This window comes from Diplotaxodon limnothrissa, linkage group LG3 (genome assembly GCF_057381915.1).
Source record: "Diplotaxodon limnothrissa isolate DT_005_m linkage group LG3, D_limnothrissa_male_GT1.1, whole genome shotgun sequence".
In the NCBI taxonomy this organism is placed as follows: domain Eukaryota; kingdom Metazoa; phylum Chordata; class Actinopteri; order Cichliformes; family Cichlidae; genus Diplotaxodon; species Diplotaxodon limnothrissa.
This window is the reverse complement of record NC_140598.1, coordinates 37897069-37969157: the sequence shown is the minus strand read 5'-3', so window position 1 is coordinate 37969157 and position 72089 is coordinate 37897069. Positions and strand designations below refer to the sequence as shown.

The 72089-nt window shown below is 39.5% G+C and overlaps 4 protein-coding genes across 4 annotated transcripts in view; 2 read left to right on the top strand and 2 right to left on the bottom strand.

Moving 5' to 3' along the window:
* LOC146635723 (E3 ubiquitin/ISG15 ligase TRIM25-like) overlaps nt 1-481 on the top strand; it is a 1751-nt gene extending 1270 nt beyond the window's left edge. Inside the window, exon 1 of the mRNA XM_085348668.1 lies at nt 1-481. This exon is cut by the window's left edge and continues 1270 nt beyond it. Within this exon, the coding sequence (XP_085204794.1) occupies nt 1-481 (481 nt within the window).
* Nucleotides 482-20131: 19650 nt separating this feature from the next.
* On the bottom strand, nt 20132-27605 carry LOC146635722 (protein NLRC3-like). Its single transcript, XM_085349073.1, has 6 exons — nt 27383-27605; nt 25491-27285; nt 25229-25402; nt 24602-24775; nt 21786-21832; nt 20132-20681 (listed from the first exon to the last, which is right to left on the bottom strand). Exons 1-6 carry the CDS (start codon nt 27579-27581, stop codon nt 20140-20142), a joined length of 2931 nt encoding a protein of 976 aa, XP_085205199.1. The 5' UTR covers nt 27582-27605; the 3' UTR covers nt 20132-20139.
* A 10778-nt stretch (nt 27606-38383) lies between these two features.
* Nucleotides 38384-45945, bottom strand: LOC146635721 (protein NLRC3-like). The gene is made up of 6 exons (XM_085348129.1): nt 45797-45945; nt 43905-45699; nt 43641-43814; nt 43009-43182; nt 40200-40246; nt 38384-39096 (listed from the first exon to the last, which is right to left on the bottom strand). Exons 1-6 carry the CDS (start codon nt 45831-45833, stop codon nt 38555-38557), a joined length of 2769 nt encoding a protein of 922 aa, XP_085204255.1. The 5' UTR covers nt 45834-45945; the 3' UTR covers nt 38384-38554.
* A 22282-nt stretch (nt 45946-68227) lies between these two features.
* Nucleotides 68228-72089, top strand: part of LOC146635720 (protein NLRC3-like) — a 9106-nt gene continuing 5244 nt past the window's right edge. The window contains exons 1-4 of the mRNA XM_085348095.1: nt 68228-68289; nt 68497-68586; nt 68865-68987; nt 72025-72076. Of these exons, the coding sequence (XP_085204221.1) occupies nt 68282-68289; nt 68497-68586; nt 68865-68987; nt 72025-72076 (273 nt within the window). The 5' untranslated portion in view covers nt 68228-68281. The remainder of the gene's footprint in view (nt 68290-68496; nt 68587-68864; nt 68988-72024; nt 72077-72089) is intronic.

The window sequence follows — 72089 nt, the reverse complement described above, 5'->3', positions numbered from 1 at the left end:
ATCTATGAAACAAAAACAGTCTTATTCTGATCATCCAGACAGATTCACTGGATGGTGTCAGGTCCTGAGTAGAGAGAGTCTGACTGGACGTTGTTACTGGGAGGTGGAGTGGAGAGGGGGAGGAGTTCGTGTAGCAGTTGCATACAAGAATATCAGCAGAGCAGGGTGGGGCGATGAATGTGGATTTGGAAACAATGACAAATCTTGGGCATTACGTTGTGACACAAACAGTTTTCAATTTTGGCACAACAAAGTCCAAACTGTCCTCTCAGGTCCTCGGTCCTCCAGAGTAGGAGTGTACCTGGATCACAGAGCAGGTATTCTGTCTTTCTACAGCGTCTCTGAAACCATGACTCTCCTCCACAGAGTCCAGACCACATTCACTCAGCCGCTCTATGCTGGACTTTGGCTTTATGGACCTGGAGTCACTGCAGAGTTGATTAAAGTCAAACAGAGAAGACAGGTTCATGTTGATCCCTGACCATTATATGTACTTGTGTAGTTTCTAAATGAGGCTTTACATTTTAGAAGCTGAGAAGTTCAGTGGTCCATTGATGTGTGAAAATAATATTGCACTGATTCAAACTGTACTTACATTTATATACCTTACATCAATATAAACCTGAATTTGTTCTTATGGCTGATAATCATGTGAGTTTAAATGATACTACTCTTCATATTCAGCATGTTTGAAATCTGTCATCAGTCTGGTTAGTGGTTTTATTCTGTAGTTGCTGTAGTGGGTTGTCAAATGCAACAATATATTGGAGCTGCAGTGATTCATCATGTTGGGTCTAAACTCAGACCCCGCTGTATCCAGGACTTATTCCCATGAAAGAAAAACAAGGCAACAGTGTTCGATCGATTTCTTGCGCAAGGGAGGCCCTTCCATCTGTGACCAGCACATTGAAATGACCACACTGGTGGCCTCCTCTCGCTGCCTTTTATTGACAAACTTCAAACAATAGTTTACAAAACACCTCCCCCTGCAACCCCCTTTGGTTACAAAGACAAGGCACTGTATGTAAGAGTGTGTGTGTGTGTGTGTGTGTGTGTGTGTGAGTGTGTGTGTGTGTGTGTGTGTGTGTGTGTGTGTGTGTGTGTGTGTGTGTGTGTGTGTGTGACCTCCTGCTGACCAAAGGGTCATAAACCCAGGAAGCTTACATCAGAAGAAACAGATCTTTCAGATAGGATGTATCTACAATAAAACCTCCCCCAGCACAGAGTGGCTGCTTAATTCAACACTTAGACTTAACACATCAGTTAGTCAATGATTAGAGAATTGATTGTTTTATCATTATTTTAGTCACATTTAAAGCTGGTTCCAGTTTCTGAAATGTGAAGATTGTTGATTTTCTTGATCATATATGACTGTAAACTTAATGTCTTTGAGGTTAAAACTTTTAAAATGTAACAAAAATTAAATACTTAATGTTTGACATTTAATTTTATATTTCATATGAAAAGTTTGATCACACTCGATTATTTATACATTTAAATATAAAACTAAATAACACAGGCCTGTATATTGTGGAGGATAGACATGTTTCTTTGCCCTGAGCTGTGTCTGGCAGGCAGAGCGTCTCCACAAATCTGAAGCTTCTGATTTGGAGAAAATGAGCTGAGGGAGACACCTGGTGGACAAACAAAGACATGACAGGAAGAAAGACTAAAGTGCAGAGTGGAGACAAACAGCTGGAAATACTTGTTGGAAAGGATTGTCATGCTTCAGAAAAACACACAGCACACACTCTAACAGTCCTTTATTTGCACTGAAGGAGACACGTGAAGAAACCAAATCACACAATAATGAAGTGAACACATTTATAGTCAGTGTTCAAGATGATGGATAGAAATGAAAATCATGGAGCATTTATGCATTTTTACGTCTGTGTCACAGAAACTGTTCAGCTATTCTCTGTTTATTAGTCTATTTATCAGGAACCTCTGTTGATTTTACATGTAAAGGATTTTCCTTCTATCATTGAACCTTTTAAGGGTTTTCTCTTAGTAGTTTTGGGGAGTTTTTAATTAGATTTACAGCTTCAGAATAACTTTGTGATGTCAGATTAGAAAGTCTGTGTCCAACCCTGGTGTTTGATCAGATGTTTGATCCCTGCAGGGTTGGAGTTTTTTCTATGAATGTTGAATTTGTTGTATTTGATTTGAGTTAGATTTTTACTGATGGATGATTCGTTGTAAAGTGGATCTACCAACAGTTTATTTTTTTGAACAAAGGTTCTTTACACTAAAGTGAGGCAGGAGATGTGCTTCCAAGATTTATTATTCAGACAGAGAATAACTTTTTTTTAAAAAAACCTACACATTCAACCATACAGGGAAGAGGAGTTCAGGACTGAGGCTTACCAGCAGGTGAGAATGGTCGACACAAGGGGAAGGCGGATCCATCAAATAAATAAATTTAAAAAAATAGATCAACTCAGGCGCTTTTGAACGTGCACTCAATCGTGAAGGGAATCCGGTCCTGGATCAGTCTGGGGTGCTACTGAAACAGGGAAGAATGATTAGATGATGTTTGCCGGCTGACAAAAGCAGCATTCACTAACACCACAACCCTGAACCCGCTGATCCTCCCCTGCAGCCACAAACCACACCCCGCCACAAATACCTCAAACTTTACATGAGCAAAATTGTGCAACAACAACGCATAAACCTCACAACTTTTCAAGACACACAAAATTAAACAATGCTTCATCAAAGAAAAGCAATACACAGTTAACCCACCTCAAACAGGTGCACACACACTCACTTTAAATTATTAAGGCTCCATTTAAGACATCGAACATGGTCACTGCTCAAGTGACAGAACTGCACAAAACCACACTGAATGTAGAGGACACAAACCAACGCACACAGCAGCAAAAAGAACTACAGCAACACAACCGAGAACAAACGAGAAGCACAAAACAGGAAAACAAACTGAGAACAAAACAGCAGGATATCCCTCAGCAGCAGCTACAATATCTTCAGACTGACAAACTGCATTTAGCAGAACAACAATTTAAATTCAAAGAACAGGAAACTGCAGTTTTTACAAACCGGGTCCACTAAACTACTCCACCTGAACAGGAGAGGAGCGCTTCCTGAACCGGTGTTTGTCAAAACGTCAGACATTGTCAGATTGGCCGAAAACGGCGTTCACGCCGCCGTCGCTCCAGTACAGCTGAGCAGACTGCAACCGTGGGAGAGAGTGACTGTGTTTCACACGCTCAGCTCGAGCTTTCTGATCCTGGACTTCATGACAGATCTACCACTGTGAGTAACACTGTTTCGTCTTCCGTGGACTCTGTATCTCCTAAATCAGAAAACTATGTTACTGTGTGTTTGAACTCTACAGACATTATTCAGAGTGACCACTTGGTGTCAAGTTATTCACCGGTTGTCCTCGTTAGTGATCTTTGTGTTCCTGAGCCGTCAGACTCTGGTAATGCTCGCAGTGTTTTCTCTGAGTTAGCCAATAAGGATTTTCCAGCTGTTGAGCTGAACAAAGGACTGTTATTCCACCCCAGACTCACCTACACGCTGTTACTGGCACTGTATCCCCGCTGGACTGTTTTACTCCTCAGCCTGTTGATTCTGAGGTTTCCCAGCCTGAGCCCAGCCACACACCATCAACAGCTGGAAATAAAACAGTGCGTGCTGAGGAGCACAAACAGTCGAAGACTTTGTCCTGTAGACGATGCTCCTTCTAGTGATTGGTTTGTGTTCCAACCTGTTTTGTCTTTTCACATTTGCGGTGTTGCCCAGCGAGCCCTGGACACAGTAAAACTTCTGCATCTGAGACTTCCTGTGTTGGTCCGACAGTTTCCCAGTCTGTGATCTTTTCTGCGCCTCAGCTGGTAAACGTAAATGGTAACAGAGCGCAACCTGCCACAGTTAAACTGGCTAAAATGCTTGAACGTAGCACAGACTTTGTTGGTTCCTGTTTACATCTCAGCTTCTTCTTATTTTATATATATGGCCTGGTCATGGGGAACGAGACAGAGCACAGAAAATATTCGTTTTTGTTTTTTGGCTTTTTTTTATTTCTCCAAATGATCTCGGAAAAGCACAGTTTTAAGCACAGTGTTTTAGTTTTTGTGGTTTTGAGTGAAAACATTTAAGTTTAACGTTAAACCCAGGAAGAGTTCCCACTTTGGGTTCCAGTTTAAGCAGATTATTAAAGTAGATCTAATTTTAACAACTTCACGGCACCTGTTGAACTGTCACTAACCCAAAACCAGCGACAGCTCTAATCCTGCTCCACAGGCTCAGCCTAAAACACCTGTAACTTTCAAGGTCTGAGACAACAATAAATATCAAAATATCACAGTGTATTAATAATTAATACTCATAATATATGTGTAATAATATTTTTATTATTATTTGATTTGATTTTCCTGTTTGCAGCAAACAATTTTACAAGCAGAGCTGCTGTCAGTCCACAGTAGAGGCCGATCCTTCCTCGTCTCTCTACTGCAGAGACACAAACACATCTGGGTTTCTCACATTCATTAAAATCAATTACACCAACAACACATCAGAATAAGAACACAAACACCACTGATTCTGTAAGAAAAGAAAAGCATCACCTCCTGTTCTACGCTACAGCTTAATCAGAGCTTATCATACATAATCATCATCATAAAATCAACGTGAATACTTCATTACAAACTGCCATTCAGTAAAAAACTGAATCACAGGAAATGAAATAAAGCTAAACATCTCAAATCAGCTTCACGTTGCTGTGAGGTCGATGGTTTCATTGTGTTTCATTATCAGCGACAGTCTGTTTACCTTCAAAATAATGTAAACTTGAAAAACTGTTTCCTTCATCCACTTTATGATTATAGTCATGAATGAACAGACTTGCATGAAGTTCATGATTTCTTGGATCACGTCTCATTATTTTGTCCATCATGTGTTGTCCTCGGGATTCCCATATACTTGTTTAACATTCACCTCGAGACCATTTGTGGCCCGAGGACAACACAAGGGTTACAGTGAACTCCAAAAGTCTCATTCACATTGTTGATCAAACGGTTTCCACTGACTGATCTGAGGAAGTTTTCTGACTCCATTATTAGATGAGTTAAGTTGCATTAGTAATGAAGGCTGTGAAATAAATCTATTGAATCCAAGTTTAAAGCTTTACTGTTTCTGACATCACTGTGAACAACATCATATCCTGTTAGGACCTCCTGACCATCATAATGAGAACAAAGAGAATCCTGTAAACTGAGAAAACTGATTATTGGTTCTTTTGATCAACACTGCATGTAGAGGAATATTAACATTAGAGTCCTGAGATCTGCTTCCTTAACACAAGATATTTTTGCTTGAAAGTGGAAACCAGAAATAGTGTGTTTGGCCGCTCCAGTGTCAGAGGACTTGGGACTGGGAGGAGTGAAGGTGCAGTGAAATGTGCTTTCACAGCAGGATGGATTTAATTCTTAAACTGTCTCTGTTGAGGTTTTGTAGACATGTGACTGCTTATCATGTGACATTAACTTGTCAGTCATTTTGAACGTGGAGTAATCCTGATACATCAAGTGAGTGAAACACCTGGAAATATTGGCCCGGTCTCAATATGCGTACTTGTGTTCTCGTGTACTCGTAATACGTCATCAATCGGAGACCAAGTACTGTTCCAATTCAAAGCACGCATCAAGCTGAGAATACAAAAGAATCCCCGGATGTGTTCTCGCTCCGCCTGTTTTATGGAGGATGCATTGGTGGTGATTTTTTTGTGTTTTTGGTGCAGCTAAATATCCCAGAATACATTTCGTCCAAAACTCAAACGCGGCAATGGTGGAGGAGTGCGGCTAAACACTTTTAAATATTAAATATTACTCTTTCTGGGTCACAAAATGAACTTTATTTTCAGGCAAGAATGTATCTCTGTAAACTTTAAATATCTGCTCGATTTATCAGGATATTTCCAAAAGTGCTCTGATGTTTTCGAAGACGTCTGTTACCCACCAGCTTGATAGCAGACCAAGAGGTCAAGGATCACTAGAGCCCGGCGAGAAGAGCGGATTCAAACCCCCCGCGGTCTTTCATTACTCAAGTTAAACATGATATATACGTCTCTTAGATAACTTTGAAATGTTAATGTTTGGTTTATTTCAAACATTAACATTTCGAACAGTGTTTTAAACACTGATTTCCTTTCCGATACGATACCAAGTAAAATTCAGGGTGGTACTGATCCATAACTGACACTCTGTACAAACACGTAATGTTTCATTGTATTTCAAAATCCAATATGTAATTGTATTATGTAATTGTAATAATATATAATATATAATATATATATATATATATATATATATATATATATATATATATAATATAGCTTCATAATGATTACAAGACATCAGACTACTTGTTCTTATTGCTTAATGATGCAGAATTATCATATATAAATAAAAAAACCTCAAGATACTCCGTGAGAGACGTCTGTCTCGCCCTAGCAGCACCTGTCCCTCTCCTCCTCTTCAGTTCACCTCAACATAAGCTCATCATTTTCTACCACAAGGTTAGTGGTGTTGCCACAACAACTCACTGTCTTGCCACGTGTATCGCAAACAGTTTCTTGGCTGTTTGTGGAGGTAAAATACGTCCACACGTGACTCCGTTTACACTCAGCCATTGTTGTGAGTGCGCACGCCAGGGGGCTGCGACACATGTATACAGCTGTATTTCACATCTGATTATGAAAGGCGTAAGAGGAAGTAGTTCCTTCTGTTAGGTTGTAGCTTGAACCCATCCGCTGGAACGTTGAAGACAATATAATTACACTGCAAGCAAGACGCAAGTAGGCAAACTTCTTCATGGTACTCGTGCACGGGAGAGAACCGGACAGGCACCGTTCCTTCGCTTGACCCCAGTAGCTCTCGTCCGTCCTCCCGTAACACTGTCCTTTTATTGAGGTTACATGAATATGCATAGGTTCATTAACATACGACGTCTACATACAAACAAAGAGTACCTTGCCTGTGTGTGTGTGTGTGTGTGTGTGTGTGTGTGTGTGTGTGTGTGTGTGTGTGTGTGTGTTGCTGATCAAAGGGTTAAACATCCTTGGTCAGGAAGAGGGTAGCCTCCCCCTCCAGAGCGTTCTCACTCCCGAGGCGTAACATGTCGACGTTTTGTCACGTCCCGCGGCGTTCCTGAGGAACGCGAAAGGAGACCTTCGGCGTTCTTATGGTACGCGGCGGGTTATTGCTGGAATCCAGTGCAATGACGCTCCCGCGGTAGTAGACGTTCCAGCCCTGTATTTCAGCCCTAAACCTAACCTTATCCCTAGCCCTGACCATAACCTTATTCCTGACCTTAACCAGGACTTTAATGATGTTAAATAGCGTGTTTCTAAGCGATTTGAAGAAAAAGAGCGAACATGTGTAGGTTCAGTCCAGACGGTTCTCATATTTCCTCTTTTTCCGAGGTCGTCATTTAGGAACGTGGTGGGTAGCCGAAAACGTAATATGGTGACGATTTGTCACCTAGCGTAAAATGTTACGCTTTGGGAGTGAGAACGGGTTGCCCCCTCACCCTAGATGGTTCATCCTAGATAACACGGTGAGGAAGTCCTGCAGTTCATCTAAACAAAGAGCACTTAGACTAGAACAGATGTAGCTACGTTAATCCTACCATAAAACAATAAGACACGGTATGACCTCTCATGCTCCCAAAGTGCTGTCTAATACACACAAAGTTTGCAGACTATCAAGGATCAAAACCTCTACCAATCTACAACTAATTACAAAACTCTAAGCATATATAAGTAAATATTTCTAAGCATAAATGACAATCAACAATACAAATCTAACACCTTCCAATTTAGACGATCCGAATGATACAGTTTCTTTCCACTGTGTTCTGATTAATTAAAAACTACAAATTTACCCCAAAGTACTAAAATGTTGATATTTTAATATGAGAATCAATTCTAGAACATAAATTACTGGTATCGAAAGAATCGATATTTCAGTATCGATCTGCACACCACTAATGTTAACAGTGTTTCATTTGTTCCTGAGAAAATCGGTTTGGCTGAGATTAGCTGACTCTGGATTAAACCTTACATTAAAAATATTTTCATTCAGCAGGAAACAGTTTAACCGGGAACAAAAACAGCTGTTAATACGTAGTTTACTATTAGTTAACTATGCTAACCAAGAGTAAACAAACAATTATGTGTTCCTGGTTATGGAGGAATTGTGTAACGGGCTGAATATGGATGTTCACTTACTCCCTTCAAATGTGTTTACTAGTTCTATGACCTGTGACCCTGGCACTCTCCTCGTCTTCACACCAGACAGTTTCTATCATTATGTTATCAACAAGGCCTTGAATGGACAAGATCTGAAGGCCATATACAGGTTCAGTGAAGGTGGTGTTGAAGGTGTGCAGGTGGATCAGTTTGTCAGAGGAGACACTGTAGGAGGACACAATCCCTGCAGAACAGTCCACATACACTGCTACACTGCCACACTCACCGCTGAGGGGAGCAGAGGGATGGCTCTTGCTATGTAATCATGGTCTCCATAGTAACCAACACCATCATGACAGTAGAGACTCCAGGACTGAGAAGTCCTTACAAACCTGCTGTCATCACTGTGTGGTTTATTCTGCAGCTCACTTACTTGTTTTTCTCTTGATGTTGATAATTTGATGTTAGTAATTTATTAACATCAAGAATAATATCTGGCAAAGTTGTATATTACTCTATTGTATATAGTATTTGTATTCTATTTATTCTATTGTTTATAGTATTTAATTTTATTCTATTCTACTGTGTATAGTATCTTATTCTAATCATGTTCCAGAGTTTTTCTAATGTTTTGCTATGTAACTTTGCACTGTCCACTTTCTGCTGTAACAAAAGCAATTTGCTCAGCTCTTTCTGGGACAGTGGCTCAGCTGCCCCTCTGTTGGTCTTCCTTGGTCTCTTGTGCTCTGAGGGTCTCTGGATGTCTGGAGCCTGGATCTCCTCCATACCTGCTTCATGCCCTGGAGGACGGGGCTGTGGCCCCCCCACACCCTCAAGCAGATCATTACATGAAGGAACCTGTTAAATACAAGCGCGCTCATGCTCACAGGTGTACACACGGGTGCTCAAACACACAAACTACACCCTTTTTGGCTCCTACCTCAAAGCACACTGTGCGCTGTCAATCTTACGTGCTGCACAATAATATTTAATAGTTAGTATTTACTGTTATATTCACATAGATCATTGCGATGATGTTTTGCTATATTTCTGTCTTTTTTTTGCTTGTTTTCTCTTCTTTCTTTCTCAACAGGTGATCCATGTGATTGATACATGTATTTATTGTCTGTTTGTTTTGTTGGTTTTTGTTTATTGCTCTTTATCACCGTTCCTCTTCCCCGCTGTTTTTCTTTCCCTCTTTCTTTCCCCCAGTCAAGTCTGTCACGTATTTAGCAAAGTGAAAATAAAATGAAATAAACAATAAAAGGTGAATCCAATACGGCAAGGCTGGGATGGTCCATTTGGTAAAGTTAGTCCGTTGGGCATCTTTCTTTGCCTTTAAACAATAATTCTGATGGCAAAAAAACAACAACAATTTCCCACGTGTGGGACTAATAAAGGTTCTGTTATCTTAAAGGCACTTACTGTACTGTGATTTTACTTTTTACTTGCACTGACATGCCTACGCTGTCCGACTGTATTTAACAGGTGCTGCCTTTCACTTGAATTTCTTATCAAGTGAAAGGCAGCACGGTGGTTAGCACTGTTGCCGCACAGCAAGAAGGTCCTGAGTTCAATTCCACCATCAGGCCGGGGTCTTTCTGTGTGGAGTTCGCATGTTCTCCCCGTGTTTGCGTGGGTTCCCTCCGGGTACTCCGGCTTCCTCCCACCGTCCAAAGACATGCAGCTTGTGGGGATAGGTTAATTGGATAATCCAAATTGTCACTAGGTATGAATGTGAGTGTGAATGGTTGTCTGTCCCTGTGTGTTGGCCCTGCGACAGACTGGCGACCTGTCCAGGGTGTACCCCGCCTCTCGCCCTATGACAGCTGGGATAGGCTCCAGCGCCCCCCGCGACCCTGAAAAGGATAAGTGGAAGCGAATGGATGGATGGATGAAATGTTTGAGCTCCAAAATATTAATGATACAGTTACATAAATGATGTGCAGCATTTTAATCCATCTATAATCCATGAATCATCATCATCATCATCATCAAATCAGCATGAATACTTCGTTACAAACTGTCCTTCAAAAGCAAACTGAATCACTGACAGAAAACCAAATGAAACTAAACATCTCAGATCAGCTTCACGTTCTCTGTGAGGCTGATGAGCTAATTTTGTTTCATTTCCATAATCATAGAGATTATTTCATGATGTTATCAGGGACAGGTTGATAAAGTTTCCCTTCAAAATAATGTAAACTTGAAGAAAGTTTCCTCCATTGAGTTTATGATTATAGCTCATTATTCTGTCCATGTTATTAAAGTGAACACCAATCGTTTCATTTACAGTGTTGATCAAACTGTTTCTACTGACTGAGTTTTCTGACATCCATTATTAGAAGAGTAGAAATTCTGTTTTCTATTCAGACAGTAAATAAATGAGAAGCAGCAGAGCTGCTGTCAGTCCACAGCAGAGGCCGATCCTTCCTCGTCTCTCTGTGTTTGATGTCTCAGGTTTTCTCTCAGGTTCAGGACAATCCCTCACTGCTGCAGAGACACAAACATCTGAGTCTCTCACATTCATTAAATAACTTTCACTGAAACCTTCAACTCACTGACGTTTAGTCGACATCTGTCAGATCTGAAGCCATAATCCGTGTTCACCTCACACACGTACAGACCCAAGTCATCAGTCCTGAGTCTGGACAGCTGAAGTCTGATTCGTCCTTCTCTGAGGGCGTCTTTGTCACTCTGGACTCGTCCTGAAAACGTTTCATCCTGAGACTTTGACACCTCAGATGAGCCACTTGTCGTCATGGTGATTTCTGATCCATGAGTCACATGTTATGGAGTTTGATGGTGACCTGGATCTCTGCTGTAAGATGGTCCCAAATGTTAAATGTGAACGGTCTCCATCTGTGTCTGACCAGCATGGCTGATGACCTTTGACCCCTATGACGAGGCATTCGTTAACAAATTTCATGTTTCCTGTTTGGACTTCTTAATGATCCAGATCTTTAATGGTCCAGCAGGTTATAGATGACAGAATGACGATCAGAGAGGAAGCACATTAATTAATCCAACTATTATTAAACGTATTAAAGTTTCAGTGTTTTGACTCTGCTTCTGCGTCGGTTTTGTTTGGATCGGTGGAGTTTGAGGAAATTTAAAGTGCACATTGAGGAAATACAAGAGCAGTTCAGCCCTTAAACCTCTCACATAAACAAAAACTATATTCAGTGTTTGAACTGCAGTGTTGCTGCTTCATGTTGAGAAAGAAATTAAGCCAACGACACCTCTATGCTGATGTAGCGATGTTGAGTGTCTCAGAAAAACAAACTGGGACTGACAGGATTCTCTGTGCAGGACCAACTTTGGATCAGAGCGAATAATCATCAGTCACATCAACAAAAGACTCTGAGCTGCTTTAATTACAGGAAGTGATGTGTGCTGTGTAACATGACTTATGTTAATTCAGGCTCCTGTTATCCTGGGATTGAATTCACAGCCGTAATCATTAATGTGCCTGAAAGGAGAGATTAATTCTAAGACACATTCCTGGAAAGCTGATCTCCTTTTCCCCACACTGTGAACACAAAACCCAAATTTCAAGCTGCATTCACAAAACCAAACTTTCACCGCCAAACAATTCAAAACTGAACTATGCCATCAAATCATGCCTCAAGTCAATCTAAATTAAATACTCTACTGAGTAGTTGCTAAGCACTACATAGAAAAAAGGAAAACACAATGCTCAGGACATGAAGCTGTCACGGGTAATGGGAAAGTACGGACTCAGTCGCGGAGCTCTGGATGCAAAGTACACAGTGCGTTTATTTACAGTGCCCAAAAACAGTTTCAAAACACAAAGTGAAGTGCAAAGTCCAACAGTGATCTTCTCCAAACTCCCAGTAGTGCGCAGGTGAGTTTCCAAAGTGATTCTCAGAGTGTGTGTTCTCCTCCAATAGCTTAATCCACAGGCTCCTTCTCTCCAACCTCCACATCACTTCCTCCTATAAACAACAGGTGAGGAAGCTAGCCGGCTAAAGCTAAGCAGGACGTCACAAAACACTCTTTACTACCGAGCTTCAAGTACAATCCAGCGTCAACTGCCATCCGGACACACAGTTAAATACCTCAGCCCACAACGAAGGATGATACGTGACAGCTGGGTGGCAAATTAGGTGCGGGTGTGTCAGACACTGGGTGGAGGAGGAGAGAGAGAGAAGCACACACATACACACACAGGCAGGTCGCCCCGGGAAGGACCGTCCGACCATGACAATAAAGGGTGTCCAATTTAAGGAATAAGTACAATTATGTGTTTAGGTGGTTTAAGTATTGATGGAAACATGCAGTAGTTTAGTATTGGTTAAAATACCTATAAAGAAAGGTAGATTTCCAGTCATGATTTAACTGTTTTAATAAAAAGCAACTGTGCGAAAGAGGTGGAAAATCAACACCATAGCTCAACAGTGTTTCAATATCAAAATCTGACATTGTTTCAATGTCAACAGTATTAGAAAATATAACGTTGAATCAATGTCAGGTTTCAACATTGATTCAACATCAAAACCTGACGTTGTTTCAACATTAAAAAAAGGTGCAAGAGTGACGTTAGGTCAACATCACACTTCAACGTTGATTCAATGACATCACCTGATATTGACTCAACATAGTTTCAATGTTTCCTTGCTATCTGGGACACTATTCTGTTAAATCCATCACAGTGCAGCAAACTAACCTGTTTATCCTGCACTAACCTGTAACTTTCAAATAAACCAGTGAGTCTGAAAGGAACTTTTAAAGAACACCGATCACATGACCTGTTTAATTTTGCCTCATTTATTTTCTGGTAAGAAACGCCCCCTGTTGGCTAATGCTCAACTTATCTGTGAGCTCTGATGAAATGAAAATCTGTTACACTGATATTTTGTTTTTATCTTGCAGGTCAGTGAGTGAAATGCACCGGGTAAAATCAACAGGAAATACTTCACATGTTCTTCCAGGTTCGTAGAGAGGAGCTCATGGTTCGTAGAGACAGCTGCCAGAGACGGAGAAACGCAAGGACGGGTACAGATAAACAGCCTGCAAACATCTAAACATGTTACTGGAGTAACAAAACAACACACTTCACTCTGATGTCAACAGACAATTTTACATCTTGTAGCTGAAAGTGTGCACAGAACAATGATCATGATTTGGATCATCGACGACCATTAAGTCTTCATGTGCTGGTGAGCTGCACTGAAACTGTGGCTGCAAACTCTGTCAAGTGTCAAGTGTCTGTTATTGTCATTACCATGTGCAGTCGTACAGTACAGAGTGAAATGACAGCTTTTCCCCGAAGCCCTGGTGCTACATATGACATATAATAGAAAAACACGGGACTACATAAAGTGCAATCTGCAAAAAACTGCTAAGAAAACAAGACAAGACAGTGCAACACTAGACAGAACAGGGCGACACAGACACAAGACAGTGCAATGGATGTGTGTGTGTGTGTGTGTGTGTGTGTGTGTGTGTGTGTGTGTGTGTGTGTGTGTGTGTGTGTGTGTGTGTGTGTGTGTGTCCAGTCACTGAGTGTTCAGGAGTCTGGCGGCTTGGGGGAAGAAACTGTTCCATAGTCTGGCAGTGAGGCAAGGCAAGGCAAGGCAAGTTTATTTGTATAGCACAATTCAACAACAAGGTGATTCAAAGTGCTTTACAGAGACATTAGAAACAAGAACAAATAAAAAGCATGATTTAAAATTGATTAAAACAAGCAAATAAACTAACTAATTAACAAACAAACAAACAAACAACAGTATATAAAATCAAAACAGATAAAATCAGTAGTTGAGGGCCCGAATGCTCCCGTACCTCTTTCCAGAAGGCAGCAGGGTGAAAAGTGTGTGTGAGGTCCTCCATAGTGCTGGTGGCGTTGCAGATGGAGCGGGTTCTGAAAGTGTCCTTGGTGGAGGGAAGAGAGGCTCCAATGATCTTCTCAGCTGCTCTCACTATCCATTGTAGGGTATTGCAATCCGATATGGTGCAGTTACCACACCAGGCAGTGATGCAGCTGCTCAGGATGCTCTCGACAGTCCCTCTGTAGAAGGTGGTAAGAATGGATGATGGCAGATGGGCTTTCCTCAGCTTCTGCAGGAAGTAGACACGCTGCTGGGCTTTTTGGTTATGGAGCTGGTGTTGAGGGACCAGGAGAGGTTCTCCACCAGGTAGAGACCAAGGAATCTGGTGCTCTTGACAACCTCCACAGAGGATCTATTGATGTTAAGTGGGCAGTGATCTCTCCGTGCTCTCCTGAAGTCAACAATCATCTCTTTTGTTTTGTCAACATTCAGAATCAGAATCAGAATACTTTATTAATCCCGAAGGAAATTAGGGTTACAGCAGGCAGCACGTTAATGGAGCATGCGCACTTACAAAGGAACCTTCTGACCAACTTTACACAAACATCACATTGGGCAGACATGTCAGAAAGGTAGGCTGATAGGAAAAAAAACAACAAAAATACATAACAGGTTTAGGTTTTTAATCTCAGGTTCTTCGGTGATGTTAATCCTGCAAAGCCTGAATGCTGAAACCAGGGATCAGGTGGACACTGTGCTACATCAGCACATAATCCACCATTGTTGGCTCACAGACCACCAAAAACTTCTTTTGGTGCTCTAAAAACCTTTAACTGATTCTGCTACAACAACTGGCCTCACTAAATGGAACTATGTTTTGGCACAAGCTTTGTACACTTTGTACACCAGATACACTGTAGCTTAAAGGCTACTTATTGAATAAAATGTGCAGTTGATTCATCTTAAATGATTCACTGATTGTTGACCATTTGCAAGTTATCAAATCAATCAAATATAAAATGAAAGGTGGACTCTTGTATGTCCATTAAACATTTAGAAGACAACATCAAAAACATGATAACATTAGCTCTCCTCTTAAATGAACTGTCAATTGCCAGATTATTTAGTTTACTTACTGAATATTCTAATATAGTTAGAAAAATTAAAAATCACATTTGATTTAAATGGAAATGGAATATTAATGAATATGTCAATGTAAATACGCCAAAGTCAGCAATAAGGTTACTTTCATCTGTTGTCTTATAATGTTTGCTACACCAGTGTGTGAATGTGTGTGTGAATGGGTGGATGACTGAATGTAGTGTAAAGCGCTTTGGGGTCCTTAGGGACTAGAAAAGCTCTATACAAATACAGGCCATTTACCATTTACACCTAACGTTTTGTGCACTTTGTTGCTTATAAATGTATTGTTTTTTTAGGTTTTTCAGGAAAAAAAATATCAGTGAAGCACTCTCAAAAGCACATGTATAAAATACAAACAGCTGTAAACTCACTATGTGCTGAGCTGGAGCAACAATAATGTAGAAAATGTTTAAACTGAAGAAACTGCAGAAAACACAGGAAACATTTATGGCACATTTACTGATATTTGAACATGATTACAAGGGTCAGTGCTGGATTGGATTTCCCACAAACTCTGCAGGATCTGCAGGTTTTCATGTCTCTGCATAATGACTAGCTAAATCCATCATATACACAGTATATATTATACAAATACACAGTTAATGTTTAACATTAATACCTATCAGATACACGAGGTCTGTGAGGTCGACATGATTCTCATCAGTAAAGTACTTAGACTGTTGGTACACAGCAGCTGAGGCTGATCAAACCTAAAATCATGATCAGGATACAGCTGATCTTCTTCCACATGTGTCACCTCCTTGTTGTTGTCAGTTTGAGGTTCTTGTGTGCTGTGTTTGGATCCAGCGTCAGATCAAAGAAATCTAAAAGGGCCAATAAGACACAGTGCATAAACACTTAACTCTAACAACTCATTAGCAAATTATTAATTAGAGCATATGTGTAACAGTAAATGTGGTTCTCATATTTTGTGGTCTGTAGCTTAAAAATTCAATAATGCAGGCAGTGTGATGATGAGATGAGATCCTAAACTAAAAACACTAATTAGATGCCCTATATTAAATACATCCAAGCCCAACAGTAATACTTCTTACTATTGCCAATATTAACAAAACTAAAAAGGGTAGGCAATGTTATTAAAAAATGCAGTTCACCAAGTCTTAAAAAATAAAACTCAAAAATGGAATTAAAAAATAAAATAAAATAAAGAATAAATTAAACTATCCACCCAGATCTTTACAACCACCAACATAAAATCCATCTTTATTGAATGGCCTAATTCACAAATAAATTTGTAAAACAAAGTAAGAATAAAATAAGTTTTCTCAATATAGCCAATATTTACAAAACTAAAAAGGGTTGGCATAGTAATAAAAAAAAAACAACAATTCACCATGTGTTTCAGGTTTTGCTTTAAGCTCATTTGTTTTGCAAGGAACTGAAGTCTGTTTGCAACTAAACAGCTCCACTCTCCTGTCTCCTCAGTCCACTCTACAACAACAGTCTCCTGTTCACCTTTCCAAAAAACTCTTACAGAGTCATCCATATCCAACATATTTGTTATGGACTTCTCATGGACCAAGGTCACCAAATTCCTCTTTCTCTTATGTCACAAAACTAAATAATCTTTGCTAAAATCGCTGTGATTACATCAGTATATGAAACGATGAAACTGTCGAGTGCAGAGTTGAAAGCTGTGATGGGGCTTTGTGTCGCGTCTGACAGACACAGGTCGCCCAGTCGGCTGCTCGCAGCAGACAGGCTCACAGTGCTGCTTGTGGGATTGAGAAACACTTCTTTTCCAGACTGAGGCTACGTCCACACTAGCGTTTTCAGTCGTTTTCACGGAGTTGTTTGTTCATTGAAACATCCGAAAACACTTACGTTCCAGTACTGCGCATGCGTGAAACGCAAGACTATTCGGCCTGCCTCATTTCTGTCTGCTGCTTATTTACTTTCCGGCTCTTTGAAACGTCTCTTTGAAAAGCACCGAGTTTTTTTAAATGGACTAACAATGAGGTGGAGTTGTTGCTGCCACATATAAATATATCATTAATGCATCACATACATGCATCAGTGTCCACACTGTAACACAAAAGCACCGTTTTCAAATGTATGCATTTTCTAGAGCATTTTCAAAACACTGCGTTTTCCTTGAGCGAAAACGCCGTCTCAGTGTGGACGGGAGGCCAAAACGGAGAGAAAACGATGTGTTTTCGTTTGAAAACGCATTAGTGTGGACGTAGCCTGAAACTGTGAGAAGAACAATGAGCTAGTCCCCCACTGTACGATTATAGTTGTGCTTCTTTGTTGTTAATTAGAGTAGCTGTTACTCCTGTCAGCCAGGACAAGTTCTTTGTTTACAGATGATTTATTTCACGTTCACCAACAGGATCGCTCAGCGTCATCGTGAGAACTAATTAAAATATAGCCAATTATATCACTGTGTCTTATACATAAATATATAATGCTACTTTAGCTTGTCTCACATATTCAGTGAAATTAAATAAGTTAAACCATCATGTGACTAATGATGTGTCGGTCGTGAATGAAACAGCTCTTAGCAGTAGCGGTTTTTGATACGGGCGACACGGGCGGTTGCCCGGGCGGCATCGTGGTGGGAGGCGGCATCACAGGCATCGGCAGAAAACCCCCCCAAAAAACAACCAAAAAAAAAAACGCTCATGCTGCCCCGACATCATGCTAGCACATTTTGGAGATGGCATAGGCACCGATCAGTTTTCTGCCGCCCATTTGCTGGGAGTAAGGGCGCCCTCCGTTTGCGAGGTGCACCTGCTGCTTGCGGCACAGGGAGGAGAGGGCGGGGCGGCGGGGGATTCTCTGACTGGCTGGAGCAGCATCTAATAACTAACCCGCAAAATAAAACAAAATAAAAACAAACCAACAAACACGAAAACACCAGACATCATGATACAGACTTATAATTTGCACCGATGTTTTTTCAAATTCTATAAAGTGAGCGCGAGAGCCCTCAGTGCGCCTGCTCGCTGCAGAAGTCAAAGTAAACTTTATTGTCATCTCCGCTACATACAGTCCAGTATGTAGAGAGACGAAATGACGAGGCTCCAGTTACAGCAGTGCAAGTAAACAAACAATACATATAAGAAGAGTAAGAAAATAAATATACACTTTAGGACTCGGGGTAAAGGGATCAATAACAATTTAAAATTTATAATTTACAGTTTGATGATTTAAGGTCTCACACACAACCTGTCGACAGGGGAGGGAGACCTGCTGCTTCCAAATAGAGCACATTATGTATTCATGATCTGAATCCTGGGTTGTGTGAAATCCCAGAAAGTTAATCTGTGAACTCAGGTGTAGGTCTGTTAGGTTATGTTGTGGTGATCCTCGGGTTGGGGGATGGGTGTTCACTGGCGTGCAAAATTAAAACCAATGAAAGATGGACAAGAAAAGTTCAGAACCATCAGGTGCTCCGTTTAGAAAAAAGAGAAGAAGAGCAGAAACGATCAAAGCGGGAGTGTTCCCCCATGTGTTTACTATTTCTTTGACCTACAACCCTGCAACTCTCCAGAACTTCACACCACACAATTTATATTATTGTTATCAACAAGGCTTTGAATTATGCTGGACGAGATCTCAAGACCCACAACAGTGTGGATGGTTCTCAGTATTTTGTGTTCTGATGAGAAATGCTGCAGTCGCGGTCTCTGTCACTGCTCGGGTATTTATGTGATGAGGGGAGAAACTGATAGAATGAAAGTTGGAACGAGTCTTTTTGCTTCTCGCTTTTCCCCTCATATACAGAAAATATACACTTGTTGTATAAATGTTTACAAAGATGCTTTAAAAACATCTTCCTGTCTGTTTTTCCTCTGTTTTTGACTCTCTGGATACAGTGTACAGTTTATACACATATAAACAGTTTCATTTTAGTGTTTCATATAAACAGTGCAACATAGTACCAGACAAACAGTCCTTTATTAAAATTTATTTAAAAACAGCTGTTTTTAAATTCAGTTGGAGAATATTTAAACTGACAAAGGTTTAAAATTAATTACACACATTTATACACTGGAGAAGTAAAAACACCTTCGTCAACAAGAAAAAAATCCTACTGTTTACATCTTATTTCTTTTGTCTTCACCTTCCCTTTCCTGTTACAAATCAGGATTGTGTTTTTCACACAGAATAAAAACCAAATCTGAGATTGAAAAACAGTTTCTGATCAGTCGAGAAATATGTCTGTGAAGGTTCTCAGTCATCCAGGTCATCGTAGTAACTTTAAGAAGTCCAGACGCTTTTCTTTCCAAGCTCCTCAGATCAGTCGAGAAACACAGACTGGAGGTCATCTATAAGTCAGACTGTTTTTACTGAACATGAAATGAAGAGAGATGTCTCCAAGGCCTCCAGTTACAACCTCCATAAGGTGCACTCGTGTTAAAGCTACATTTAGATCAACACAAATTAATACATTTTTTTTTGGATCCAGAACCATTCGGATAGATTGTTATGAAAACTGGTCACATGGTGGTGATATCGCCTTTTTCCAGGAATTAATTGTAGTTAAGTGTTATTTAATTTGCATAACAAGAGACAGAAACACAAATGTATAGTAATGCAATGTAAGAAATTAATCCTAAACACAAAATCTAAAGCCTGCAGCTCTCCTCCTCACAAAGCCTAACTCACCAACATCTAAAATGTCTAAATTTTCAGTTCCAAGGATTTCATCCATCAGTCTAAACATTATTAAAATGTGTATAATGGAACAAATATAATAGTTGATAATAGTAATGCAACAGATTTTTCCTATTTAAACTGTTACGCATAATAGAAACTGATAAGTGCTCTTAAAAATAGGCACCAAAGACAATAAGATGATTTTTTTCAGGAGAATCAGTCTCATTCAACAACTCGGGGCTACAAACCAAGCCAATATATGTACAACGTATCTGACAGTTTACCTGATATATTTAAGGTTCATAATATTTAAGTGAGAAAAAGTGTGAAACACCAATGTGACTCTGCACAGTAAGTTCATTATTCTGAGTCAGCACAGAGGTGGATACTAGAGTCAGGCTTCACTCTAAACCCAGCATATACAGGTTCAGTGAAGGTGGTGTTGAAGGTGTGCAGGTGGATCAGTTTATCAGAGGAGATGCTGTAGAAGGACACAGTTCCTGCAGAACAGTCCACATACACTGCTACTTTGTGACAGAGAGGTGAGGAGAGCAGAGGGATGGCTCTTGCTATGTAATTGTGACTAGCATAGTAACCCCTGTCATCACTGCAGTAGAGACTCCAGGATTGGTAAGTCCTTACAAACCTGCATTCATCCTCTTCTCCTCTCCGTCTGATTCCTCCATAAGTTACTGCAACATGAACCTCTCCTCTCCACTCGACCTCCCAGTAACAACGACCACTCAGACTGTTGGTACACAGCAGCTGAAGCCAGTGATTAAATCTAAGATCATGATCAGGATACAGCTGGTCTTCTTCCACATGTGTCACCTCCTTGTTGTCATCAGACAGTTTGAGGTTCTTGTGTGCTGTGTTTGAATCCAGCGTCAGATCACAGAAATCTAAAAGGGACAATAAGACACAGTGCATATAGCAAATAATTAATTAGAGCATATGTGTAACAGTAAATGTGGTCCTCATATTTATGTGGTCCATTGCTTAAATATTCAAGGATGCAGGCAGTGTGATGATGAGTGTGAATGAAAAATAGAAAAAAAACCTTAAAATTAAAAATTATCAACGATAATTAATTGAAAAGGGAAGTGACTGGAATATATATGAACATATAACTATAAGTATAGAGGCTTTGCATTCACATTCAGTTCACGTCTAAGGTGCACCACCAACACTAAACACAAACATCAAAGTGATGTTATGTGATTTGATTATTTTCATTTTATGTGCACATCAAAATGCGCATAAATGTGTTGCTAGGCAACTAGGAGTGCCACAGTTGTTTTACACTGATTTCTACACAGTGAAAATATCTCGTGTGGTGACAGGATTTTTAAAATGCTGATGGGTAAAAATATTCTCCTTGGTAGTTTAGTGTTAACAGAGCCAAACTTTACATTTGCCTTTCAGTCAAAAATCAGGTCATCGTCAGAATCAGTCAGCATCAGCAGTGTATTTGATTTATGGAAAGATTTTTCTGTCTTCATTCTCAAATCTGATCATCGGTACATTAGCTAATGCTAGTTAACACAGATGAATTACAACCTGACTCATGAAGCCAAATTCTGTTCAAAGTAGATCAATAATTTAATTAATCTACCCCCCCTCTCTGGTAACTTTGATTTCGCACCAAATATTATAAACTAATCACGAGGTTGGCGCTGTTACAGCTGTTCCTCTAGCCATGCCAATCTTACCACTAGCAAAATTATATCTGAATAGAAAATTCTAGTTGACTATGTGGCCACGTTTCTTCACCAGATAATGAAGAAAGGGTTTAATTGGTTTTCACGTTAGTTTATGAAGAAGAAAAACCAGTATGCAAAACTTTGTGATGTTTTAAGATTGTATCAAAAATGGGTTTTTAGTTGTGGAATTAAATAACTGAAACAATTTTTTATAAAATATATGATAAAAGATATTTAGCAGAGATGCATATAATGTGTGAAAAAATGATGTAAATACAGCTAGTAAATCAAAAACACACTTACATTTTCTTAGACCTGGTCTCATCCACTGGACTCCTTCAGGCTCCACACTGAAATAAGCACATCATCATGTGAAAACATGGCCTTTATATTCTCTGATTCATCTCTTCTAGAGAAATAAGCTTGCACTTTATTTTATCTCACAATAAATTGAAAATGATCATAGTTTCTCATTTAGTTCTAAGGTTGGATTTCTGTTTTTATGTATCGTAAGCACATTTCTTTTAATTATCAGGTCTGTATTAGGTTCTTAAATTACCTAAATACAACCTGAGGACATTGAAGACGTGTAAAAAAAAAGATCCTGTATAAATAACACTGTATAAAACAGTGCACCCCTGTAGGATCACCTCAACAATGAGTAGGAATTGAATAACTTAAGAAGAATTCTTACTTTTTCACATGACTGTATCTGCACCGCATGAAATGCAAGTACTTACTTCACTTTTATTTGGCACCAGGAAAGTCAAAATCCTGTTTCAAAGCTTACAGTGGTTCTGCATTTATTGGCATAAAGGTACACAGTAAGCTCCAGACTGAGAGTCAGTCTGGGAAGACAATCTGACCCTAAACATTGGCAAGGGAGGAAAATAAATCTGGAGGGGACAATGAAACAGGGTTACATAATGTCATGATCCCTGGGTTTTAGACTCAGAGTTTGGAGTTTTGGGATGTTTGGGTTTTTTCTGGTTTTGAATTTTTGATTATTCTCCATATTCTGTATTGGTTTCATACTTTCTTGCAGCAGCATTTCTTGGTTTCAGTCTGCTTTATTTTCTGCCTCCCTGTGTTTCTGTCACTACAATAAACAATGTGCTTCAAATACTATGTTCTGTCTCTGTTAACATGTGTGAGGATGTTTCAGTTGCTTAGTTATTCAGTGCAACACAAAACAAATCAATATATAGAACAAAACATTTTGAGAAAAGACTGCTGTGTTCAGGCTTCAAGTTATTTGGGTCTGAGTCTGTTTCTGTCTTTGTCACTGTTGCCCCAGCATTGGTGGGGGACAGTGTTGGGAAGGTTACTTTTAAAACGTATTCCATTACAGAATACAGAATACATGCCCCAAAATGTATTCTGTAACGTACTCCGTTACGTTACTCAATGACAGTAACGTATTCTGAATACGTTGGATTACTTAATATATTATCATGCTTTTTACAACAACGTGAATGTACTAGTGCCAGTATACCATGTACACTGACACAAATACAAGAAAATAGCCTTTGAATAGCTGTCCACTGTTGTGACCACTATATGTGAAAGGGTTAAAAGTGTGTGAATTTGAGTGAATGAATAGTGGAATTGTAAAGCACTTTGGGTGCGTAGAAAAGCGCTATATAAATGCAATCCATTATGAAGACGAAGAAGACGAAGACGAAGAAAACATGAATAATAAAACATGTATTAACTTTTGTTGGCTAATTCTGACCAGTCACAACATAACTGTCACATTGTCCTCCCAGCCCATTGTTCCTTCAGTGGGCTGGTTTCAGTCATTATGCAAATGTACTGTTTATAAGGTTGGGGAAACCTGCAGTCAGCTGAGACTGAAGAAGTCAGTTGGATGAGTGACGAAACGTTTCTCCCACAAAAACGCTACGTCCAGATGAACAGAATCAACTTTTGGAGATTGTCCAATACCTTTCAAAATCTGAGCAAACATATCACCCTGTGCAACCTCTAAACTCAGTCTGAGTCTTTCTCCTGTTGTTTATGAGATGTTTCTACCAGAAGTGTCAGTGGGAATAACAGGGCAGGGAAGCATGAGCATCATGGAAAGTCTTTCATTCATCATCATGTGAATATGCTGAAAGAAATTGTCTTCAAAGTCAGCTGTGTGTGGTGAGTTCATTGAGAGAACATGTGTGTACAGCTTGTCTCTTGCTTCTACAGTCTAACACAGATATTTTTGTACTTATTTTAACCATGGATATATTTCCTTCTGAGTATACTGTGACTGTATAGTTGCAAATATACATTGCTTTTTTTTTTATTTGAAATGGCAAAAAGAGTCAAATGTCAACCTTTCAAAGTTAATTGCCCCTCCAGTTCATTTACACTGCTGCTGACCCTGTCATATAGTCCTGGGGCTTCGATCCAGCGTTTGTGTTTGGACTCTTAAGTTCTGACTGATCTTTATTATTCTCATATTTTTATAATTGAAAGTTTTTAGGGTAGGCGTCTTTGATTTAGTGTTCCTGGGTTTCTTCATTACTTATTATGCAGTTGTGCTTATTTTTATTCCTGCTCTTTCATATTCCTGGTTATAGTGATTGTTTATTTTGATTCCTGGAGTTTCAGTTTGTTCCCTGCTTTCCCTCTGTCACTCCTTGAGTCTCTGTCTTTGTGTTTGTATTCCTCTGTCTCCATGTTTGTCTACCTTTCTGTCTCGGTCAGGTTCATGTGTCTCTGTCACAGTCAGTATACTCTTAATTCCTGTTTTATTTTGAAAGTTCCTCATCTCATGTGTGTTTGCTTCCTGTCTCATCAATTAGTTTCTGTTAATCTGTGTTCCCCGGGTGTGCCCACACCCACAGATGACTTCTTTGTGAAAATGGAAACCCTGGCGCCTCGTCTGACTAAAAACAGGGAGGTATGGCTGTGACTGTGTGGAGCACAAAGGACATGGGTACACAACAGGAAGCAGCAAAAAAAAAAAAAAAAACTCAAAACCCTGTGTCACAGACCCAGAACCATCACAAAGGCACCTGTCATAACTGGGGTTAAACAAATCAAAAACTCAAAATATCTGCTCTTTGTTACAATATGTTGGAGAAAAAATATATTTCCAGTTGTATTTCCTGTTTTCCTACCAGAGTATGTCCAGTTTCACATGTGGATCCTTCTTTAGATCAGACAAAAGCTTCATTCCTGAGTCTCCTGGATGATTATAGCTCAAGTCCAGCTCTTTCAAATAGGAGGGATTGGAGCGCACAGCTGTGTCCAGAGAGGGGAAGCCTGTTCCTGTGATCTGACAGCCTGACAGCCTTCAAACATACAACATGTCACATCATTGTTAGGAACTGCTCTGAATTTGATGATGTACAGTCGAACTAACAGATTCTGATTCTAGTTAAAGTTGTTAAAAACACACTAACTGGCTTTTCTGTACTCAAATTTAAAAAAAAACAACAAAAAACATAATTATTTTCTGTCTTTTTTACTATTACGGACACGTTCTCATCCAAAAACGTAACATACCGATGCTATGTGACAAATCGTCTGTATGTTACACATTCGAAAATATGAGAGCCGTTTGGAATAAATCTACACTAAATCATAAATAAAGTTATAGTTTTTTTGATTTGTGAAGTGTGTGTTTCACTTCTACTGTTCTCTTTCAGAGCTTACATCAGAACAGAAACCACATCTTAAAATCTATAAAATAATGACAGTTGTTGTGAAATACCCACATATTCTTAAACAAAGAATCAGCTAACCTGAGAGTTTCCAGCATACAGTGTGGACTCCCAAGTCCAACACAAAGCAGCTTCACTCCTGAGTCCTGTAGGTTGTTGTTACTCATGTCCAGCTCTCTCAGTCTGGAGGACTGAGAACTTAGAATTGAGGAAAGAGCCTCACAGCTTCTCTCTGTGAGGTTACAGCCACTCAACCTGGAAACGTGAATATCAGAGAACTTTCCAAACTCTTAAAAGAAGCACTTTAAAGTAATCTCTTGAAAGGCTTAAACTGGATACTTACTGGGCTTTCTTACAGGCTGTGACCACTGGCGGCAGCTGCAGAAGAGCCTCTTCTGAAGCTGAATATTTCCTCAAGTCAAACTCATCCACACCTGTTTCTGATGACAGTAAGATGAAGACCAGAGCTGACCACTGAGCAGGAGAGAGATCAACTTTGGACAGGTGTCCTGAACTCAGGTGATGCTGGACCTCTTTCACTATAGAGTCATCATTCAATTCATTTAAACAGTGGAGCAGATGAATGCTTTTCTCAGGAGAGAGAGTGTCATTCATCCTTTCTTTAACATATTTGACCATATCCTGATTTATCTGTGAGCTGATTCCTTTTTGTGTGAGCAGGCCTTGTAAGAGATCCTGATTGGTCTGCAGTGAAAGACCAAGGAGGAAGCGAAGAAACAAGTCCAGATGTCCATTTGGACTCTTTAAGGCCTTGTCCACAGCACTCTGGTAGAAATGTCTTACTGAAGATTCTCCACTCTGCACTGAGGCTGTTTCTTCTTCTTTCAGCAGGTTGATACCAGAGTTGGTGAATGTCAGATGGACATGAAGAGCAGCTAAAAACTCCTGAATGCTCAGATGGACAAAACAGTAAACCTTCTCTTGGTACAGTCCTCTCTCCTCTTTAAAAATCTGTGTGAACACTCCTGAGTACACTGAGGCTTCTCTGACATTAATGCCACACTCTGTCAGGTCTGATTCATAGAAGATCAGGTTTCCTTTCTGCAGCTGCTGAAAAGCCAGTTTCCCCAGTGCTTCAATCATCTTCTTACTTTTTAGACTCCAGAGAGGATCTGTCTCAGCTCCTCCATCATGCTTGATGTTCTTCACTTTGGTCTGAACCACCAGGAAGTGAATGTACATCTCAGTCAGTGTCTTGGGCAGCTTCCCTCCAGCCGGTTTGGTTTTTAACACTCTCTCTAGAACTGTAGCAGTGATCCAGCAGAAGATTGGGATGTGACACATGATGTGGAGGCTTCGTGATGTCTTGATGTGAGAGATTATGGTGTTGGCCTCTTCCTTGTCTCTGAGTCTCTTCCTGAAGTACTCTTCCTTCTTTGGGTCAGTGAACCCTCTGACCTCTGTAACCACGTCTATATAGTCAGCAGGGATCTGATTGGCTGCTGCAGGTCGTGTGGTTATCCAGATGTGAGCAGAAGGAAGCAACTTTCCCCTGATGAGGTTTGTCAACAGCACATCCACTGATGTGGACTCTGTAACATCAGTGAGGATCTCAGTGATGTGGAAGTTCAGAGGAAGTCGACACTCATCCAGACCATCAAAGATGAACACAACTTTGAACTTTTTAAAGTTACAGATTCCTGCTTCTTTGATTTCAGTGAAGAAGTGATGAATAAGTCCCACTAAGCTGAACTTTTTATCCCTCAGTAAATTCAGCTCTCTGAATGGGAATGGAAAAATGAACTGGATGTCCTGGTTGGTCTTGTCTTCAGTCCAGTCCAAAGTGAACTTTTGTGTCAGGAATGTTTTCCCGATGCCAGCCACTCCTTTGGTCAGAACTGTTCTGATTGGTTTGTCTCTTCCAGTTGAAGCTTTAAAGATGTCTTCACACCTGATTGTTGTTTCTGGTCTGTTTGGTTTCCAGGAAAACATTTCAATCTGTCTGACCTCATGTTCAGTGTTGACCTCTCCGGTCCCTCCCTCTGTGATGCAGAGCTCTGTGTAGATCTCATTTAGAGTGATTGGGGTTCCTGGTTTAGCAATCCCCTCAAAGACACACTGGAACTTCTTCTTTAGGTTACATTTAAAAGTGTTCTCACCAAGTGGATCAGGATTTTCTACAGGAAAGCAACAGAAACATGAGTGTTATGATTATAGAAAATGTGACAATTTCATTCCTGTAAAGACTGAATTTATGAAGAGAAATCCTCTCACTGCTCTGCAGACAGTCAGCCAGCTCCTCCTGTTTCATTATTCTCAGGAAGTTAACTGCAAGTTTCAGAAATGCCTCTCTGCTGCTCCTTCTCTGCTTCTCTTCCTCACTGTCCAACACCTCCTCTTCATCCCTCTGACACTCTGAATAATCTGGATTCAGATCATTCTGCATCTTCATTAGCTCGTCCTTCACAAACATGATAATGTTTCCCTCCAGTATCTGGAAAATAAATGACACAATCTAAATTAATGAAAAATCTGATTTTCATACTAAAAAGTAATTTTTTACAGATATATTTTGTGCTTCTTTTCAATTGAACAAAGAAAGTGTAGAAAAATAAGGAAGTAACAATTTAAAACAAAATTTAAAACAAACTCCCATCAGAGAAAAAAAAGAATTTCAACATTTCATTGTTTCATAACATCACTGCATCATTTTTCTTAAAATACTTTTCCTTACAACATTCTGAATAACACTCTTTGTCATTTCTAAAAATAAAAAAAGATAATAAATTGTTATATGCATGTGTACATAAATGGCCTGTCTGCACAGGAGTTCATGAAAGCCTGTTTTGATCCCCCAATTTTATCTCTACAGTATAAATTTTATCAATCTGTTGCCACTTAGTTCATGATATTAGAAACAATCAGATCTTTTTAAAATTTCAATCTGCCTTCTCTTCGCATCATAATCCTGAGATCGCTTTGATCAAGGTCTCAATGATCTGTTTCTCTCTCCTGCCTCTGGGCTCTACTTTATTCTTTATATTTTAATCAGCTGTTCCAAAATGAATATTTAGCTGCTAATGGTTTTATCAAATCCTTTTCAGGATTTAATAATGTGTGTGGTTTTCGTTCTTGCTCATTCTTTTGCATTTTAAATTCTTTTTAATTTCCATTGTAAGTTTTCTTATTGTTCAGCACTTTGAAACTTTGATTTAACAAGAATTGTGTTGAATTTTGCCATTATTATATGACGAGTATTGGATTTCTTTTCCTGTCAGACACGTTAATATCGTTGATACTCTAAAAAGTGCAAATTTAAAATAATTACAAACAGAGTTTGGTGTACATGTACAAACCTTAAATACTGAGTCCAGATCAGTTTGATGCTGAAGACTTGAAACATCTGAACTCTCCTGATCAGCTCTGTGGAGACAACGTGAAGAAACTGTAACCATTTTGTACATAAATACAAGATGATTTTCTTTGAATAATTTATTACTAAGTTGGTTTAGCTTGATTCCTTTAAACTGATTACACTGATCACTAAATTACGAGCCTTGGTGTATGAGACCACAGCAGCATTATTAAATGAATGAAAAATTAAAGAAAAGTTAGCACAGCCTGTAAATTGAGTGAATGAATTAATGTCTGTGAAGGTTCTCAATCATCCAGGTCATCATAGTCTAAGGAGCTTGAAAAGAAATGAGTGAATGAAGAATGAATGAATAAAATGTCCAGGAGCTCTTAAACTTCAGGACTAAGGGCAGTTGTATTAACAGTAATAAGGTAAATTTAACTTTTGTCTTACTCCTCAGCAGCAACAGATTTTGTTCCTTTAAAGTAGATGAATTCATCCTTTGACCGATCACTCTTCAAAGACAGACATGTGGGTCCAGGATCAGCTTCAGGAGCATCTGGTGTCTCACTGATCCTGGTGAACAGAGAAAAAGATCGTGAGAGAGAAATCTTTTTTATTTTTAACGATCAGATACAAAAGCTGCTAGTCACAAGAATAACATTACAGTAAGTCTATAAAGGTTGAAGCTCTTCCTCTTTAGGATGTTAACTCAGCTGCCTTTTGTCCTTTTTATTACCAGGTGAATATTAATAATAATCATAAGAAGAAGAAGAAGAAGAAGAAGAAGAAGAACTCTCACTTATTATTCATGGAAGGCAAGTTGAAGTGGACAGCTGTAAGATAAGTTTAACATTCAGTTAAATCTTACTTCTCATCAGGAGACAGTTTCCTGTTTTTAAAGTCAGGGCGGACTCCCTGTGGACTGGATCTTTCCCTCATAGTCACAGAGCTGAGTCCAGGCTCAGGCTCAGGCTCAGGTTTGGGAGAGTTTGGTCTGAGGAATAACATCAGTTAGAGGAATATATATAACAACAAGCCTATAAAGTCTGAAGCTCTTCACACTGAATGATTTCTGTCCTCTTTAGTCTGTCTAGTTTTAAACTGTTACATTTCAGGCTGTGTAAAAAACGTCTTTGCAGTTTTCAGAGTTTTGTCTCCTTTCAGATGAGATGGATCAGTTACTGTCATGTCGACTGGATCTCAATGAGTTGCTGTAGTACAACAATTTATAATTACAGCTGCAGATTTTTTATTATGTTTGTGTTAAATGAAACAAAATAAAAGCATTTAGTGTTTGCTAACAGTGCTGGGTTAAAATAAACTGATAACATAAGAAAGAACAGATGATTATCTTGTAGACAGATGTGTTGTATAGTTACTGCATGAAGGAAATATTTTCTGTATTTGTTCTTGTAGCAGTGAATCTAATGTGAGGTGTTGAGTGTGATACCTTTCCATGTTTTTTAACACCTGCAGTCACCTGATGAAAGAGAAAAGTGAGAATAATTCTGCTTCATTTCTGTTTATTGAGATTTTTGATTGATATGAAGGTACTAATGTGTTTAATATAATATAATATAATATAATATAATATAATATTTTTGTCAAATAAGAGATCTGGAGTAATACGTTCAAAAGGCTAAATTTTACATAACCGTCTTTCTTGTTCTTTGTAAAACAGTAAAGGTTAAACTTGTGAATAAATATTTCATCTGTTTCATTGTTCTTATAGGTTCCTCCAGGCTTTAAAATTAACAGATCCAAAGAACCTTTTTCTCAGGACACTGAACTAAACCTGTTCAAATTAGCATTATTTTCTGTTCATCTGTCGGGTAAAACCCAAAGAATCAGATTCCTTTAAACTGAGATCTGGTCCAGACTTCCTGTATTGCCGTCACTCTGTCTGCACCACGATATGACCTGTTCCTGTTTTGTTGTTGTTTTTCTATTAAGGCCTCTTTTTTTCCACTCAGTGTTTGAAGAGTTTGAGACTATTTAAAATATTTTTTCTTTTATTCATTTATTATTTTCTTTCAAATCTTTAACTAACCAAAGAGAAACTGTTGACTGTGTGTAACCGCAGCAGGATTTAACCCTTTAAGACCTACCATAGAACCAAGTCCGCCAGAGCTTATATTATATTTTTACATGCTGCAGTGCCTTTTTTGGGAGCATTTCAAGTTGATATACATCAATATAACCATTATAGCCCAAATTTTAATAATATGTCTGCATTAAGTGCATAGTAATTACATAAAATTGCAAAAAAAATGCAATAAACTACAAAAAAATTGAAAATTGTTTTTGTTTTTTTAACATATATTTCTAGTTACAGAAATTTAAGAGGCTTATCCCTCAAAACTGTAAATACAAAAAAGTTGCACAAAATAGTTTCCCACCACAGGAAATTTATTTTAAGTGTCTTCATAGTTTTATTTTTGAAATACACCAATTTTTATATACTGCAGGAATAAAACAAAATAAATACTATAGTGCCAATTTGCAAAAAAAACAGCATATGCATCAAAATAAACTATTTCCAGCAGTGCAATATGAGTCCTAAGCATCCCAGAGACAACACAGAAAGTCATAAAGTCAAAGATAACTTTTAAAAACACAAGTATAGGCTCATAAGGCCCTGATGGTAAAAAAAAACTACATTTTCGCAAAATGACGTCACTTCCTGTTTCGGGCAGGTCATTGCGGACATGCGATAGTTCACGCTGATGGGCGTAGGAAGTGTTACAAACAGCTGATCGGATCGGCAAAGCCTCTTTCTGGAATATTATGCTTTTGTTGCTGCAAGTGTTTTTTATGCAGTTTTTGCAAAGCTATATGTGGAAGGAAACTGTGACCTAGGACAAGCTGATGGCATAAGTACAACTCCTCCGGTTTCATATGCAAAAAAAATTATTGCGCTAGCTTAGGTGGTTGCAGTGCTACCGGGATTTAAAAATAGTTACCGCTCCAACCGGCTTTAAACATCTTCAAATAATAATTTAATGAAAAAGTACCCCAGAAATAAGAAATCAGTTTCATCTGCACATTCTTAACAGAAACATAAAATAAATTAAAGCTCACCAAATGTCCACATTCAATGTGTTTTATACTGTACCTCACTTCCTTGTTTTTCTCTTAGATACTAATAATTTGAATACAGGTGCTCACTGTACTGATGATTTTACATGCCTACACCACTCGACTGGTTAAACAAGTTTAAAGTCTCACTACTTTGTTCTGATATTTTGATGAGTTTCCTGCCACTGGCTACTGAATTTCTTATCAAGTGAAATGTTTGAACTGCAAAATATTGATGATTTAGTTACATAAATGATGTGCAGCATATTAATCTATAATAACAGTTGTTTTGAGGACTGTGCAAGTCTGCAGCCCTAAAAAGTTTTGAATATCCTGTCCTGTTTCCCTACCAGGACTGACTCAACTCTGTGAATCAGAAACATGATAAATTACCAACAGAGTTCATCAACCAGAGGCATTAACAGGTTATGTCAAAGCAGTTAAAGTCATCATATGCTTAAATAACTCGTGTCTCAATATACAAAAGACCAAATTCATGGTTCAGTCCAACCAACAGACACAGAGACAGTGCACAGGGTGGTCTCCCTCAGTCTTCTCTGTCCAGAGCAAAGGTTCTTAAATGTTCTGTGTCAGGGTCCCGTTACAGAGGTGAACATTATCCTGTATAATCAATCGGTTTAGTCTTAGCTCAACTTAATAATATGTAGTAACTCAAATATTTAATTAATTTCAACAGGAAGCAAGCTGACCCATCATTCACATCGCAGCAGGAAAGAAGACACAGAATTACAGTGAAAGAAATGAAAAGATGAAATACATACGTCTGCTGTGTCTTCTTCTTTCACTTGGTACCTGTCTGCGTCATCATTAAACTGGCAGACGTGTAGTTTCACTGTATATGCAAACACAGCTGCCACACCTGGCTACGGGGGTCAGATTACATCAGTTTGTTCCTCTTTCTGTGTTCACTCGGTTCATTTCTCTGTTTGCGTTTGTTTTCAATAACTTTGTAGAAACACAGAGTTATTAATTTTGTGTGGCTTTATGAATGATTTTTGACAGCAACAGTAAAAATACCTCTCATCACTTGTTTAAGGCACCTTTGCATCAGCACAGATTGGTGAAGCATTTGTGGCACATAGAGGAGAAACTTATAGCAAAAGTGCTTTTGTGTGTATTTTAATCTAAAAGGAGAAAAAATAATCCTGTGTACTGTAACTAAGTAACTAAGATGAGTTCATATTTACAGAAAAACTTTAATCAGAGTACATGTATAAATGTAGCTGTGCAGCTACAGGTGGATGGAAAACCCATCAAGAAGAGGAAGTGAGTGACGGCAGATATAAAGATTAAATAGTGAAACAAATACTCCCGTGAGTGTTGATTGATATAAAAGGCATGTGTATGTGTAAATATTTTTATCTTCAGGGGGGAAGCGGGAGTGGGGGGGGGGGGGGTCTGTCCCACTTGCCAGAGGGAGAGAGGCAGGACAGTTCACCAGTCTGTCACAGGGCTAACACAGAGAGACAAGACAACCATTCACACTCACAATCACACCTATGGCCAATTTTAAATCACCAAATAAATCAATCTAACTCCACATGTAAGGCTTCGGACTGTGGGAGGAAGGCAGAGAGAAGCCAACTACCATTAACTAGCCATTTTGTCATGTAACGGCTGTGCACAGGCAGGAAAAAGGACCCACACGCTGGACTCAAAGGCAGAACGTGAACTTTATTGCAGGTTCGGAAGTGATACAAAAACAACGAAACTAAACTGGGGTAAACCAAGGCTCAGAATGCACTGGGAAACACACAATATGAGGGTGAACCAACGTTAACAACACAACAACGAGCACTGGAGGACACACTCCCTTTAGGGCTGTGGAACGTGATGTCACGGGAGGGGGGATTTTTGTTTGAGGTGCTGTTGGAGTCAATTTTTTTAAATGTTGTCATTGTGTTACTTAAATTTGTAAATCTTAGTTCAAGCAGAAGGATCAAAGACATTCCTTTGTCTTTGACCACCTCCAGCTACTCTGGTGCTGGGTGCAGTGTTGGTCAAGTTACTTGAAAAAAGTAATCAGTAACTAATTACTGATTACTTCCTCAAAAAAGTAATCCCGTTACTTTACTGATTACTTATTTTCAAAAGTAATTAATTACTTAGTTACTTTTTAAAAACATGATTTACAACCTAAATAGGTGATAAAGCGATAGATCTCTCAGCCCAATTCTACTTTTTCTACATAATCCATCACAAAATGTAATCAAATGGAAAAGTCTCTTTTGAAAACTTATTTTATTAGTTTTAATCTTTTAACTTTATGCATCAAACAAAAATGTAATTATATGCAACATTCTCTGACTGGAAGAAATTTGTTTAACATTTAAACCTTTTTTCTGCACATTCCAGCAGATAAAATACATATGTATATTTTTGTGTTTACACTCAGTCTTTCAAATAGATGCAAGTAAAACACAGCAGGAAATAAATAAAATCAAAGACTCAGCGGTCCTTTTGCTCTATTTTCACCTGTATAGCAGGAGTGGGGTAGGCGGAGGTTTATCCTGGTGCAGGTGTGCCGCAGCGGTCAGTTAAAGATTTAACGTCGTAGCACACTCAGTGCTTTCTTGCAAGTTTAAGGTCAGTACTTCCACGCTTTAAACGCTGCACGCTCATACTCTCTCCCGCACTGATATATGATCCATTGTTGATCTGCACACAGCTGTTGTCAGGAACGTCGCACTTGCTTATGTCACTGTCATGAGACATTCACATACGCAAAAAAATCACGGTTTTAGTAATGCAGTAACGCAGCGTGCTTAAGGAAAGTAACGGTAATCTAATTACCGTATTTGCAATAGTAATCCCTTACTTTACTCGTTACTTGAAAAAAGTAATCGGATTACAGTAACGCGTTATAAGTAACGTAAAGTATAGTATATATATATATATATATATATGTCTATAGTAAAGTATTTTATTTTATTTTCAATGCGCTCTGAGGTCATAGCAAATTAGAACAAACATGCAGAACTACCTTTATTTATAGAGTTGCTAATTATTTGGCATCATTGCAGCAAACCAGCCTATGAAATGATTGAAGTACACCCTGACTGGGTTCCAATGCTACACATGGGGCATTACAAAATCCCTGCTTCAAACCACATGCTACACACCACCAATCAGATTACTTCTTCCATGTGAGGGTGAAGAGGTGACCCTTCTGGATAAGATGGCAAAGGTTTGCTGCGTTTTGGTGAACATGTGCCCCAGTGTGTTAGTAAAACCAGGGAAAAATGCTCTTGTTAAATACTCTTAAGTCTTGTGTAGTGATAAGTTTTCAAAAGAGACAGTAAATTACAGAATGCTAGTAGTGGGTGATGTTATTTAAAGGCTGTCATGATTTTATGTGAATATTTTGTCATTTGTAAACTATACATGACATTGATTCTACATTGTAACTGATGTGATGTTCTACAAAGTGGTTTTAATTTAAAAGAGGCAAACCATTGTTTGCTTCTTTATTCAACTTTTGAACAGTGTTACTTAGTAAGTACATATTTAGTAAATACAAATCATTTACATGCCCCCCTAAATACAACATTATGGGTTATTCAGAACAGAACTATGCTTGGAGAAATATTTTCCCATCAGTTGATCCAACTCCTGCACAGTAGCAAGTGGAATTTTTCTGTTTTGAGGACGGCTTCTTTTACCTGTCACTACAGATGGTCTGTTTACGTTTTGATCGAGAGCCTTTTTTGGGCAGCTGAAGAGGAGAAGTCTATCTTATGTATCTTGGTCATATTACCCAGCAAAACCCAGTATGCAGGTTCATCTGTAACAGTCCTTGTGCCACAGATCCGCATTGTTGCTTCTACATTAAACAGAAGAGCAGTGACATGGCTGCAGGTCTCCGCGACTTCGGCCATACAGCTGCAGTGGGCGGCTTCAACCTTCCCTGTGATGCTCACAATGACCCATGGCTGCAATGCTGGTTCATTCAGTCTTTGAGAGTGCAGTACCTGAAACATACACAGACAAAGTTCATTTAACTAACTCGGAAAATAAAAGAAAGTAAAAACAAACAAAACAAAACAAAACAAAACAAAAACAAAAAAAAACAGATCCTGCTGCTCATCATCCTCACCTCATGCGTCTCTGGTTAGTTTACAGCTTCACTTTATGAACTCCAAATAAAGCTCAACAACAGATTTGTTCCAGTTCTCAGTGTGTCTGCTCCTCTCTTTCCCTCTCTGTCTCCTCAACAGGATCATTTGTAGTCAATGTGACACAGACCTCCTATCAGGCAGAGGAGAACCACAACATCACACTGGAGTGGACGTTCACCACCAAACCTGACAGATCCACCAAAACTCTCAATATCCTCTGTGAACTGATAACTGAGCATAAACTCTCAGTCCATGTTCAGTAAAGTGAACATGGAGCAAATTTCATCTTCTGACTGAAAAGTGACAGTTTGATAAAGTTTCCTTTTGAATGAACAGACTTCCATGAAGTTCATGATTTTGTGGATCGTGTCTCATTATTCTGTCCATCACGCTATTAAAGTGAACTCCAACAGTCTCGTTTACATTGTTGATCAAACTGTTTCCACTGATTGATCTGATGAAGTCTTCTGACATCTATTATTAGATGAGTAGAAATCCCGTTTTCTATTCAGACAGTCAATAGTAGTTTTTGGGTGACATGGGTGGTTGCCCAGGGCACATTGTGGTGGAGGGCGGCATCGTGGGCACCAGCAAAAAAAAGCTGCTAGCACCCATACTGCCCCAACATCATGCCACCTCATTTTGGGGATTGCATAGGCACCGATTGGTTTTCTATCGCCCATTTGCTGGGAGTAAGGGCGCCCTCCGTTTGCGAGGGGCGCCTGCCGCTTGTGGCACAGGGAGGAGAGGGCAGGGCGGCGGGGGATTCTCTGATTGACTGGAGCAGCATCTCGCAAAATAAAAACAAACCAACAAACATGAAAACACCAGACATTATGATACAGACTTATAATTTCTTTTTTGAAATTTCAACGCGAAAAGTGAGTGCGAGAGCCTTCGGTGTGTCTGCTCGCTGCTGAAGTCAAACAAAGTCATCTCCGCTCCATACAGTCCAGTATATAGAGACGAGACGACGATCAATAACAATTTAAAATTTATAATTTAGAGTCGAAAGGGGACAGGGGCGGCTGCTTCCAAATATTTCACATTTCATCCATAATGATGTAAATCCAAGCCATTTATGTATTCATGATTTGAATCCTGGGTTGTGTGAAATCCCAGAAATAAACCGTAGACAAAGCGAATCTGTGAACTAAGGTCTGTTAGGTTATGTTGTGGTGATCCTCGGGTTGGGGGATGGGTGTTCACTGGCGTGCAAAATTAAAACCAATAAAAGATGGACAAGAAAAGTTCAAAACCATCAGGTGCTCCGTTTAGAAAAAAGAGAAGAAGAGCAGAAACGATCAAAGCGGGAGTGTTCCCCTACTAGTTCTTTGACCTACAACCCTGCAACTCTCCACAACTTCACACCACACAATTTATATTATTGTTATCAACAAGGCTTTGAATTATGCTGGACGAGATCTGAAGTCCCACAAAAGTGTGGATGGTTCTCAGTATTTTGTGTTCTGATGAGAAATGCTGCAGTCGCGGTCTCTGTCACTGCTCAGGTATTTATGTGATGAGAGGAGAAACTGATAGAATGAAAGTTGGAACGAGTCTTTTTGCTTCTCGCTTTTCCCCTCATATACTGTACAGAAAATATACACTTGTTGTATAAATGTTTACAAAGATGCTTTAAAAACATCTTCCTGTCTGTTTTTCCTCCGTTTTTGTTTTTGACTCTCTGGATACAGTGTACAGTTTATACACATATAAACAGTTTCATTTTAGTGTTTCATATAAACAGTGCAACATAGTACCAGACAAACAGTCCTTTATTAAAATTTATTTAAAAAACAGCTGTGTTTAAATATTCTCCAACTGAATTTAAAAACTGACAAAGGTTTTAAATTAATTACACACATTTATACACTGGAGAAGTAAAAACACCTTCGTCAACAAGAAAAAAATCCTACTCTTTACATATTTCTTTTGTCTTCACCTTCCCTTTTCTGTTACAAATCAGGATTGTGTTTTTCACACAGAATGAAAACCAAATCTGAGATTGAAAAACAGTTTCTGATCAGTCGAGAAATATGTCTGTGAAGGTTCTCAGTCATCCAGGTCATCGTAGTAACTTTAAGAAGTCCAGACGCTTTTCTTTCCAAGCTCCTTAGATCAGTCGAGAAACACAGACTGGAGGTCATCTACAAGTCAGACTGTTTTTACTGAATATGAAATGAAGAGAGATGTCTCCAAGGCCTCCAGTTACAACCTCCATAAGGTGCACTCGTGTCAGTAGTATTTAAAGCTACATTTAGATCATCAGAAATTAATAAATTTTTTTTGGATCCAGAACCATTTGGATCAATTGTTATGAAAACTGGTCACATGGTGGTGATATCGCCTTTTTCCAGGAATTAATTGTAGTGAAATGTTAATTAATTTGCATAACAAGAGAGAGAAACACAAATGTATAGTAATGCAATGTAAGAAATTAAGCCTAAACACAAAATCTGAAGCCTGCAGCTCTCCTCCTCACAAAGTCTAACTCATCAACATCTAAAATGTCTACATTTTCTGTTCCAAGGATTTCATCCATCAGTCTAAACATTATTAAAATGTGTATAATGGAACAAATATAATAGTTGATAATAGTAATGCAACAGATTTTAAAGTAAAGTTCCTCTTTCCTATTTAAACTGTGACGCATAATAGAAACTGATAAGTGCTCTTAAAAAATAGGCACCAAAGACAATAAGATGATTTTTTCAGGAGAATCTCATTCAACAACTCGGGGCTACAAACCAAGCCAATATATGTACAACGTATCAGACAGTTTACCTGATATATTTAAGGTTCATAATATTTAAGTGAGAAAAAGTGTGAAACACCAATGTGAGAATATTTCTCTGCACAGTAAGTTCATTATTCTGAGTCAGCACAGAGGTGGATACTAGAGTCAGGCTTCACCCTAAACCCAGCATATACAGGTTCAGTGAAGGTGGTGTTGAAGGTGTGCAGGTGGATCAGTTTATCAGAGGAGACACTGTAGAAGGACACAATTCCTGCAGAACTGTCCATATACACTGCTACTTTGTGACAGAGAGGTGAGGAGAGCAGAGGGATGGCTCTTGCTATGTAATTGTGACCTGCATAGTAACCCCTGTCATCACTGCAGTAGAGACTCCAGGATTGGTAAGTCCTTCCAAATCTGCTTTCATCACCATCTCCTTTCCGTCTGATTCTTCCATAAGCTACAGCAACATGAACCTCTCCTCTCCACTCGACCTCCCAATAACAGCGACCAGTCAGACTGTTGGTACACAGCAGCTGAGGCCACTGATCAAACCTATGATCATGATGAGGATACAGCTGATCTTCTTCCACATGTGTCACCTCCTTGTTTCCATCAGACAGTTTGAGGTTCTTGTGTGCTGTGTTTGAATCCAGCGTCAGATCACATAAATCTAAAAGGGACAATAAGACACAGTGTATATAGCAAATAATTAATTATAGCCAATGTGTAACAGTAAATGTGGTCCTCATATTTTGTGTTCTATTGCTTAAACATTCAAGGATGCAGGCAGTGTGATGATGAGTGTGAATGAAAAATAGAAAAAAAATCTTAAAATTCAAAATTATCAACAATAATTAATTGAAAAGGGAAGTGACTGGAATATATATGAACATATAACTATAAGTATAGAGGCTTTGCATTCACATTCAGTTCACGTCTAAGGTGCACCACCAACACTAAACACAAACATCAAAGTGATGTTATGTGATTTGATTATTTTCATTTTATGTGCACATCAAAATGCATGTAAATGTGTTGCTAGGCAACTAGGAGTGCCAGAGTTGTTTTACACTGATTTCTACACAGTGAAAATATCTCGTGTGGTGACAGGATTTTTAAAATGCTGATGGGTAAAAATATTCTCCTTGGTAGTTTAGTGTTAACAGAGCCAAACTTTACATTTGCCTTTCAGTCAAAAATCAGGTCATCGTCAGAATCAGTCAGCATCAGCAGTGTATTTGATTTATGGAAAGATTTTTCTGTCTTCATTCTCAAATCTGATCATCGGTACATTAGCTAATGCTAGTTAACACAGATGAATTACAACCTGACTCATGAAGCCAAATTCTGTTCAAAGTAGATCAATAATTTAATTAATCTACCCCCCCTCTCTGGTAACTTTGATTTCGCACCAAATATTATAAACTAATCACGAGGTTGGCGCTGTTACAGCTGTTCCTCTAGCCATGCCAATCTTACCACTAGCAAAATTATATCTGAATAGAAAATTCTAGTTGACTATGTGGCCACGTTTCTTCACCAGATAATGAAGAAAGGGTTTAATTGGTTTTCACGTTAGTTTATGAAGAAGAAAAACCAGTATGCAAAACTTTGTGATGTTTTAAGAGTGTATCAAAAATGGGTTTTTAGTTGTGGAATTAAATAACTGAATTTTTTTTTTATAAAATATATGATAAAAGATATTTAGCAGAGATACACATAAAGTGTGAAAAAATGATGTAAATACAGCTAGTAAATCAAAAACACACTTACATTTTCTTAGACCTGGTCTCATCCACTGGACTCCTTCAGGCTCCACACTGAAATAAGCACATCATCATGTGAAAACATGGCCTTTATATTCTCTGATTCATCTCTTCTAGAGAAATAAGCTTGCACTTTATTTTATCTCACAATAAATTGAAAATGATCATAGTTTCTCATTTAGTTCTAAGGTTGGATTTTTGTTTTTATGTATCGTAAGCACGTTTCTTTTAATTATCAGGTCTGTATTAGGTTCTTAAATTACCTAAATACAACCTGAGGACATTGAAGACGTGTAAAAAAAAAGATCCTGTATAAATAACACTGTATAGGATCACCTCAACAATGAGTAGGAATTGAATAACTTAAGAAGAATTCTTACTTTTTCACATGACTGTATCTGCACCGCATGAAATGCAAGTACTTACTTCACTTTTATTTGGCACCAGGAAAGTCAAAATCCTGTTTCAAAGCTTACAGTGGTTCTGCATTTATTGGCATAAAGGTACACAGTAAGCTCCAGACTGAGAGTCAGTCTGGGAAGACAATCTGACCCTAAACATTGGCAAGGGAGGAAAATAAATCTGGAGGGGACAATGAAACAGGGTTACATAATGTCATGATCCCTGGGTTTTAGACTCAGAGTTTGGAGTTTTGGGATGTTTGGGTTTTTTCTGGTTTTGAATTTTTGATTATTCTCCATATTCTGTATTGGTTTCATACTTTCTTGCAGAAGCATTTCTTGGTTTCAGTCTGCTTTATTTTCTGCCTCCCTGTGTTTCTGTCACTACAATAAACAATGTGCTTCAAATACTATGTTCTGTCTCTGTTAACATGTGTGAGGATGTTTCAGTTGCTTAGTTATTCAGTGCAACACAAAACAAATCAATATATAGAACAAAACATTTTGAGAAAAGACTGCTGTGTTCAGGCTTCAAGTTATTTGGGTCTGAGTCTGTTTCTGTCTTTGTCACTGTTGCCCCAGCATTGGTGGGGGACAGTGTTGGGAAGGTTACTTTTAAAACGTATTCCATTACAGAATACAGAATACATGCCCCAAAATGTATTCTGTAACGTACTCCGTTACGTTACTCAATGACAGTAACGTATTCTGAATACGTTGGATTACTTAATATATTATCATGCTTTTTACAACAACGTGAATGTACTAGTGCCAGTATACCATGTACACTGACACAAATACAAGAAAATAGCCTTTGAATAGCTGTCCACTGTTGTGACCACTATATGTGAAAGGGTTAAAAGTGTGTGAATTTGAGTGAATGAATAGTGGAATTGTAAAGCACTTTGGGTGCGTAGAAAAGCGTTATATAAATGCAATCCATTATGAAGACGAAGAAGACGAAGACGAAGAAAAAATGAATAATAAAACATGTATTAACTTTTGTTGGCTAATTCTGACCAGTCACAACATAACTGTCACATTGTCCTCCCAGCCCATTGTTCCTTCAGTGGGCTGGTTTCAGTCATTATGCAAATGTACTGTTTATAAGGTTGGGGAAACCTGCAGTCAGCTGAGACTGAAGAAGTCACTTGGATGAGTGACAAAACGTTTCTCCCACAAAAACGCTACGTCCAGATGAACAGAATCAACTTTTGGAGATTGTCCAATACCTTTCAAAATCTGAGCAAACATATCACCCTGTGCAACCTCTAAACTCCGTCTGAGTCTTTCTCCTGTTGTTTATGAGATGTTTCTACCAGAAGTGTCAGTGGGAATAACAGGCAACAGGGCAGGGAAGCATGAGCATCATGGAAAGTCTTTCATTCATCATCATGTGAATATGCTGAAGATATTGTCTTCAAAGTCAGCTGTGTGTGGTGAGTTCATTGAGAGAACATGTGTGTACAGCTTGTCTCTTGCTTCTACAGTCTAACACAGATATTTTTGTACTTATTTTAACCATGGATATATTTCCTTCTGAGTATACTGTGACTGTATAGTTGCAAATATACATTGCTTTTTTTTTTATTTGAAATGGCAAAAAGAGTCAAATGTCAACCTTTCAAAGTTAATTGCCCCTCCAGTTCATTTACACTGCTGCTGACCCTGTCATATAGTCCTGGGGCTTCGATCCAGCGTTTGTGTTTGGACTCTTAAGTTCTGACTGATCTTTATTATTCTCATATTTTTATAATTGAAAGTTTTTAGGGTAGGCGTCTTTGATTTAGTGTTCCTGGGTTTCTTCATTACTTATTATGCAGCTGTGCTTATTTTTATTCCTGCTCTTTCATATTCCTGGTTATAGTGATTGTTTATTTTGATTCCTGGAGTTTCAGTTTGTTCCCTGCTTTCCCTCTGTCACTCCTTGAGTCTCTGTCTTTGTGTTTGTATTCCTCTGTCTCCATGTTTGTCTACCTTTCTGTCTCGGTCAGGTTCATGTGTCTCTGTCACAGTCAGTATACTCTTAATTCCTGTTTTATTTTGAAAGTTCCTCATCTCATGTGTGTTTGCTTCCTGTCTCATCAATTAGTTTCTGTTAATCTGTGTTCCCCGGGTGTGCCCACACCCACAGATGACTTCTTCGTGAAAATGGAAACCCTGGCGCCTCGTCTGACTAAAAACAGGGAGGTATGGCTGTGACTGTGTGGAGCACAAAGGACATGGGTACACAACAGGAAGCAGCAAAAAAAGAAAAAAAAAAAACCCTCAAAACCCTGTGTCACAGACCCAGAACCATCACAAAGGCACCTGTCATAACTGGGGTTAAACAAATCAAAAACTCAAAATATCTGCTCTTTGTTACAATATGTTGGAGAAAAAATATATTTCCAGTTGTATTTCCTGTTTTCCTACCAGAGTATGTCCAGTTTCACATGTGGATCCTTCTTTAGATCAGACAAAAGCTTCATTCCTGAGTCTCCTGGATGATTATAGCTCAAGTCCAGCTCTTTCAAATAGGAGGGATTGGAGCGCACAGCTGTGTCCAGAGAGGGGAAGCCTGTTCCTGTGATCTGACAGCCTGACAGCCTTCAAACATACAACATGTCACATCATTGTTAGGAACTGCTCTGAATTTGATGATGTACAGTCGAACTAACAGATTCTGATTCTAGTTAAAGTTGTTAAAAACACACTAACTGGCTTTTCTGTACTCAAATTTAAAAAAAAACAACAAAAAACATAATTATTTTCTGTCTTTTTTACTATGACGGACACGTTCTCATCCAAAAACGTAACATACCGATGCTATGTGACAAATCGTCTGTATGTTACACATTCGAAAATATGAGAGCCGTTTGGAATAAATCTACACTAAATCATAAATAAAGTTATAGTTTTTTTGATTTGTGAAGTGTGTGTTTCACTTCTACTCTACTGTTCTCTTTCAGAGCTTACATCAGAACAGAAACCACATCTTAAAATCTATAAAATAACGACAGTTGTTGTGAAATACCCACATTTTCTTAAACAAAGAATCAGCTAACCTGAGAGTTTCCAGCATACAGTGTGGATTCCCAAGTCCAACACAAAGCAGCTTCACTCCTGAATCCTGTAGGTTGTTGTTACTCATGTCCAGCTCTCTCAGTCTGGAGGACTGAGAACTTAGAATTGAGGAAAGAGCTTCACAGCTTCTCTCTGTGAGGTTACAGCCGCCCAACCTAGAAAGACATGGATATCAGCGAACTTTGCAACCTTTTGAAATAAACACTTTAAAGCAATGTCTTGCCAGGATTAAACTGGATACTTACTGGGCTTTCTTACAGGCTTTGACCACTGGCAGCAGCTGCAGAAGAGCCTCTTCTGAAGCTGAATATTTCCTCAAGTCAAACTCATCCAAACCTGTTTCTGATGACAGTGAGATAATGACCAGAGCTGACCACTGAGCAGGAGAGAGATTAACTTTGGACAGTTGTCCTAAACTCAGTTGATGCTGGACCTCCTTCACTATAGAGTCATCATTCAATTCATTCAGACAGTGGAGCAGATTGATGCTTTTCTCTGGAGAGAGAGTGTCATTCATTTTTGTTTTAACATACTGAGCTGTTTCCTGATTTATCTGTGAGCTGTTTCCTGTTTGTGTGTGCAGGCCTCGTAAGAGATTCTGATTGGTCTTCAGTGAAAGACCAAGGAGGAACCGGAGAAACAATTCCAGATGTCCCTTTGGACTTCGTAAGGCCTTGTCCACAGCACTCTGGTAGAAATGTCTTACTGAAGATTCTCCACTCTGCACTGAGGCTGTTTCTTCTTCTTTCAGTAGGTTGATACCAGAGTTGGTGAATGTCAGATGGACATGAAGAGCTGCCAGAAACTCCTGAATGCTCAAATGGACGAAACAGAACACCTTCTCTTGGTACAGCCCTCTCTCTTCTTTAAAGATCTGTGTGAACACTCCTGAGTACACTGAGGCTTCTCTGACATTAATGCCACACTCTGTCAGGTCTGATTCATAGAAGATCAGGTTTCCTTTCTGCAGCTGCTCAAAAGCCAGTTTCCCCAGTGCTTCAATCATCTTCCTTCTCTCTGGACTCCAGAGAGGATCTGTCTCAGCTGCTCCATCATACTTGATGTTCTTCACTTTGGTTTGAACCACCAGGAAGTGAATGTACATCTCCGTCAGTGTCTTGGGCAGCTTTCCTCCAGCCTGTTTGGTTTTTAACACTCTCTCTAGAACTGTAGCAGTGATCCAGCAGAAGATTGGGATGTGACACATGATGTGGAGGCTTCGTGATGTCTTGATATGAGAGATTATGGTGTTGGCCTCTTCCTTGTCTCTGAGTCTCTTCCTGAAGTACTCTTCCTTCTTTGGGTCAGTGAACCCTCTGATCTCTGTAACCACATCTATATAGTCAGCAGGGATCTGATTGGCTGCTGCAGGTCGTGTGGTTATCCAGATGTGAGCAGAAGGAAGCAACTTTCCCCTGATGAGGTTTGTCAGCAGCACATCCACTGATGTGGACTCTGTAACATCAGTGAGGATCTCAGTGATGTGGAAGTTCAGAGGAAGTCGACACTCATCCAGACCATCAAAGATGAACACAACTTTGAACTTTTTAAAGTTACAGATTCCTGCTTCTTTGATTTCAGTGAAGAAGTGATGAATAAATCCCACTAAGCTGAACTTTTTATCCCTCAGTAAATTCAGCTCTCTGAATGGGAATGGAAAAATGAACTGGATGTCCTGGTTGGTTTTGTCTTCAGTCCAGTCCAAAGTGAACTTTTGTGTCAGGAATGTTTTCCCGATGCCAGCCACTCCTTTGGTCAGAACTGTTCTGATTGGTTTGTCTCTTTCAGTCAAAGCTTTAAAGATGTTTTCACACCTGATTGTTGTTTCTGGTCTGTTTGGTTTCCAGGAAAACATTTCAATCTGTCTGACCTCATGTTCAGTGTTGACCTCTCCGGTCCCTCCCTCTGTGATGCAGAGCTCTGTGTAGATCTCATTTAGAGTGATTTGGTTTCCTGGTTTAGCAATCCCCTCAAAGACACACTGAAACTTCTTCTTCAGGTTACATTTAAAAGTATTCTCACAAAGTGGATCAGGACTTTCTACAGGAAAGCACCAGAAACACGAGTGTTATGATTATAGAAAATGTGACAATTTCATTCCTGTAAAGACTGAATTTATGAAGAGAAATCCTCTCACTGCTCTGCAGACAGTCAGCCAGCTCCTCCTGTTTCATTATTCTCAGGAAGTTAACTGCAAGTTTCAGAAATGCCTCTCTGCTGCTCCTTCTCTGCTTCTCTTCCTCACTGTCCAACACCTCCTCTTCATCCCTCTGCCACTCTGAATAATCTGGATTCAGATCATTCTGCATCTTCTTTAGCTCGTTCTTCACAAACATGATAATGCTGTCCTCTAGCATCTGGAAAATAATGACACAATCTGAATTCATAAAAAAATCAGATCTTCATAGTAAAAAATACTTTTTTACAGATTTGTTTTTTGTGTGTTTTCAATTTAACAGAAATACGGCATTAAAAGATATGCAGTTAACTAATTAAATTAAAACTTCTGTCAGAGAAAAAAATATATAATTCCAAAATGTCATTGTTATAAGATAAGGATGATTTTTTGGATAAGTGTGTCACTTTGGTTCTTATTGATGTAAGGACATTTTCAGAAATTTACATTTCTGACAGAAATGTGATAAATAAGTACTTCGTAAGTACCCTGTACTTTCTGGGGTGCCGGTCGTGTCATAGAGTGACTTTGTTGACAGAAAATAATAAAATAATAACATAAATTAAATTAAGTAATCTATAGTACTGATTTTTTTTTTTAACCTCTTAAACCCCAAAGGGGTTTCTGAGCTTCCTGCTCGAAAATGCAATGCCCAAATTTAATTGATTATTTCTCTGCAATTACAAACTCTGTGTTTACAATCTTGGTATCAAAATAAAGCTAACACTTGTGAAATTTCATCAGAGGTGTAAATATTGAAGCAGATATTACTGTGTCAAAGTTACTGAGACTGGAACACAGAGAAAGTAAGTTGATTTTATCCTCCTCTAATTTTTAAAAAAGAATTTTAGCATATAGCCCTTTTAAAAATATGCCTCAGGTCACATTTCATCACAGAAATTCAGTAACCAAAAATAAACATCAGCTGTGCAAAGATTTATGTTTGTAAAGTGAAACAGTGAAAAATTACAGCACTGTCAATACATGAATATCCAGACGTTGTACAAAAATGTCTAATTTTGGCACACAATTGGACACCATGCCAGTTGAATTTTTTTAGGTATTTAAGAGCAGAAATGAATTAATTTTATTAACAGGCCTGAAAATGCTTTTTTTAAATATATTTTTGAAGAATTAACATTTACATGGTAATGGCCCTTTTCTGCTGTGCGCATAGAGCGTTTAATTGGCCTCTGGTCCTTTAAACTCTGAGGGGCTGTGAATTTGGTCTCTTTTGGTCAATTTGCATGATTGACACCTCTTTTTAATCATTTGAGCCAATAGCAACAATGCCACGTTCACGTCACTTCAACCAATCAGACGTTGCAAGGCCAAAACCCACGTGGGCCCAAATTTACTGCATGTGACGTCTGTCCAGTCAAGTGTCTGTAGGTGGGTCTAAAATGTAGGTTTTTGACAGAAAGCGGCTCTGATGCAGCTAGGTAGGCGTGGTAACCGCTGGTAATCACGTGGCTGTGCAGTGTACTTGCACCTTAATTCGCGGATCATGTTATGTTACCAAACCTTTGTTTTGAAAAGTGCTTTATAAATAATAATAAAGTGAAACTAATTCACTGTTGGAGTATGTTTGTTATTTTGCCATTAAGTTATGATGAATACTGGACTGAGCAGCATGAAAACAATTAAAAAAAAGAGGTAAGTGTACATGTACAAACCTTAAACACCGAGTCCAGATTGGTTTGATGCTGCTGGGCATGATGAAGACTCTTCTTCTGCTGTTTGATGATCATCCTGATTAAAACAAGCACAACTGTGCTGTAACAAATCTATTGTGTCAGTTTATACACTTATTTGTTTATTCATTTATTGGACTCCACTAGTCCAACTAACAGGTCAGTGATGGTTCTGTACCAAAGTGTGTTCTTGTACTGACCATATTATAGACATGCTCTGTACTTTGCAAAAAGAAAAAAAAAAGTCAGATTCATATTTTTATAATAATAATGGATTGAATTTATATAGTGCTTTTCAAGGCACCCAAAGCGCTTTACAATACCACTATTCATTCACTCTCACATTCATACACTGGTGGAGGCAAGCTACGGTTGTAGCCACAGCTGCCCTGGGGCAGACTGACAGAAGCAAGGCTGCCATATCGCGCCATCGGCCCCTCTGGCCAACACCAGTAGGCAAGTAGGGTAAAGTGTCTTGCCCAGGGACACAACGACCAGGACAGAGAGCCCAGGGATCGAACCGGCGACCTTCCGGTTACAGATGCGAGTCCCAACCCCCTGAGCCACGGTCGCCCAAGACTTTTATTAAAAAATTTGGCCTTTGTGTGTTTACAATACCAGCAGCAAGTAAGAGCATCTTCGAGGAGCAGCTGAATATTTTCTGAGGAGAAAACTAAGAATACACCTAAAAAATAAAAAAAAACACATGATGACACCTTGCATCTGCCTACAATACATCTACATCTGTGGTGTTCAGTGTCCAGACGGTGAACTACAAAATGATCAAGAGCTTTGAGGGTCTCGAAAAGCGCTATATAAATGCAATCTATCATCATTATTATTATTATTATTAATATTAATATTATTAATATTATCAGCTTATTACATCCCAATGCACTTTGCAGTGTTATTTCATGCAGAAAAATGTCAATGTTAATGTTAAAAATGTTAAGGTGTAGGTCCTTTATCAGTGTTACGGCCCTGGCCGGCTAGAGTTTTCTTCTGTGCTATATCTTTAAGAATCTACAGGTCCTTCCTGATTGGAGAGCTAACGGTGGCTGATTGCTCCCCTCATCATCACTCCTGCTGCCATTCAGGTCTTGCTTGCCTGTGTTGTCACAAGCGCAAATACGGTGATGTTGACTTGTCTGACTCTTTTCTATGCTGTGAAGATGATCCTGAGACAAAATGATCCAACTCTGGCCAAATGTCTACTTGCTGCGAATTCCAGCAATCAAAATCCCTGAGTTTACAGCATTGAAAATGACATGTTAATGCGTAAATGGCACCCTCCCTCATTTAATGATCTTGACTGGAATGTTTTTCAACAGATAGTTGTAACGCAAAAGTTCCGACCCCAGGTACTCAGTCTTGCACATGACAGTTTCTCTGGACATTTAGGAATTAGAAAAACTTACTGCCACTCCTGCCACATTTGTCAGGTTAGTGGTAAACCAAAGCAAGTTATTCCACCTGCTTCATTACATCCAATCCCAGCTTTAGGGGAACCATTTGAGCACATACTCATTGATTGTGTAGGTCCACTTCCCAAAACAAAGTCAGGACATCAGTATATTTTGACTTTGATGTGCACCACCACACGCTTTCCCAAGGCTATTCTGTTACGCACTCTCAAAGTCAAAGCTGTTGTCAGAGTGCTAGCTTCTCCACTTTCGGTTTGCCAAAATCTGTTCAAACGGACCAAGGGTCAAATTTTATGTCCAAAATATTTGCTCAGGTCTTGAAATTTCTTGGCGTAACGCATCAAAAATTCAGTGCGTATCATCCCAAATCACAGGGTGCGCTTGAGGGTTTCCACCAAACATTAAAAGCCATGATGGGGAAGTTCTGCCTCAAGTCAAGAAGAGAGTGGGATGAGGGTCTGCCACTTCTCCTTCTAGCAGTGACAGAGAGTGTGCAGGGGTCGATGATTTTCAGTCCCGCAGAGCTGGTGTTTGGACACAGTGCGTGGTCATTTGTGGCTGCTCAAAGAGATATCCCTCAGACAGTTATCCCAAATCAAAACGTGTTAGATTACATATGTTCTTTAACCCTTTAAGACCTACCATAGAACCAAGTCCGCCAGAGCTTATATTATATTTTTACATGCTACAGTGCCATCTTTGGGAGCATTTCAAGTTGCTATACATCAATGCAACCATACCATTATAGAATTTTTAATAATATGTATGCATTAAGTGCATAGTAATTACATAAATTGCAAATCGTTTTTTTAACATATATTTCTAGTTAGAGAAATTTAAGAGGTTTATCCCTCAAAACTATAAATACAATAAAGTTGCACAAAATAGTTTCCCATGTGGAAATAGAGGATATTATTTTATTGCTACAATATAACTCACATTATTAACATTGCATTAATAATATCCCTTACAGCATTGATATTGTATTAAAGATATTTATGAAACTTACTGTTATTAACCTTTCACTTACAGGTGCAGCCAAAGTCGGTTTATACACATTGCATGATTGTGCTCATTAACAGAGTTGATGTTCAGTCTCAGTTTATTGGAGGTTTTAAGCTTCGCTGAGCGCGATGTCTCAGTTGATATATTGAGGGAGTTATAGTTTTTTTCCACTGTGTTCCTGTTAATGATAAACTACAAATTTACTCTAAATTACTAAAATATCGATATTTTAATGTGAGAATCGATTCTAGAACATAAATGATTGGTATCGGAGGAATCGATATTTTAGGATCGATCCGCACATCACTAGCTTATGGTACAAGATGTAAGTATAACTTCTCTGGTTTCATATGCAAAATAGAAATTATTGCGCTAGCTTACGTGGTTGAAGTTCTACCGGGATTTTAAAATAGTTACACAAAACAGAGCTGGACCGGCTTTAAAGGGAATAAAGCATACAAAATTGCACGTGTTCTCTTTCCGTATCTCAGAAGAAAATGAAAAAGAAAAAATGAAAAGAAAATTTGACAAGAGATCCGTTCAGAGAAGTTTTGAAGTGGGTGACCAAGTGTTGACTCTCCTACCCAGTCCTGGATCTTCTCTCCTTGCAAAGTTCTGTGGGCCCTACACTGTCCAAGAGAAACTGAGTGACAGAGATTATGTTATAGGTACCCCTGACCATAGGAGAAAATGTTGTTTGTGTCACGTCAACCTGATGAAGCCTTATTTTGTTTACAATGTCGGTGTAAACTCCTCTTCATCCCCTGCTGTGCCGTCGTCCCTGCCCGTAGTGGTACCAGTGTCTTTGTCTCAGTATAATCCAGAAAGTGATGGCTTAGTTTTCGTTTGTGCTGAGGGTTGCTCCCGACTCAGAAACTCTGAAATATTAGACAATTTAAAATCCCACCAAAAACATTTGGATGACGCTGCCCAGAACGATATGTGCTGTCTTATAAAAGACCATCCGTTCCTGTTTGCAGACACTTTGTCTCGCACTACAGTCCTTAAACATGACATAGATGTAGGTGACAATCAAACAACACGCTTATTGTGTGAACCATACCAAACGTGCACTTTTTCAGCAAGAAGTTTCCTACTTTCTGGAAAATAATATAGCTGTCCTGAGTTCCAGTGCATGGAGTTCCCCATGTCTTCTTGTACCAAAGGTTTACAAAACCCTACCATTTTCGAAAAGTAAACAGTGTGACCAAACCTGACTCTTCTCCTCTTCCTGGAATGGAAGATTGTCTTGATAGAGTTGGAGTCCCCTCATCATGTGGCAGACCTGAACCTGGCTTCCAAACCCTGTGATTTGTGTGTTATTCCTGAGATTCACAGAGTTTGTATATAGTGTGTAAATTAGTTTTCACTTGTAAATAGGCACTGAAACAGAAGGGGTGAGCTGCCTTATTATTTCTAGTATTATTTCCTCCTGTTTAATTCAGTTAGAGAGGTAGGCGTGGCACTTGTCTTTTGTTTGGTTTTTGATTCATCTAGGGTTTTAGATAGCACCTCCTTTCCCGACTTAGCTTGTTCTGTTGGTTATTTTGGCCTTTGTTCCCCCCGGAGTTAAGTTTTCAGTGTAGCCACAAATAAACCACCGTTCACTTCAAAGATTTAGCTTCTGGGTATGGTTTTGGGGACCAGGGTCGGATCACGTCTTTCCTAACCCTTATGTTTCGTTTCGGTACCCCTAGACTGGGGTGTAACAACCAGTTTTGTTAATGATTTTCATGAATGCTAGGATGGTCACTATGAATTATGAGATTATGATAACATGGATCAAGGGTGGTTCAAGCTGGAATATAAAGGAAGCATTGAAGCACTTTTATTTAATTTTTAAAGATTTCCAGCAGCTTGTATCGTGGCTTCCAGCACCACACAGACAGCTGTAGATCATTTCACCTTCCTAAGCAAAACGAGCACCCACAGTATAAGAGTCAAACTGACTAACTGCTGACAGATTGCTGCTGATTACCACATAAATTAAAATCAGTGTGATGGCCACTGCAGGGAATGCAGGGCTGTCATGATAGATTTAAAAAAAAAAAAAAAAGCAGTCTGTCAGTCTTACTCATGGAGGTCCTAAATTTCAGGACTGAGGCCAGATGCACTACATAGCTTTAAGGTAGGTGTGAACTTTCTTACTCCTCAGCAGCAGCCGGTTTTGGTCCTTTAAAGTGGAAGATAAAATCCATTGACTGATCACTCTTCAAAGACACACAGCTGGGTCCAGGTTCAGGTTCAGGGGCATCTGGTGTCTCAGTGATCCTGGTGAACAGAGAAAAAGACCATCAGGCAGAGAAATTACATTTTTAGCCTTCTGACACGAAAAGTACTGAATAAACTTGGAGCTAGTCACAGTGATAATATTACAATAAGACTAAAAAATAAGGCTAAAAAGTTTGATGCACTTCACAACAAATGACTTCTGTTCTCTTTAGTCTGTTTGTTGCTGTGTTTTCTTCTTTTTATGAACACAGCAATAAAACAACAACAACAACAACAACAACAACAACAACAACAACAATAATAATAATGATAATAATAATAATAATGATAATAATAATAATAATAATAATAATAATAATAATAATAATAATAATAATAATAATAATAAATGATTACACATGTGGCAAACTAAAACTTCTCACTGATTACTCCTGGATCCATTCAGTTAACTCTTACTTTGCATCAGGAGACAATTTCCTGCTTTTAAAGTCAGGACGGTCTTCCTGTTGAGTGCTGAGACTGGGCTCAGGTTCATATTCAGGAGAGTCATGTCTGAGGAGTGAGGAAAGGAATCAGGAAAGGTTGTATATCTACCATTTTTTACTCTCCAGGTGAAACATATATTGGAAAAACTTTTCAGGGTTAAAATGAATTAACAAAAGAGAGAGCAGATGATGAAGTTACTGCATGTAATTTGAAAACATTTCTGTATTTGTTCTTTTAGCAGTGAAGATAATACAAGGTTTAGAGTGTGATACCTTTCCATGTTTGTAACCTGCAGTCACCTGATGGAAGAGAAAAGTGAGAATAAAACACAGATTATAATTTGGCTTTATTTCTGTTTATTGAGATATTTGATAGCTACAAGGTGGTGACCTGTTTAATCATAATTATACTGTTATATTATATTACTTTATAATTAAGGTTTCATTGTTTGTCAAAAAAATCTATCTGACCATCAAAGAGTCAACAAACAATCATTGTGATGATCACACTTTTCAAACAGAAGATTAAATGGAACAAAAATACAAAAAAAAAACATATAATATAAATCAGATCAACGATTAATTTATTCATCATCTTCCTGAACACCGTCTGTCTGCACTGGGATAACATCTGACTCTGTTCTTTCTCTATTAAGGTCTTGTCTTACTTCCCTTCATCACTTTATGCTTCAGGAGTTTGAGTCAATATTTATGCAAAAGTATTTTCCTGGCACATAACACACATTCTAGAAAGCATCCTCTACTTCAGCTATTTTTCACTTGTATAACTTCCCCACCAGACTGTGTGTAACCACTGCAGGTTTTAAAGACACATCTTAAAATAATACATTAAAAATAATTTTATAAACAACAAAAAATGAAAAATAAAATCATTTTTGAAAGAGACAAAATGAAAATAATTCAAAGCTCACCAAGTGTCCACCATTGTCTCACTTCCTTGTTTATTTCTTAGATGTTAATGATTTGAATACAGGTGCTCACTGTACCCGGATGACACGCCCACACTGTCCGACAAGTTAAACAAGTTTATAATGTCACTGCTTTGTTCTGATGTTTTGCTGAATTTCCTGCCCCTGGCTACTGAATTTCATCTATTAAGTGAAAGTTTTAAACAGCAAAACATAAATTATCCACTTACTGAAGAGTGTTTAACATTTTAATTGAATATTAATTTTCTTAAGAACTGTAGGACTCTGCGTCCCGACAAAGTTTTGAATTACACATTTCACTACCCAGAATCAGTGACGCATCAGAATCAGTGAGCTGTCGGCTTCCAGCCCTGACGGCGTGTCCATTTACGGCCGTCGGGTGAGAAAGCCGAGAAAGAGAAAGCTGATTCTGATGCGTCGGGTCCGCGCTCTGTGTTTACGTCTTTGTGTGGAATCCATTTACCTGCTCTCACCTGCTCTCACTTTATTCAGGCTACTCACCTCTCTCTATCCACCTGCACTTTCAAACGTACACGCGAAGGACTACAGGAATATCTGACCACGGCCAATCAGAGAGGTCCTGCTCCTGACTATCTCAGATTGGTTTAGACCACAATATGGGCATGATGTGTGTTTGTTGTTGATCACACGGAGACTTTCAGAGTTGCAAAGACCTGCGACATAGGATTTTTTTTGTGGCACCATTGAAAAATTTAGTTGCATTTGCGACTCAATTGGTTGCAGTCTAGAGCCCTGCTACCAGAAATGACCCAACCAACCCGAATCAAATATGATAAACTACACAGAGAGCTCATCCAGAGGCATTAACAGTCATGTCAACCATGATGAGCTTAAATAACAAATGTCTGAAAACAAAACAGAACAAAAAACAAAACAAATTCATGGTTCATGTCTCACCTTTAGTCCTTCCAACAGAGTCTGTTCTGCCTGCAGTGGGAAACCTTCAGTCTCCTCGGTCCAGAAAAGAGGTTCTCAAAGGTTTTGTGGTCACGAGTCTCTTTCAGAGGACAACATTATCCCATATAATCAACCTCAGCTTCACATGATGATGTGCACTAACAGAAATATTTAACATTGTTCACAAGAAAGCTGTCTGGCTAATAATTCATTAGTAGCAGGAAAGAAAATAAATGAAAGGTAAAATACAGACGTTTGCTGTGTGTCCTTCTTTCACTCTGTACCTGTTTCATCAGTCCTTACAGGACACTGAACCAAGTGTAGTTTCATATGCAAACACAGCTGTCACGCCCGGCTGCCTGAGGTCAGGTTACATCAGCCAGTTTGTTCCTCTGTTTGTGTTCACTACAGCTTCAGTTCAGTTTTCAGTAACGTCCAAGAAAGGCACTGTTGTTATTGTGGGGTGGTTTCATGAGTAATGTTTGAAGACAACAGTAAAACAGGAAAGATGTACAGGAGGAAAAAAATGTAAAAAAAAGAATCGAGGATCCCTTTTCCAGTACTGGATGGCGAGCCCAGCCCGAAGAGCCGGATGAACTGGTAGATTGTAACCCGACTGGTTACAAACACACTGAGTGACTATTGAACATTGAAAGACTGAAATTGACTTTAAAAAAGACACAAAAGACAATATATCCTTGAGTCGACCATTTGTGGGGTTTATTTTATTTTGTTTTCAAGAAGTGTGCTCTACTTTTGTTAAATGTGCACAACTTGCTAAACTTTAATAATTGCTAATAAATGCGATTGTGTTTTCTACACCTACTGTGTACAAGTACTCTGTTGTCATACATCCTTGGCTCCTACCAATCTAGAACCTGTCTGATCTGGTCCATATTTCCCTTCTGTCCTCGTACTGTGGTTAAAGGTAACTATACTGCCCGCACTACAGGCAAAGAAGGCAAGAAGTAGCACTAACAGGTCTTACATGCCCATTACTAGTATTGCACCACCACTAGTGGTAATTCAGGTGATAATTCATAGATTCATTACATAAGTCATCTTTTCAGGATTAATAAATGTGAAAATATATGTGTTTACATAAAGTAATTTTAAGTCACCTCTCACTTTAAGTATGCAAATGCAATAGTAGCATGAAACCCTGTGTGAGAGGGGAGGAGCATGGACAGAGAGGTTATGAGTCTCACGGTTTTCTGACCGTGTGCACAGGTAGTTCTGGATGACTGCTATTTTCTGGAACTTTCATGCTTATTTAAGAAGGAGTTCATTGCTACATCTTCAGTTTGTAATAAATAAACAGTCTTCAAATCATAATGCAACTGGAAGCATTTCTTTTGGAAACCAGGAACACGCGTCAGCCATAGACTCTCCTTTTTGAACTTGGTTTATTGGAAATTACCCCACATTACTGTTGTTCAATCTCACTGTACAAACACAGCAGCTTCATACTTTGCAGCCAGTAACAGACGAACACTCAATTATTTTATTTATACAGCTGCTGCCTTTGAATCCACAAAGAAAACAGATTCAAATAAAATAGAAACAAACACACTATAACATAAACACACTGATAGAGTAAAATATTATAAACACTCAAATACTTACTCCTAATGTCTCCTCGTTTCAAATGGAAGCTTTCTCTTTGCTTCAAAGACTTGATTTATCGTTGTTGTGCATGATGACTCGCTCTTCTTACTGACTGAAACAAACTCTCTGCTTTAAGGTTCACATGTTCCTGTCAGTGATCAGGTGATCAGACAAATTCCAACATCCCTGTTGGATTTTCACTTCTCCTTCAAGTTACATCTGGATCAACTCAGACTAATAAAGTGTTTGTGGATCCAGAAACTGTTTAAAGAGCAGAACTGATCTTTAACTGTAAACTTAAAATCCTCAGAAATGAAACTTGAGGTGAAACTGTTTTATTTGAATCTTCATTAATCACACTCAGTGAGAACAGGAACATCATCTGGTGTCCTGATTGTTGAACTTGATCAGAGATGTTAAAGCAAACAGGTGTGAATCAGGTGCTGCTGTCAGGATGTCTGCAGTCTGAATCACTGTCAGTTATCTCTCACATTTCCTCGCTTTTAAATCCAGAGCCTTTCAGGGCCCCCCCCTTTATGGAGGTTTTTACCCTAAACCTACCAACGGGATCATGGTGGGAGATTGTGTTTTCCTACTAATTGGGAGTCGCAAGTTTTTGATTATTTTTTGTTTTATGTTTAGTAATATTGTTTTTGTTTTTTGTTTTTTCAAATCTGAGGGGATGGTTACTGCACATTGTACAAGTCATGAGTGGTGTAGGTAAAATAAACATTATCTCAATCAATATCAACGGTCTGGGGAATCCGGTTAAAAGGAGTAGGTTGTTATCTAAATTGAAACGACACAAGGCGCAGATTATATTCATTCAAGAAACTCGTATGTCAAAAGAAGAACATGAAAAATTTAAAAAGTTTGGCTATATAAATTCCTTTTACAGCTCATGTAAGAATAGCAGACGAAGAGGAGTTATAACTTTAATTTCTAATACGGTAAATTTTGAAATGTTAGAGGAAGTCTGTGACAAGGATGGTAGATATGTTGCTGTTAAAGGGAAGATTAATAATAATGTGGTATCTCTGATAAATGTGTCAGATCACAACGCCATACACTTGACTATTCACTTATATAATCAGAATAAGAAATCATTGTGGAAATTAAATACTGGTATTCTTAACAATGAATCTGTGGTACAAGAGATTAAAAAAGAATTACAAGTCTGTATTGCTGACAACAAGGATGAACAGATGGATCCAACAATAATTTGGGATTCTGTTAAATCAGTAATCCGAGGGTATCTGATATCAAGGACTACCCATTTCAAAAAAATGAAAAAGCTCACACAATTCAAATTAGAACAACAATTAAGGGATTTAGAAAAAAAACAGCACACAGATTTGAGTGCCGACTTGGCTGAAAGCATTAAAGATGTAAGAAAACAACTAAGCGATCTGTCTATGGAGGAAATAGAAAAGAAACTGAGATTCACAAAACAAACATTTTATGAGTGCTGGTTCCAAAGCAACCAAAGTACTGGCTAAACGGTTAAAATCAATACAAATAAGTAATGCAGTTAATAAGATTAGAGATCCAAACACCAAGGAACTATTATATGAACCAATACAGATAAAAAATGCCTTTCAAAAATATTATAAAACATTGTATAATCAACCCGACCAGAAAAACAGGCAAGAAATTGAAGAGTACTTGGATCAGTTAGACCTTCCTTCTATTGAGACAACTTAAAATGAATTTTTAACTAAACCAATCACTAAGGAAGAACTGGATAAGGCAATAAGGAGAATGAAATCTAATAAAAGTCCAGGGAGTGATGGGTATCACAATGAGTGGTATAAGACTTTTAAAGAGGTTTTGGCTCCTATTTTGATAGATTCTTTTAACTGGACATTAAAACACGCTAAAACTCCACCCTCTTGGAAAGAGGCGATTATATCAGTCTTACCAAAAGAAGGTAAAAACAAGGAAAACTGTGACTCTTATCGCCCAATCTCTATCTTAAATGTGGATTATAAATTATTTACATCCATAATCACAAGACGCTTAGAGCTGTTTCTCCCAGATCTGGTGGATGAAGACCAGACAGGGTTCATTAAGGGGCGACAGACACAAGATAATATACGACGCACATTGCATATAATTAATGAAGTTAATAAAGAGAAAATCCCAACAGCCTTAGTGAGCTTAGATGCTGAAAAGGCCTTTGATAGAGTCTCTTGGATATTTCTTTTTGCTGTTTTGAAGAGAATGGGCTTTAACAGTATCTTCATCGAGTGTATACAATCCTTGTACCACAGGCCATTGGCTAGAGTTAAAATAAATGGAGACCTGAGAGACAGTTTTGAGCTCTTCAGAGGAACCAGGCAGGGTTGCTGCCTGAGTCCAGCCCTTTTTGCTCTGTATATCGAGCCTTTGGCTCAGTATATACGGCAAAGTGCAGACTTAAAAGGGGTTTTAGTTTCTAAAATTGAACAACGAATAGGTCTCTTTGCAGATGATATAATTATATACCTACAGGATCCTGACACGACCTTTCCTCAGTTGATTAAAGCATTAAAATATTTTGGCAAAAATTGAGGATATAAACTAAATATCGTAAAGACTCAAGTACTCTGTCTGAATTATTTCCCCAAAGAATCAATTCAAAACGAATATAAACTAAAATGGGACTCAAATAAGATCAAATATTTAGGTGTCTATCTAACTAGCAAAATAAGTACACTATACGAGGCAAATTATGTAAAGATTAGTAATACAATCCAAAAAGATTTGATTTAATGGGCTCCGCTTGTCATGGACCTTAGCTCAAGAATAGAGGTAATAAAAATGAATGTGCTTCCCCGACTACTGTATCTATTCACTTCATTGCCAGTCCATATACCAGATGCACAATTTGGTAGATGGGATAAATTAGTTAGTAGATTTATTTGGAAAGGGACAAAGCCAAGAATAAGATTTAAAATACTCCAATTAAGAAAAGAAAAAGGAGGACTTGCCCTCCCGAATTCCAAGGAATATTTCTATGCAGCCCAGCTGAGATATAATGTTTACTGGTGTTCACCGGATTACACCTCAAAATGGAAGCATATGGAGATAAATTATTGCTTATCATATCATCCACAAGCAAGATTGGGAGAAGAAACTATCCAGTCTACGAACACAAATCTCATTACTGAATTCACTATTAAACTCTGGTGGATTATAGTGAAGAAATATAGAATTATAGAAGACTGTAAATTGCTGATTTGGCCTGCATATTCTCGAAAATTCCAAAGTGGACAATGGGATAGTACATTTTTAAGATGGGTCAATAAAGGAATTACAGCAATGTGCACATTAATAGACGGGACAACATTCAAATCCTTCGAGAATCTACAGAGACAATTTGGACTGGATAAATCAGATTTATTTAGGTATTTTCAATTAAGACATTTTTACAATACAGTAATTTCTCCAATTAGGAAGAAGTTCTTGAGAGAAGGAAGCCATATAATAGAAATAATAACAGGTGCATATAAAAATCCTCCATCAAGAATTTTATCGAAATTATATAATGGCCTGCAAAATTTGAATAGGAATGAAACATTATATATCAAACAAAAGTGGGAATCTGAATTACATCTTGAGTTGTCAGAGGATGACTGGCGATCCGTATGTCTCACACAGCATAATTCCACCAGCTCTAGACGATGGAGAGAATATGGCTGGAAAAATGAGAGGGTTAGGGGTACTGAGAGGACAGACGCACGCTCCACTTGACTGTCGCGTCTCTCACCCTCTCTGTTTTTCACACAATGATATTATCCTATATCCTTGCATGTGATTGGCCACAATATGGAGAGATTGGAGCATAGCTGAGCCACTGTGTGAGAGCTGAGCAGCGAAAGGAAACTAAGTGAGGAGACGGCTCTCGCTCAGTGGGAGTCGACTCTTCTGATTCACTACAAAGCGCTCTCTAAGCACGGCTCTTAGAGCTGATGCTTTTGCAGATGACACATTATCGAACGTTATGTTGTGTGTCATGGATACTGTTGACTCCAAATCTCCCGACCACTATGTCGAGCTGAGACAGCGAGACTGAGACAGCGAGACCAAGACAAGACCAAGACCACGTAAAAGTGGTCTCGAGACCAAGACCTGTCTAAAAATAGCCAGCTCTCGTAAATATATGTATTTCATAAGGTGTTTTATAAAGTTGAGTATGTTTTTAGTTAAAATTAAACTTATAGAGCAACATTAAGATCATCAGTCCTCACCTGACAAGAAGCAGAAGAAGAGAAAATAGAGGATTTTCATTCTGACTTTAATCCTGATGCAGAAAAGTTGTTAAACTTCAGTTGTCGGACCATGACACACTGATACATCCAACCACTGCAGAGTCATCATAAAACTTCTGAAGATGGCAAACTCAACATGAACAATTTATAAAAGACTCCACAAAGCTGGGTGGGACAGGCCTTGAGGACACAGCACTCATCTGGTCTGGTCCAGCAGATGTGCTTGACTGGAGTCTTCTCCTTTGTCTTTTAGTGGAAGTGAATGATGGAGGAGAGGCAGCAATGGTGCAATGTGGAGAGGGAGGGAGAGAGAGTGGCATGGCTGTGGATTGCAGGCTGGCTACAGGTAAGTCAGCAGGGGGGTGAGCATTCACTGCAGTGTCGAATCTGTTGAAAACACATTCAAGTATCTGGCTCTGTCCTCACTGCCTCCAGCTCCTCTGTGTTTGGATGGCTTGAATCCAGTAGTTGTCTTCATGCCACAACTGTCTCATGCTGATCTTGGCCTTCAGTAACACCTGAACCGTTGTAGCCTCCTCTCTATCGCCCGCTCTGAACGCCCTCTTCTTGTTATTGAGGAGAGCTTTGATGTCCTTAGTCACCCACGGCTTGTTATTTGGGTAACAAATAATGTCCGTGCTGGGACAATGGAGCTGGTGCAGAAGGTTATGTAGTGAGTGACACACTCAGTAAGCCCACTGGTGTCCTCACCGTGAGGCCCACAGAGTGTCTCCCAGTCTGTCACCTCAAAACAACCCTGTAGTCCCACTAAAGCCTCCTCCGACCACCTACTACTATACTTCTAGTGGTCACAGCTTCCCTCTTCACAATAGGCACATAGCAGGGGGTGAAACAGGGGTTTATATAAAAGCTAAAATACTAAAGCTACAACCTTTAATATAAAGCTGCTGCTGAGCAAACATGGCTTATACTCCTACTCTTTCTGTTAACTAGACATAAAAACACTTGAGGTCACCCTCTGATGTATTTACCACCCCGTCGTAGATCAATCACAGTGTCCTGAACTCTCATTGGTAGACGCTTGAATTGTTGTCGTGAAGTTCAGCCTGGATATCTTAAAAAGAAGGAAACTGATCTTCTTTTCAGGCACTTAGACTAACATGACCTGGACCCTTTTAGCGCCCTCTGTAGTTGAACTGTGGAAGTGAAACAGAGCCACAGCCTGCACACAAACAGTTTAACTGTAGATTACAATATGATGAGAAATGAGGGCTGAAATGTGAGGAGGTTTCAGACGGTGCAGACTTATGGACGTATCATAGATTTGTATTAAATGTGGTTTATGAAAAGTTCATTACTGCTTTGTAGATTTGCCCTCATTAACATACTGTCTGACCTGCTGACTTACACAGGTCAGCTTCACTGTTTGATTCTGATAGCTGAGCTGACACAGGCTCTGTGATCTGCTGTAGTTTGTTAGAAATACTTTGACTCACAGAAAAAGCTGCTCAGCTCTTGTTCTGGACACATTTGGGAGAGAACCTGCCTCTGTGTGTAACAGCGCCCCCTGCTGCTCTTGATGATAAATGTGCAGATGCTGATTCTTGCTGTGACTGTTGATCCAACTGGAAGTTCTGTGGTTACAGGTCCAGCTTCCTCCTGTGAAACCTGTACTAGTGAGCTGCTGTTACAGACCACCAAGTTCTAATATCCAGTATCTCCAGGTCACATGTACAAAGCTGCAGTCAGTCACTGGAGACCTTAATATTGACTGGTTCTCACATACCAGTATTTAGCCACGTCCATGCTCAAGATGATTTTGTGTGATCAACTCGACCGTAATAACAGAAAAATACTTTTAAAGAAGGATCAGAGTTTCTTTTTTTTCCTGTCAAACATTTATCACATTTTTGTGGAGATGACTGTGTTTGAAAAATCTTTAATTTATTTACTGCCTCATATACCAACTACTACACCTGCTGCACCCTCTCACCTCTGATGGTGTTTCACGAAGAGAAACAACTGAAATGAACATAAACTTAAATGCAACATAAGCATCATGTCAGTGGCTGCCTTATCTGTATGTTTAGGATCATTATCCTCCTGCATTGACTAAAACTGAAGGACTGTTTGTTAACTTCAGTGAGAACTCTGACATTTCTAAAGTGAAGTTTATTTATATAGAAGAAAGTGTTAACAAGCTTAAAAGTTGATGTGAGCAGTAAATAAAAGGGTTAAACACACAGTATCGCTCTCTAACTGCTCCTCTTCCTGGAGTGAAGCACAGCCTGATAACCTCCCTCTTCTTCCTGCTCTTAAACACAGCACCTCCTCTCTGTCCACGTGTTTCCTCGTTCCCTCCCCTTCAGATCTGCACTTTGAAGATGGGTGTAACCAACATGTGGTGACGTGTAAGAGCTGACAGGCTCCATTCACTGCAGAAACACATGATGTTGAGGTCACAGCGTAGACTAGTTTCAGTTATAAGGAAGAGAAACTCACACAGTCACTGACACTGAGAGGAGAAATGGCACAGAAAGGAGTTCAGCTGGACCGAGAAACCTTCTCTTGTTCCATCTGTTTGGATCTACTGAAGGATCCGGTTACTATTCCCTGTGGACACAGCTACTGCATGAACTGTGTTGAAACCCACTTTGACGAAGAGGACAAGAAGGGAATCCACAGCTGCCCTCAGTGTAGCAAGACTTTCACACCGAGGCCTGTCCTGGAGAAAAACGTCATGTTAGCAGCTTTAGTGGAGCAGCTGAAGAAGACTGGACTCCAAGCTGCTCCAGCTGATCACTGCTATGCTGGACCTGAAGATGTGGCCTGTGATGTCTGCACTGGGAGGAAGCTGAAAGCCATCAAGTCCTGTTTATCTTGTCCAGCCTCTTACTGCAGAGCTGGATTCTTAAAATATTCACATGAAATCACACTGGATCCAAACACAGCAAACACACATCTGTTATTATCTGAAGGGAACAGAAAAGTAACATTTATGAACCAACAACAGTCTTATTCTGATCATCCAGACAGATTCACTGTGTGGCCTCAGGTCCTGAGTAGAGAGAGTCTGACTGGACGTTGTTACTGGGAGGTGGAGTGGAGAAGTGGAGCAGTTCGTCTAGCAGTTGCATACAAGAATATCAGCAGAGCAGGGAGCAATTCAATTCAATTCAATTCAACCAGATGTCAGCTGATGTTTTATGAGTTGAACAGGCTGACTTCCATCCTCTACACTGACAGTAAATTGTTTATGCTGTCTATATATTCAGCTGGTATGAAGGTGGAATTCAGTGAATATAAGCATCATGAGCTTAACTGCAAATTCATCTCTGCTACACTTGATGTAACCAAACTGAGCATGAAGCCACAGCCACTGTGCAGCAGTCACACACTGTTCTGTTAAGTCCATCACAGTGCAGCAAACTAACCTATTTTTCTTGCACTAACATGCAACTTTCAAATAAACCAGTGAGTCTGAAAGGAACTTTTAAAGAACACCGATCACATGACCTGTTTAATTTTGCCTCATTTATTTTCTGGTGAGAAATGCCCCCTGTTGGCTAATGCTCAACTTATCTGTGAGCTCTGATGAAATGAAAATCTATTACAGTGATATTTTGTTTTTATCTTGCAGGTCAGTGAGTGAAATGCACCGGGTAAAATCAACAGAACAAACTTCACATGTTCTTCCACGTTCGTTGAGAGGAGCTCATGGTTCGTAGAGACAGCTGCCAGAGACGGAGAAACACAAGGACGGGTACAGATAAACTCAGCCTGCAAACATCTAAACGTGTTACTGGAGTAACACAACAACACACTTCACTCTGATGTCAACAGACAATTTTACATCTTGTAGCTGAAAGTGTGCACAGAACAATGATCATGATTTGGATCATAGACGAACATTAACTCTTCATGTGCTGGTGAGCTGCACTGAAACTGTGGCTGCAGACTCTGTCAAGTGTCAAGCGTCTGTTATTGTCATTACCATGTGCAGTCGTACAGTACAGAGTGAAATGACAGCTTTCCTCCGAGGCCCTGGTGCTACATATGACATATAATAGAAAAACACGGGACTACGTAAAGTGCAATGTGCAAAAAATTGGAAAGAAAACAAGACAAGACAGTGCAACACTAGACAGAACAGGGCGACACAGACACAAGACAGAGTGTGTGTGTGTGTGTGTGTGTGTGTGTGTGTGTGTGTTCAGGAGTCTGACGGCTTGGGGGAAGAAACTGTTCCATAGTCTGGCAGTGAGGGCCCGAATGCTCCGGTACCTCTTTCCAGAAGGCAGCAGGGTGAAAAGTATGTGTGAGGTCCTCCATAGTGCTGGTGGCGTTGCAGATGGAGCGGGTGCTGAAAGTGTCCTTGGTGGAGGGAAGAGAGGCTCCAATGATCTTCTCAGCTGCTCTCACTATCCATTGTAGGGTATTGCAATCCGATATGGTGCAGTTACCACACCAGGCAGTAATGCAGCTGCTCAGGATGCTCTCGACAGTCCCTCTGTAGAAGGTGGTAAGAATGGATGATGGCAGATGGGCTTTCCTCTGCTTCTGCACGAAGTAGACACGCTGCTGGGCTTTTTTGGTTATGGAGCTGGTGTTGAGGGACCAGGAGAGCTTCTCCACCAGGTAGAGACCAAGGAATTTGGTGCTCTTGACAACCTCCACAGAGGATCTATTGATGTTAAGTGGGCAGTGATCTCTCCGTGCTCTCCTGAAATCAACAATCATCTCTTTTGTTTTGTCCACATTCAGAGACAGGTTGTCAGCTCTGAGATGAGTTTGAATCCCTGTGATCTTGACCTCAAGTTCAGAGTCAACTTTTCTGAGATCACCTGTGATTTTCACATTTACCAGAAGTGCAGCTGCTGAGAGGCTGAGGGGTAGCCGCCAAAATGTTTTAGAAGATGAGAAAGTTCATGTGAGACAGGATTCAGGTCTGTTAATTTTTTTATACTTTTATTTAAAACATATAAATGTGTGTGAAAAGGTTCTTCCTCAAATCAAATTTTATCGTCACAGGGAGAAGATGATCTGCAGGATCCTGCTGCTCATCATCCTCATGTGTCTCTGGTTAGTTTACAGCTTCACTTTATGAACTCCAAATAAAGCTCAACAACAGATTTGTTGCAGTTCTCAGTGTGTCTGCTCCTCTCTTTCCCTCTCTGTCTCCTCAACAGGATCATTTGTAGTCAATGTGACACAGACCTGCTATCAGGCAGAGGAGAACCACAACATCACACTGGAGTGGACGTTCACCACCAAACCTGACACATTTATCCTCCTGAGAAGCAGCATTTATGTCCTCTGTAATGGACATTTGTTTTAAGTCTATATCTTTTGCCCCTTTTTAGCTAAGTCCTCATGTACTAAATAGAGGACGTCCTGGGATTTCTATTGATATCTTGTGTGTTTAGGCCTCTTTTAGATTCAAACAGAAAGGAAATAATAAAAAAAAGTTCATTTTTTCTCAGACTCAGTTTGACAAAAGAGCTGAAGCCATAATCAGTGTTCATCTGACACAGGTCCAGTCCTGAGTCTGAACAGCTGAAGTCTGATTCGTCCTTCCTGAGAGTCTGACACTTCATCGCCTTCATGAACATGACAGGTGTTGAGGTGAATACGTTGTGTTAAATGAAACCAGATTTCTGCCCAAACAAATTGTCATGGACATAATACAGGACAGACTGTTTGATCAGTTATCTCTCCACAGAAGATAAAAAAATAATTCCAGGATCTGTCAGGTTTGGTTGTGAACACCCACTCCAGTGTGATGTGTGTCATGTTTTAGGCTCTAACACAGGCAGGTCCAACAGAACAGGGGAAACAGTGGATTTAAACACCTGTTGTTGAAAACTCAAAACAGATTTTGGCACAAAATGGAGAATCCACTGTGTGATCATGTAGTTCAAAGTTCAGGCTGGAACTGAAACAACAACAAAAGTGAAGAATCAGGAACAAACACACACAAACACACAGACAGTGAGCACACAATAAGTAAGAAAAATCAAGTTACAGAAAGCAAATAAAAAGACTCATTTACACCAAAGAGTGGGTCTATTACTGAGATGGTGAGCTCAGGTAGAGTGAAAGAAAACTGCGTCTGAGCCAATGACCTGAGATTGGACACTGAATTATTATTAATATTAATAAATTTTCCAGTTTACCTACATTAACATTTCTAAGTGTGCCAAAGAGACACATAAATACGAGCTCATATTAGTTCCTATTACAGAGGATCATATTTTTTGTTTCAAGGTCAACACACACACATAATTATTGTTATTTTTTACTCCTGTTTTACTGCTGTCTTCAAACATTACTCATAAAACCAAACCTAATAATAACTGTGTGTTTCTTCAAAGCTGCTGAAAACTGAACAGAAGCTGTAGTGAAAACAAACAGAGGAACAAACTGGCTGATGTAACCTGACCTCAGGCAGCCGGGCGTGACAGCTGTGTTTGCATATGGAAATACACTTGGGTCCGTGTCCTGTAAGGGCTGATGAAAAAAGTACAGAGTGAAAGAAGGACACACGGCAGATGTACGTATTTTATCTTTTATTTTTCTTTACTGTAATTCTGTGTCTTCTGTCCTGCTACAAATGAATTATTAGCCAGTCAGCTATCTGATGAACGTGGTTAAATATTTCAGTCAGTGCACATCATCGTGTGAAGCTAAGACCAAACAGCTGATTATATGGGATAATGTTGTCCTCTGAAAGGGGCTCGTGACCACAAAACGTTTGAGAACCTTTTTACTGGACTGAGGAGGCTGAAGGTTTCCCACTGCAGGCAGAACAGACTCTGTTGGAAGGACTAAAGGTGAGACATGAACCATGAATTAGGTGTTTTGTGTTTTCAGATAATCAGATGATGGTTTTATGTGCTTTGACAAAACCATTAATGCCTCTGGGTGATGAGTGCTCTGTGTGTGCTCTAGTTTATCATGTTTTTGATTCAGGTGGCTGGATCATTTCTGACTTTGTCAGGACGCAGAGCCCTACAGTTCTTAACATAATTATTATTCAATTAAAATGTTTTACGCCATTTAGTAACTGCATTATTTAAGTTTAGTTGTTCAAACCCTTTACTTGATGGATGAAATTCAGTAGCCAGGGGCAGGAAATTCAGCAAAACACCAGAACAAGGCAGTGTTTAACCAGTTTAACCAGTCTAACAGTGTAGGCGTGTCATCAGTACAGTGAGCACCTGTATTCAAAACAATAACAGATATGAGAAAAACAAGGAAGTGAGCTACAGAATAGTTTACTTAAATACAGACTCAAACTCCTGAAGCATAAAGTGATGAAAGTAAGAGAAAACCTTAATAGAGAAAGAACAGAATCAGATCTTCTCCCAGTGCAGACAGCAAACAGCTGCAGACAGACAGTGTTCAGGACGATGATAAAAAAGTGAATCTTTGATCTGATTTATATCATGTAAGTGTTTTATGTTTTTTTTTAATTTGTTTTCTATTTAATCTCCTCTTTAAAAAGTTTAATCATCACAACGATTGTTTGTTGACTCTTTGATTGCCAGACAACAAATCTCACTTTATTTCAGATTTTTTTTGAAAAACAATGAAACCTTAATTATAATATAATATAATATAATATATTATAAAACTATTATTATACTTAAACAGGTCACCACCGTCTCCCTATCAAATATCTCAATAAACAGAAAAAAATATATAATCTGTGTTAGGGAGTTTTTATTGTTTTATTTGCTTATGCTTCAAAAGTTATGTTATACATATTTCACCAGACAGTTTTCTGTAGAAACAGGAAGCTGACCCCTCATTGTTGTTTATTCACCTGACTGTTTGTTAACTGTAAATCTCTGACAATCTGTGTTTTATTCTCATTTTTCTCTTCCATCGGGTGACTGCAGGTTTTTACCAACATGGAAAGGTATCACACACAAAACCTCACGTTATCGTCACTGCTAAAAGAACAAAAACAGAAGTGATTTCATACATGCAATAACTCTACAAAAAAACTGCTCTCTGTTTTGTTCATTCAATTTAACCCTGCAAAGTTTTTCCAGCGTATGTTCCACCTGGAGATTAAAAAAGTGTATATATATAACCCTGCCTTATTCTTTTCCTCACTCCTCAGACCAGACTCTCCTGAGCCTGAGACCAGACCCAGATCTCCAGAGAAAGACCGTCCTGACTTTAAAAGCAGGAAACTGACTCCTGATGAGACGTAAGAGTTAACAAATTGTTAAACATATCTTAACTCCATGAGTAAACAGGTTTGGTTTAGTCATTTATTTATTAAATTTTTTAACTTTGTTCACAAAAAGAAGAAAAGACAGTTGGATAAACAAACAGACTAAAGAGAACATTGTGAAGAGCATCAAACTTTTTAGCCTTACTGTAATATTATCACTGTGACTAGCTCCAAGTTTATCCAGTACTTTTTGTGTCTGAAGGCGAAAAATGTGATTTCTCTGCCTGATGGTCTTTTTCTCTGTTCACCAGGATCACTGAGACATCAGATGCCCCTAAATCTGAACCTGGACCCAGCTGTGTGTCTTTGAAGAGTGATCGGTCAAAGATTTTCATCTTTGACTTTAAAGGAACAAAGTCTGCTGCTGCTGAGGAGTAAGACGTTTCACATTTACCTTACAGCTCTGTGGTACACCTGGCCTCAGTCCTGAGATTAAAGAGCTCCATAAGTGAGGCTGCTAATTTAAAAGAAAAATAAATCTATCTTAACAGCCCTGCATCCCCTGCACTGGGCATCACACTGATTATAATTTATGTGATAATCAGCAGGAATGTGTCAGCAGTTAGTTTGACTCTTTTAATTGGTAAATTAGAGTTTCAGTCTGATGTGGTTGCCAGTTTTGCATAGGAAGGTGAAATAATCTGAAGCTGTATGTGTGGTGCTGGATGCCATGATATGAGCTGCTGGATTTCTCTAAATATTAAATGATTCTCATAATTCATAGTGACACACCATCACCATGACAATCATCAACAAAACCGATAAAGGAAATTAGCAAATCTTTTATTTTTAACCTTATTTACATTACATTTTTCACCAGTGGTTCTTTTTTATATGACCTGCATGAAATAACAAGACAAAATGGATTATAATGTAGAAAGGTGGTTGGTGCCTGCCGTGGTGGTAATCCCAGAACCAAATGGTGGACACCAGAGGTGAAGGGAGCCACCAGGCTGAAGAAGGAGTCCTATCAGGCTTGGTTAGCCTGTGGGACTCCGGAGGCAGCTGACAGGTATCGACAGGCCAAGCGGAATGTGGCTCGGGCAGTGGCTGAAGCAAAAACTCGGGTGTGGGAGGAGTTCGGAGAGGCCATGGAAAAAGACTTTCGGACTGCCTCGAAGAGATTCTGGCAAACCGTCAGACGTCTCAGGAGGGGAAAGCGGTGCTCTACCTGCACTGTGTATAGTGCTGGCGGAGCGCTGCTGACGTCGACTGAGAAAATTGTCAGGCGGTGGAAGAAATACTTCGAGGACCTCCTTAATCCCACTGACACGTCTTCCGAGGAGGAAGCAGAGTCTGGGGATGAGGGGAATGACCCGCCAATTTCCGGGGGCGAGGTCACTGAGGCAGTTAAACAACTCCTTGGTGGCAGAGCCCCTGGTGTTGATGAGGTCCGCCCCGAGTTCCTGAAGGCTCTGGACGTTGTAGGGCTGTCCTGGTTGACACACCTCTGCAATGTTGCGTGGAGATCAGGGGCAGTACCTGTGGACTGGCAGACCGGGGTGGTGGTCCCCATCTTTAAGAAGGGGGACCGGAGGGTGTGTTCCAACTACAGGGGGATCACACTCCTCAGCCTCCCTGGGAAAGTCTATGCCAGGGTGCTGGAAAGGAGAGTTCGTCCGTTAGTCGAACCTCGGATACAGGAGGAACAATGCGGTTTTCGTCCTGGTCGTGGGACACTGGACCAGCTCTTTATCGTCTCCAGGATACTTGAGGGTGCATGGGAGTTTGCCCAACCAGTCTACATGTGTTTTGTGGACTTGGAGAAGGCATTCGACCGTGTCCCTCGGGGTGTCCTGTGGCAGGTGTTGCGGGAATATGGGGTGTCTGGCCCATTGCTACGGGCCATTCGATCCCTATATAACCGTTGCAAGAGCTTGGTTCGCATTGCCGGCAATAAGTCGGACTCGTTCCCGGTGGGTGATGGGCTCCGCCAGGGCTGCCCTTTGTCTCCGGTTCTGTTCATAATTTTTATGGACATGATTTCTAGGCGCAGCCAAGTGGCGGAGGGCTTTCGCTTTGGTGGCCTCAGAATCTCATCTCTGATTTTTGCAGACGATGTGGTTCTGTTGGCTTCATCGGGTGAGGGCCTCCAGCTCGCACTGGAATGGTTCGCAGCCGAGTGTGAAGCAGCGGGAATGAGGATCAGCACCTCCAAATCTGAGGCCATGGTTCTCAGCCAGAAAAGGGTGGAGTGCCCACTCCGGGTCGGGGATGAGTTCCTGCCCCAAGTGGAGGAGTTCAAGTATCTCGGGGTCTTGTTCTCGAGTGATGGGAGAAGGGAGCCGGAGATCGACAGACGGATTGGGGCTGCAGCTGCAGTAATGCAGACGCTGCACCGGTCCGTTGTGGTGAAGAGGGAGCTGAGTGTAAAAGCGAAGCTCTCAATTTACCGGTCGATCTACGTCCCTACCCTCACCTATGGCCACGAGCTGTGGGTAGTGACCGAAAGAACGAGATCGCGGATACAAGCGGCAGAAATGAGCTTCCTCCGAAGGGTGGCTGGCCTCTCCCTTAGAGATAGGGTGAGAAGTTCGGCCATCCGGGAGGGGCTCAGAGTAGAGCAGCTGCTGCTCCACATCGAAAGGAGCCAGCTGAGGTGGTTCGGGCATCTGACAAGGATGCCCCCTGGGCGCCTCCTGGGTGAGGTGTTCCAGGCATGTCCCACCGGGAGGAGGCCCCGGGGCAGACCCAGGACACGCTGGAGAGATTATATCTCTCGGCTGGCCTGGGAACGCCTTGGTATTCCCCCGGATAAGCTGCAGGAGGTGGCTGGGGAGAGGGAGGTCTGGGCCTCTTTGCTTAGGCTGCTGCCCCCGCGACCCGGCCCCGGATAAAGCGGATGAAGATGGATGGATGGATGGATGTAGAAAGATAGTAAGCGCTATACAAATACAGACCATTTATACAAATACAGACCATTTATACAAATACAGACCATAAGATGATCATTTTTAGTTCAGCATCGGGACACTGAATGTAGCCGAGTGTAGGCTGATTCAAAGTGTCATATGATTTTGTTTATGTGTATTATAAGTTTTTATACTCAGAAAAAAAACTTCAGCTGCTGCTGTAAGAAGCTCTTCATTGTATTTAAAGGCACAAAGGTCAAATTTAAAATGAAACACTTCAACACATCAACATGAATCTGACTTTTTTAATGCGATGATGCAATGTGCAGGAGATATCCATAATATCGTCATTACAAGAACACTGGTACAGAACCATCACTGACCTGTTAGTTTTGGACTAGTGGAGTCCAAAAAATAAGTCTCTAAATTAACATAATAGGTTTGTTACAGCACAGTTGTGCTTGTTTTAATCAGGATGATTTTCTAACAGTAGAAGAAAAAATCTTTGGCTTGTATTTTTGTGCAAAATGGTTCAAATGTCTTCATGATGTCTCCACAGAGCTGATCAGGAGAGTCTGCAGCATCAAACTGATCTGGACTCAATATTTAAGGTTTGTACATGTA

Bases quoted from the DNA above. Each gene is read 5' to 3' on its own strand.
- LOC146635722 (XM_085349073.1), bottom strand. From the start codon at position 27,581: ATGTTTGTGAAGGACGAGCTAATGAAGATGCAGAATGATCTGAATCCA. The intron at 27,286-27,382 runs GTGAGAGGATTT...GCTTTCCTGTAG, and splicing joins GGCTGACTGTCTGCAGAGCA to AAAATCCTGATCCACTTGGT. The intron at 20,682-21,785 runs GTAAGTGTGTTT...TGTCCCTTTTAG, and splicing joins GAGACCAGGTCTAAGAAAAT to ATTTCTGTGATCTGACGCTG.
- LOC146635721 (XM_085348129.1), bottom strand. From the start codon at position 45,833: ATGAAACAGGAGGAGCTGGCTGACTGTCTGCAGAGCA. The intron at 43,815-43,904 runs GTAAGTATCCAG...ATGTCTTTCTAG, and splicing joins AAAGCCTGTAAGAAAGCCCA to GTTGGGCGGCTGTAACCTCA. The intron at 40,247-43,008 runs GTAGGAAAACAG...TGCTTATTTCAG, and splicing joins GTGAAACTGGACATACTCTG to TGTGGAGCCTGAAGGAGTCC.